The sequence below is a fragment of the Thalassophryne amazonica genome, chromosome 1 (assembly GCF_902500255.1).
Source record: "Thalassophryne amazonica chromosome 1, fThaAma1.1, whole genome shotgun sequence".
In the NCBI taxonomy this organism is placed as follows: domain Eukaryota; kingdom Metazoa; phylum Chordata; class Actinopteri; order Batrachoidiformes; family Batrachoididae; genus Thalassophryne; species Thalassophryne amazonica.
In genome coordinates this window covers 84037817-84109905 of record NC_047103.1, presented here as the reverse complement: position 1 = coordinate 84109905, position 72089 = coordinate 84037817, and the positions used below count along the sequence as shown (strand labels likewise).

The 72089-nt window shown below is 43.3% G+C and overlaps 1 long non-coding RNA gene across 1 annotated transcript; it reads right to left on the bottom strand.

The window, feature by feature from the left end:
* Nucleotides 1–25069: 25069 nt before the first annotated feature.
* LOC117512141 lies at nucleotides 25070–39091 on the bottom strand. The gene is made up of 3 exons (XR_004561222.1): nucleotides 39080–39091; nucleotides 31827–31828; nucleotides 25070–25190 (listed from the first exon to the last, which is right to left on the bottom strand). It is a non-coding gene; the product is annotated as an uncharacterized LOC117512141 (long non-coding RNA).
* Nucleotides 39092–72089: the final 32998 nt, after the last annotated feature.

The following is a 72089-nucleotide window of genomic DNA, read 5'->3' as shown; positions in this document are numbered from 1 at the left end:
CACACATACTCTGTCATTCAAAGACACTCACGCACTAAGGGCCCTGTCCCACTGGGGAGAGGATTAATTGCGCATGAATTGAGTATACAAATTGTGGGCATTCGTTGTCATCCACAACAAAAATGGCCAAAAATGACAAATGTCCCAGTATGAATTACGGATATATTAATAATATATAGCGAATATATGATGAACAATCACGGTTATATAACGCATGTAGTGATGAAACTGATCCGACACACTGAGATTATCAAGGCAGTATTACGGGTGTATTATGAATGCATCGCGCACGTGTTGCACGTGCACGGCATCTGCATTACGGTCATAAAAGAAGCACACTCGCTCCTTTCGGCATCACTGTTCACACCAACAATACAGCCTCTGGAGCATTTGCTGGACTTGGACAAGTTGATCACAGAGCCAATGTTCATTTTGTCATGCGAGGGTTAATGAGTTTGGGGAGCAGGAGGGTGGAAGCCGCTCTGGGTGTGAGACGGCGTTTTTTTTTTTTTCTTTTTTTTTTTTCGAGAGTGTCACAGAAAACAGACTTCAGCGTGAGTTGTGGTTAAACAGCAACTCTTCCTTTTGTTGGTGTTAAATAAAAGTCCTGGATTGCAGCAGCTATTATGTCTTTGTGGATCTACACAGCTGGACTGGCACTGACTGGCAGGTATGTCACTTTCTGCCACATATAGTACTTTGGGTTTACGTGACATGTTTGTTATGCATTCACAGAATGTCCGCAAATCAGCTGCAAAGCAGATGTAATAAAAATGCTTTATTCGTGGCCAATTTGTATGCATTCGCTACAACATATTTTAGTTTGTGATGTGGACATGATGGGCATGATATATATATATATCTGTTTTACACACTGTCCCAGTCCGATGCCAAGCCGCAAATCCCCGTCAGTTGCGGATATCAGTGGTAGATTGTGGATAGAGTGAGTATGTATTGTGTATGAATTGAGTATATATGGAGTATGTAAGGCGGATGTCATCCGCATCCAGATTTTTGAACAGCTCAAAAATCCTGGCTGCGGACATGAGTGCCTCTGCGGATGATCACAGGCGTGTTCGGATGACGGCCGACTCATACAGACATGTTACATGGATATTGCGGATGTTTGGCAAATATGGGCCAATTTTGTGCACAATCCATACGCAAATGCTCCTAAACGCCAGTGGGACAGGGCCCTAACATGCATTCATCACCAAGGTCACGCAGAAAAACGCACATAGGAAAGCAACCTGACACAGACGGTGTGACGTTGCCTTTTATTTATGTTGTGTTTATGTGTTTATGTTTATGTTGTGCCTTTTATTTATAGTGTGTGTTCATTTTATATTGTTGGTGTGTGCACATTATATGCATCTCATGCAGTGCATCCATAAAGTATTCACAGCGCTACACATTTTCCACATTTTATGTTACAGCCTTATTCCAAAATAGATGAAATTCTTTTTTCTCCTCAAAATTCTACCCACACACACACACACACACACACACACACACACACACACACACACACACACACACACACACACACACACACACACACACACACACACTCATCTTCAGCCACTTAGCCAAGACTGGGTTGCGGGTGGCTGAAGCCTATCGTAGCAATCACAGGGCATAAAAGGGGTACACAGTCTGACAATGTGAAAATAGGGTTTGTTAGTGTTTTTTTTTTTTATATATATAAATTTGAAAAATTCTAAAAAAAACAAACAAACAAATCACATGTACATAAGTATTCATAGCCTTTGTTCATAGCCATAGGTGACCAAGTACCTGATGGGCACACTGTCAGAGCTCTAGCATTCCTCTGTGGAGAGAGGAGAACCTTTCAGTGGAACAACCATCTTTAGAGCAATCCACCAATCAGGCCTTTGTGGTAGAGTGGCCAGATGAAAGATACTAAGCCTGCCTGGAGTTTGCCAAAAGGCACATGAAGGACTCTCAGATCATGAGAAATAAAATTCTCTGGTCTGATAAGGCCAAGATTGAACTCTTTGGCATGAATGCCAGACATCATGTTTGGAGGAAACCAGTCACCATCCCGACAGTGAAGCATGGTGGTGGCAGCATCATGCTGTGGGGATGATTTCAGTGGCAGGAACTGGGAGACTAGTCAGGATTGAGGGAAAGATGAATGCAGCAATGTACAGAGACACCCTGGATGAAAACCTGCTCCAGAGTGCTCTTGACCTCAGACTGGGGTGATGGTTCATCTTTCCGCGGGACAATGACCCTAAGCACACAGCCAAGATATCAAAGGAGTGGCTTCAGCACAACTCTGTGAATGTCCTTGAGTGGCCCAGCCAGAGCCCAGACCTGAATCTGATTGAACATCTCTGAAAATGATCTGAAAATGGCTGTGCACCGATGCTCCCCATCCAACCTGATAGAGCTTGAGAGGTGCTGCAAAGAGGAATGAGCAAATCTGCCCAAAGAAAGGTGTACTAAGCTTGTGGCATCATATTCAAGAAGGTGCATCAACAAAGAAAGGATGTGAATACTTATGTACGTGTGATTTCTTAGTTTTTTATTTGTAATAAAAAATTGCAAAAATTAAAAAAAAAAATTCATGTTGCCATTATGGAGTGTTGAGAGTAGAATTTGGAGGGGAAAAAAATAACATATAATGTGGAAAAAGTGAAGCACTGTGAGTACTTTCAGATTGTAGCTGCAGCTTGTAGCTGCATGATCGTTCATGCCTGTACGACCACTTGTCCCTCCAGACAGCAGGTGGAATTTTTTGGGGCTCCCCAATTCGTTCTTTTTTTGTGTGTGTGTGGTTTTTGGCTGGTTCCTGCTTCTTTCTCCCAACTTCGTGTTATGTGTGAAGGGGCCATAGCATTTTTAGAACCTTCAAAAAATCAATGATAACCCTGTTTGTATGTTTTTGTTGTTGTTTCATCTGGTGTATTTCGGCCACAGAGAAATTGCCCTTTTTGGAGAAAGAAGGCTTATTCATGTGTCCTTTGTAAAGACAACAGCACAATGCAAATATGTTACCGGAGGCATCTATATTGTTTTCTGAATTGATGAAATATCTGTATACTTTTCAGAAACCAGGTCATTACATCTTTACCGTCATGTTGAATGCAGCAGTTGTTCTCACTTTCATAATAAAAGTTATTTTGCACAGGTCCCCTCATTAATGTGAAGTTGTGCAATGGGAACAGTCTTGCAAGGAGAAATGTGATAAGCAAGACACACCTCATTCAGTGGTGGGCATTTATTTTCACAGCCATACAGTCTTGCAGATGTGTCACATGCACAGAAAGGCAGTTTTGACCTATGTCTAAAATTTTAAACAAACTAATTCCAGTCAAGTTATCAAAATTAATGTCACCTCTGTTGTTTTTACAAAGTGAAAATATCAGCTATATGTTTTAGTTTTTAAGTGATGCATGAATTCTGAAGGTTTGACGTTAAACAGACGTGCTGAGTTGCATTAAGGGAAAATTCAAATGACCTGCTCTTATCACCCCCCCCCCCCCCCCCCCCCCGTCAAAATGCAGAGACCACTGCCATCTACTGAATGGGAGTGTAAATAGACCAACTGTAATTTGTGTGTGACTGCTGGGAAAGGCTCCAGCCCCCTATGACCCTTGATTGGTATAAGCGGGTATAGAAATTCAGTGAATGTGCATCAACAAATTAGATTCCTGTCACAACCAAAGTAAGAAAATGTATAAATCAAAATCAAAATCTTTCAGTTGCAGCTGTCAAGCTTATAAAACATAAACATTGAACACCACCAAATTGTAGCTAATGTTGTCAAGCCAATGACATGGCTAATGCTAACAGTATTTAACAATGACGCAAAAGCCGTGGTCACAACCCGCCGTACTTGCACATGCGTGCAGTCTACTTGCAAAAACTTGGGCTAAATTTGGAGATCCGTACGTCGTAAGTACTGCCTCAGTATGAATTTAGGAGCATACAGACACATGCAGACACGCCGTAGAGGTTTTAGTGCATGCAGAACTTTTGCTGCGGTCAGGCAGCAAAAGCAAAAATTCACCAGCAGTACAGATGACGCACGTTGTGAGTACTGCCTCAGTACGGATTCAAAGCAGCACATTTTCATTCAATTACTATTGAATTAACCAAATCCGTACGTAGGCAGTACGGATTACGGCACTCACCACAGAGGCTGACAGACTTGCATGCACAACGCAGCTTATCACTTGAACTTGGACTTTATTTCCAAACGTCAGCAACACACACTCCACAGCTTCAGTCTGTTAACTAGCTGTAACTTTTCGAGGCAAGTAAACACTCGTACAACTGACCGCTGCAGGCTGGACATGCTCATGCATCGCCGACGCCAAAAAACACCTGCCGCTCCGGTCCCGCTCATAAAAAAGAAAAGCGACCCCACACACACTGCTTTATTGTCAACTCTCTTTATCGTTTCACTCCTAGAGACGTGTGTTGAACATACTCCCTCCCTCCTCTTGCTACTGCCGCCGTATGTTTTCACAAAAACGTAGTGGCCGTGGCATCCGCAGAAAACGTATGGCGAAAAAAACGCACGGTTGGTTGTGACCGGGGCTAAAGCAGGAATACTTTGACGCCAACAGTTGTAGAGTGGTAAAGATGTTTGAGGACCAGTGTGGGGCACAGAGATCAAGATCGTGATAATGTGAACACACTTTTATTCCCCTGAGGGCCAGGAGATTAAAACATAAATGTCTAAATCCCCATTTTGTATGTAAATGCAGCATCCAAATATCGTAGTTACTGCTAACACATTCTCTGTCCCAAGTAATTGTGTTTTTACACTTGGTCAGTCCCCTTTCCATCACAATGTAAAAAGTTAGCAACCCCCGTCCCATCATTTAGTGATGGTTGGAGAAACACTTTTTTTGACAGCTGCCTCATTTGACAGTGCAATGAACTATCTTTTTCACTGCTGGGTCATCGGGGAATATTCATCTATGTTTTGGTTGTGGTTATTGTCATGGTGAGGTGTAGGGTTAGCATTTACCCGACTTGTCACAGATTGAATTTCAGTCAAAATGAGTTGTTTGTGATGACTTGGGTGTGAGACTGTACTGTTCCTGTCAGACCATATTCTTCTTGAGTTTCTAGCTTCTAGAGGACAAATATGAGACCGCACACTTTGGGTCAGAAACTGCTCCACTGAGGGCATGGCTTGCTGGGCCAGAATGAGTGCCAGGTGTCCTCCAGTGAAAGGACCGATGGCTGTAGCAGACACCGTGGGGAGAGCGTCTAATGCTAATTCAGACCTTATGTCATGGCCATATAAAGCACAGCCACCTATTAAAGCTTTGAAAATGAGGGATGGGTTTCCTATATGTTCCCATGGGGGTTGTGTGCAGTGTGACTTGGAGGAATATAGTCAAAGTGGTAGTATAATGAACATATCTATCAATCAGCTATTAGTCCTGTCTCTGGAGAATGATGTGCCAAGACAAATCACAAGCAGATGTGTCTTTTTGCTTACTGATTTTTGTGGGTTTTTTTAATCAGTTGCCGCAGAGGTAACGTCTACGCACAGCCCGCTTTTATTACATGAGACAAGGTTTATTCTGTGAGCTGAAATTAGCTGCAAACATCCAGTTTGGTATGGCTTTATATGAAACAAGTGATCCCTTTGGGAGATGACAAAATAGGAGCACCACTTGCATTGTGAGCATCTGTTATGGCATATATTGTCGCAGGACATATATTGTTGCCGGCGACGATATATACAGACGTTTACAGCACATATTGTCACCCATTGGCACATATTCTTGCCAGCGACAACACACGCCCAGTCTGTCACTACATGCAATCCACTGCAGCAGCAACCACATGTGCTGTGAACATTGTGTGAACATTGGTACATAATGTCGCAATATGCAGCAACAGTTGTGTGTTAGAGCAGCCCAGTCCCACGTTTTTTTGTTTTTTTTTTTCGTGCTCCCTTGACGAAATGAATCAAATTTTCATGACGGAGCTTTTTTAACTCACTACTTCTAGCCCTACGCCCACCCCCAACCCTAACCTTAACCATAAGCTAATCTTACTCCTTCCCCCCACCCTAACCATAACCACCCCGACCCCCCCCCCCCCCCCGGCGCGCTTCACTTTTAATTTCGTGCGAGTCAGAGCTCTATTGAGCCGAGTATTCCTTTAACTTTAACTAGTAATGACTTCATGACTTTCTTTGCTAATAAAATTTTAACTATTAGAGAAAAAATTACTCATAACCATCCCAAAGACATATCGTTATCTTTGGCTGCTTTCAGTGATGCCGGTATTTGGTTAGACTCTTTCTCTCAGATTGTTCTGTCTGAGTTATTTTCATTAGTTACTTCATCCAAACCATCAACATGTCTATTAGACCCCATTCCTACCAGGCTGCTCTTGGAAGCCCTACCATTATTTAATGCTTCGATCTTAAATATGATCAATCTATCTTTATTAGTTGGCTATGTACCACAGGCTTTTAAGGTGGCAGTAATTAAACCATTACTTAAAAAGCCATCACTTGACCCAGCTATCTTAGCTAATTATAGGCCAATCTCCAACCTTCCTTTTCTCTCAAAATTTCTTGAAAGGGTAGTTGTAAAACAGCTAACTGATCATCTGCAGAGGAATGGTCTATTTGAAGAGTTTCAGTCAGGGTTTACAATTCATCATAGTACAGAAACAGCATTAGTGAAGGTTACAAATGATCTTCTTATGGCCTCAGACAGTGGACTCATCTCTGTGCTTGTTCTGTTAGACCTCAGTGCTGCTTTTGATACTGTTGACCATAAAATTTTATTACAGAGATTAGAGCATGCCATAGGTATTAAAGGCACTGCGCTGCGGTGGTTTGAATCATATTTATCTAATAGATTACAATTTGTTCATGTAAATGGGGAATCTTCTTCACAGACTAAGGTTAATTATGGAGTTCCACAAGGTTCTGTGCTAGGACCAATTTTATTCACTTTATACATGCTTCCCTTAGGCAGTATTATTAGACGGCATTGCTTAAATTTTCATTGTTACGCAGATGATACCCAGCTTTATCTATCCATGAAGCCAGAGGACACACACCAATTAGCTAAACTGCAGGATTGTCTTACAGACATAAAGACATGGATGACCTCTAATTTCCTGCTTTTAAACTCAGATAAAACTAAAGTTATTGTACTTGGCCCCACAAATCTTAGAAACATGGTGTCTAACCAGATCCTTACTCTGGATGGCATTACCCTGACCTCTAGTAATACTGTGAGAAATCTTGGAGTCATTTTTGATCAGGATATGTCATTCAAAGCGCATATTAAACAAATATGTAGGACTGCTTTTTTGCATTTACGCAATATCTCTAAAATTAGAAAGGTCTTGTCTCAGAGTGATGCTGAAAAACTAATTCATGGATTTATTTCCTCTAGGCTGGACTATTGTAATTCATTATTATCAGGTTGTCCTAAAAGTTCCCTGAAAAGCCTTCAGTTAATTCAAAATGCTGCAGCTAGAGTACTAGCGGGGACTAGAAGGAGAGAGCATATCTCACCCATATTGGCCTCTCTTCATTGGCTTCCTGTTAATTCTAGAATAGAATTTAAAATTCTTCTTCTTACTTATAAGGTTTTGAATAATCAGGTCCCATCTTATCTTAGGGACCTCTTAGTACCATATCACCCCAATAGAGCGCTTCGCTCTCAGACTGCAGGCTTACTTGTAGTTCCTAGGGATTGTAAGAATAGAATGGGAGGCAGAGCCTTCAGCTTTCAGGCTCCTCTCCTGTGGAACCAGCTCCCAATTTGGATCAGGGAGACAGACACCCTCTCTACTTTTAAGATTAGGCTTAAAACTTTCCTTTTTGCTAAAGCTTATAGTTAGGGCTGGATCAGGTGACCCTGAACCATCCCTTAGTTATGCTGCTATAGACTTAGACTGCTGGGGGGTTCCCATGATGCACTGAGTGTTTCTTTCTCTTTTTGCTCTGTATTCACCACTCTGCATTTAATCATTAGTGATTGATCTCTGCTCCCCTCCACAGCATGTCTTTTTCCTGGTTCTCTCCCTCAGCCCCAACCAGTCCCAGCAGAAGACTGCCCCTCCCTGAGCCTGGTTCTGCTGGAGGTTTCTTCCTGTTTAAAGGGAGTTTTTCCTTCTCACTGTCGCCAAGTGCTTGCTCACAGGGGGTCGTTTTGACCATTGCGGTTTTTACGTAATTATTGTATGGCCTTGCCTTACAATATAAAGCACCTTGGGGCAACTGTTTGTTGTGATTTGGCGCTATATAAATAAAATTGATTGATTGATTGATTGATATTTGTTTTCACTTTCAGATTAAGGTGCTTTTTGAAATGATTTTATGAAGAAGCACATTTTGCTGTTTTGACTTGATGCCATAAAATGTAGAAACCAAAGCAGGATGAAAACATTTACATGAATAATTTGTTGTCATACGTACGAGGTCTATTAGAAAAGTATCCGACCTTATTATTTTTTTCAAAAACCATATGGATTTGAATCACGTGTGATTGCGTCAGACAAGCTTGAACTCTCGTGCGCATGCGTGAGTTTTTCCACACCTGTCGGTTGCGTCATTCGCCTGTGAGCAAGCTTTGAGTGAGGAGTGGTCCAGCCCCTTCGGCGGATTTTCATTTTCAGGAAATGGTGGAATGATTTGGGCTTTTTTTCCATCAGAATTTTTTCAGAAACTGTTAGAGACTGGCAGCTGGAAACCATTCGAACCATTCGAATTTTACAGGCTTCACAGAGAATAAGGACTGTTACTACAGCTTTAAGGACGGCTTTAAGGACGGCTTTAAGGACGGCTTTAAGGACGGCTTTAAGGACGCTCGGCGCGCTGCACTCCGTGCCGCCATCGAGAGCCACAAACCACCGGATCATTTCTAAACGTATGGCTCTGTGGATCCGAGACCGTCATGTGCACTTTCTCTGGTTATCACAAGAGCTGGACATCAGCCATTTTCTGGCAGATTTCACTTTTAACAAGAGATTTTGTCATGGAAAGCCGAGCGGAGGCTTCGTGCGTCACGACCAATTTGCTGATGGAGCGAGACAAAGGAACACCTCCGTTTTGGTCTCATAGGACGGCTTTGAGATGGCGTTCAGACAGCTGTCGGTGGTTTTTCCATCGAGTGATTATCCAAGAAATTGTGGATGTGCCTGGACATGCCAGAACATGTCCCGTGAGGCTTCATCACGGCGTTGCTTTGTGCCATGCAGCACCGCCGCGACGCGCGGAATTCCTTCGCACATCTGTCTCAATGTGCCGAAAAAGTGCTGATGTCTATGTCTTTTCACAAGTCCTGTGCTAGTCAGACGACGTCCCAGATAAAACACAGTGTCCAGTTTGGAAATGAATGGCACATTCCACTGTTACAGGAGTTTTTGTCATGGAAAGAAGTTATGAGTTTTGATTATACTTGTAGATACATAATTTGGATGTGTTCCTGTTTTTATCAATATTCATATCGGGTTTTTTTTTGTTTTTTTTTGTATAAAGTGCATCAGTCGGAGAAAATCACCTTTTCATTTTCCTTTTCTTGGCCTGAAAAGGTTTATGTTGCAATATAAAATTCCTCTCAGCACCTCACTGCTCTTCCTGCACTACCTGTATATTTTGGCATAAATCTCTCATTTAACGCTACACTTCACCTACCAGTCTCACCTCCTAAACAGCTGAGTGCCGCAGCGGCTGCCTAATCCCTGCATTAAATTTACTTCTATCTGCAAAACGGCCATGTCCATCATCAGGAAATTGGCCCCAGCTTTGTTGTAATGTGAAACAGCACTGAGCTTCATAACTGCAGGTCTTTCTCACACTGGCATCCACACACATGCATACACTTAAAAATAAGCACTGACGCCTGGGACTGAAGTGAGGATGAAGTCATCAGCACACATAAGGATGCAAACACATTCTCCCACCTACACATACACACAGACAGTGTTCCCACCATGAGCTGGCAGAGGAGACAGCAGTGTTATGACTTCTTTTAGGGTGGGCGTATAGCTGGGAATGTGGGGCATGTAGGATGTAATACCTGGAATGGAATGTTGCATTGACAGAAAGTTATGGATTGGAAACTCCTGTTACAGTAGTGTTCAGAATAATAGTAGTGCTATGTGACTAAAAAGATTAATCCAGGTTTTGAGTATATTTCTTATTGTTACATGGGAAACAAGGTACCAGAAGATTCAGTAGATTCTCACAAATCCAACAAGACCAAGCATTCATGATATGCACACTCTTAAGGCTATGAAATTGGGCTATTAGTAAAAAAAAAGTAGAAAAGGGGGTGTTCACAATAATAGTAGTATGGCATTCAGTCAGTGAGTTCGTCAATTTTGTGGAACAAACAGGTGTGAATCAGGTGTCCCCTATTTAAGGATGAAGCCAGCACCTGTTAAACATGCTTGCCTTTTTGAAAGCCTGAGGAAAATAGGACATTCAAGACATTGTTCAGAAGAACATAGTAGTTTGATTAAAAAGTTGATTGGAGAGGGGAAAACTTATACGCAGGTGCAAAAAATTATAGGCTGTTCATCTACAATGATCTCCAATGCTTTAAAATGGACAAAAAAACCAGAGACGCATGGAAAAAAAAAATGGAAAACAACTATCAAAATGGATAGAAGAATAACCAGAATGGCAAAGGCTCACCCACTGATCAGCTCGAGGATGATCAAAGACAGTCTGGAGTTACCTGTAAGTGCTGTGACAGTTAGAAGATGCCTGTGTGAAGCTAATTTATTTGCAAGAATCCCCTGCAAAGTCCCTCTGTTAAATAAAAGACATGTGCACAACAGGTTACAATTTGCCAAAGAACACATCAACTGGCCTAAAGAGAAATGGAGGAATATTTTGTGGACTGATGAGAGTAAAATTATTCTTTTTGGGTCCAAGGGCCACAGACAGTTTGTGAGATGACCCCCAAATTCTGAATTCAAGCCACAGTTCACAGTGAAGACAGTGAAGCATGGTGGTGCAAGCATCATGATATGGGCATGTTTCTCCTACTATGGTGTTGGGCCTGTATATCACATACCAGGTATCATGGATCAGTTTGGATATGTCAGAATACTTGAAGAGGTTATGCTGAAGAGGATATGCCCTTGAAATGGGTGTTTCAACAAGACAATGACCCCAAGCACACAAGTAAATGAGCAAAATCTTGGTTCCAAACCAACAAAATTAATGCCTCACAGATGTGAAGAAATCATGAAAAACTGTGGTTATACAACTAAATACTAGTTTAGTGATTCACAGGATTGCTAAAAAAGCAGTTTGAACTTAATAGTTTTGAGTTTGTAGTGTTAACAGCAGATGCTACTATTATTGTGAACACCTCCTTTTCTACTTTTTTTTTACTAATAGCCCAATTTCATAGCCTTAAGAGTGTGCATATCATGAATGTTTGGTCTTGTTGGTTTTGTGAGAATCTACTGAATCTACTGGTACCTTGTTTCCCATGTAACAATAAGAAATATACTCAAAACCTGGATTAATGTTTTTAGTCACATAGCACTACTATTATTCTGAACACTACTGTATATGCGCTTATATATATATATATATATATATATATATATATATATATATATATATATATATATATAGACAGTGAGGAAAATAAGTATTTGAACAACATGTGATTTTGCAAGTTCTCCCACTTAGAAATCATGGGGGGTCTGAAATTTTCATCTTAGGTGCATGTCCACTGTGAGAGACATAATCTAAAAAAAAAAAAAAAAAAATCCATTAATCACAATGTATGATTTTTTAATAATTTATTTGCCTGTCACTGCTGCAAATAAGTATTTCAACACCTGCCAATCAGCAGAAATTCTGGCCCTCAAATACCTGTTAGTCCACCTCTAAAAAGTCCACCTCCACTCCACTTATTATTCCAAATTAGAAGCACCTATTTGAGGTCATTAGATGCATAAAGACACCTGTCTACCCCACACAATCAGTAAGGGCCCTGTCCCACTGGGGAGAGGATTAATTGCGCATGAATTGAGTACACAAAGTACGTGCGTTCATTGTCGTCCGCAACAAAAATGGCCAAAAATGACAAATGTCCCAGTATGAATTACGGATATATTAATAATATATAGCGAATATATGAGGTCTGTTAGAAAAGTATGATAAGATGGCTTTCAGACGGCTTTCGGTGGCTTTTCAGTCGTGTGACTATCCGAGAAATTGTGCATGAGCTGGACATGCCGGAATGGAGGCTTCATCACAGCGTTGCTTTGCGCCATGCGGCTCCATCCCGATGCGCAGAATTCCTCCACACGTCTGTCTCAGTGTGCCGAAAAAGTGCTGATGTCCACGTCTTCCGCAACGCAATTCCTGTGCTAGTCAGACGACGTCCCGGATCAAAACAGCGTCCAATTTGGAAATGAACGGCACATTCCACTGTTACAGGAGTTTTTGTCATGGTAAGAGGAGCGGAGGAATTCCACGCGTCACGGCAGAGCCGCATGGCGCAAAGCAACGCCGTGATGAAGCCTCACAGGACATGTTCCAGCATGTCCAGCTCATGCACAATTTCTTGAATAGTCACACGACTGAAAAGCCACCGAAAGCTGTCTGAAAGCCATCTGAAAGCCGTCCTGTGAGACCGACACGGAGGTGGTTTTGTGCCACGCCATGAGCGGCACGGTGGCGCATTCCTCTGCTCCTCTTTCCATGAAAAAAACTCCTGTAACAGTGGAATGTGCCGAAAAAGTCTTGATGTCCACGTCTTCTGCCATTTTTGTGTAAGTCAGACAACGTCCCGGATCAACAAAGCCTTCACGTTGGAAATGATCTGGTTGTGTCAGCGGGGTTTGAGCCTGTCGATCGGCGCTTGGAGCGCGGCGCGCTTTTAGCAGCTGTGGGCAGTCTTTAAACCGGGGAGCAGTCCTTAATCTGTGTAATCCCCATAAAATCGTCCCTGAAAGCCATCTGAATTTTCTGAATGGTGTCCACCTGGAGGTCTCTCACAGTTTTTGGAAAAAATTGATGCAGCAAAGCTCCAAATCGTTCAGACATTTTATTCGCAATAAAAATCCGACGAGAGGGGTGGACCACTGCTCACACAAAGCCTGCTCACAGGCGAATGACGCAACCGACAGGCGTGAAAAAACTCACGCATGCGCACGAAGGTTCAAGCTTGGCTGATGCAATCACACGTGATTCAAATCCATATGGTTTTTGTAAAAAATAAAAAGGTTGGATACTTTTCTAACAGACCTTGTATGATAAACAATCACAGTTGTATAACGCATGCAGTGAGGAAATGGATCAGACACATTGCGATTATCACGGCAGTATTACGGATGTATTATGATGCATTGCGCACGTGTTGCACGTGCACGGCATCTGCATTGTGGTAATAAATGAAGCGCACTCGGGCCGTCGGCATCACTATTCACACCAACAATACAGCCTCTGGAGCAATAGCTGGACTTGGACAAGTTGACTGGAGTAAAGAAGCAGTGAACAGGGCGAGTGGTGACGTCAGCGGATCTCATCAGAGCGCAGCTCGTCTGAACGATTATAACAAGAAGTTAAATCTGTTATAAACAGGAATAAATACTGTAACAGCTGCAGACAAGAAGGAAAAAACACGCAACTGTTTTATCAAGCCTTGACAATGTAAACAAATCAAATGATTACCTTTTTAGGCAGCTCAAAATGCTTTCTGCAGCTGGAGCTGTTTGCGCACGCGTAGCTTCCTCTGTGATTCAGGAAGTCATTAGAGCCGTTTTCAACAGGCAATTTGCAGAATAAAATGATTAATCCGCCACAAAATAATTATTTTATATAGGCAGTGTCCAGTGCAGAGCGCGTGGCAGCCGGTAGAACAAAGAACGGCATCCAGCTGTGAACACAGCGCATCTGATTTGCATCCGCCGCAAATCAGATGCAAAGCACACGTAATAAAAACGCTTTATTCATGGCCAATCTGTATGCAGTCGCTACAATTTATTTTAGTTCGTGATGTGGACATGATGGGCATGCAAAATACCCATTTTACTCACTGTCCCAGTCCGCTGCCAAGCCGCAAATCCCTGTCAGTTGCGGATATCAGCAGATGACGGCGAATATACAGCGCATAGATTGAGTATGTATACGAGGTCTGTTAGCAAAGTATCGGACCTTTTTATTTTTTTCAAAAACCATATGGATTTGAATCACATGCGATTGCATCAGCCAAGCTTGAACCTTCGTGCGCATGCGTGAGTTTTTTCACACCTGTCGGTTGCGTCATTCGCCTGTGAGCAGGCTTTGAGTGAGCACTGGTCCACCCCTCTCGTCATTAAGGAAATGGCGGAATGATTTGGAGCTTTGCTGCATCATTTTTTTCCTGAAACTGTGAGAGACCTCCAGGTGGACACCATTCGGAAAATTAATATGGCTTTCAGGGATGATTTTATGGGGACGTCTGTCTCAATGTGCCGAAAAAGTGCTGATGTCCACGTCTTCCACGATTCCTGTGCTAGTCAGACGACATACCGGATCAAGACAGCATCCAGTTTAGAAATGAACGGCACATTCCACTGTTACAGGAATTTTTGTCATGGAAAGAGGATCGGAGGAATCCCGCGCATCGTGGCGGAGCCGTATGGTGCAAAGCAACGCTGTGATGAAGCCTCACAGGACATGATGGGGCATGTCCAGCTCATGCTCAATTTCTCGGATATTCACACGACTGAAAAGCAACAGGAAGCCGTCTGAAAGCCACCTGAAAGCCGTCCTGAGAGACCAACACAGAGGTGGTTTTGTCCCGCGCCATGAGTGGCACGGTGGCGCATTCATCCGCTTCTTTTTCCATGAAAACAACTCCTGTAACAGTGGAATGTGCCGAAAAAGTGCTGATGTCCACGCCTTCTGCCTTTTTGTGAAAGTCAGACGACGTCCCGGATCAACAAAGCCTTCACGTTGGAAATTATCTGGTTGTTTCAGCAGGGTGTGAGCCGCGCTCGCGCTCTGAGACGCTGTGGGTGGTCTTTAAACCAGCTGGAGCACTCCTTAATCTGTGTAATCCCCATAAAATCATCCCTGAAAGCCATATTAATTTTCCGAATGGTGTCCACCTGGAGGTCTCTCACAGTTTCAGGAAAAAATTGATGCAGCAAAGCTCCAAATCATTCCACCAACGACGAGAGGGGTGGACCAGTGCTCACTCAAAGCCTGCTCACAGGCGAATGACGCAACCGACAGGCGTGAAAAAACTCACGCATGTGCACGAAGGTTCAAGCTTGGCTGATGCAATCACACGTGATTCAAATCCATATGGTTTTTGAAAAAAATAAAAAGGTCCGATACTTTTCTAACAGACCTCGTATGTATGTATTAAGTATGTATGGAGTATGTAAGGCGGATGTCATCTGAAGCCAAAATTTTGTGCAGCTCAAAAATCCTGGAAACAGAAAAGCGTGCCTCTGTGGATAATTGCGGTGTGTGTGGGTGTCGGCCAACTCATACAAGCATGTTTCATGCATATTGCGGATGTTAAGCGAATATGAGCCAATTTTGTGCACAATCCACACGCAAATCCTCCTAAACGCCAGTGGGACAGGGCCCTAAGACTCCAACTACTAACATGGCTAAGACCAAAGAGCTGTCCAAAGACTGCAGAGACAAAATTGTAGACCTTGGCATTTACCATTACTATATGTGCAGACAGGGGAAAAAAAAATTGTAGACCTCCACAAGGCTGGAAAGGGCTACAGGGCAATTGCCAAGCAGCTTGGTGAAAAAAGCTCAACTGTTGGGGCAATTATTAGAAAATGGAAGAAGCTAAACATGACTGTCAGTCTTCCTCTGTCAGGGTGTGAGATTGCTCTGTTTTGCTTTGTTTTGTCTTCATCTGTTTGGTTGCTCTCCTGTTTGTCTATTCCTCTGTGTGATCTTTTTCTGCATCTCTCTTGGTGGTAGGTGTGTCTCTGCTTTCTGGACCACGCCCCCGTTCTGGGCTTCTCCACGCGCACCTGCTGTCAATCTTCTGCTAATCACCAGGATATATATATACTGCTCATTTTTTTCTGTTTCCTCACCAGATTGATGCGCCCTGTGCCTTCTCTCCAGCCTTCGGTTCTGTATTTCTTTGTTCTGCCAGCCTCATTGTGTTCTCGACCTCCAGCCCGTTTATTCCGACCTCATCTAAGCCTGATGTTTTTTGTACTGCTGCTGTGTTTTTTGGACTGCCTTCCCGTGTACCGACCTCTGCTGTTTTCTTCACTAAAGTCTTCCAACCAGAGCTACCTGAGTGAGCCTTTGCATTTGTGTCCAAACCATACATCCTGTCACCCTCGGACTGGGGCTCCATGCAAGATACCACCTTGTGGTGTATCAATGATCCTAAAGGTGAGGAATCAGCCCAGAACTGCACGGAGGAGCTGGTCAATGATCTGAAGAGAGCTGGCACCACTGTTTCCAAGGTTACTGTGGGTAATACACTAAGATGTCATGGGTTAAAATCATGCATGGCACGGAAGGTTCCCCTGCTTAAATCAGCACATGTCTTGGCCCGTCTTAAGTTTGCCCATGACCATTTGGATGATCCAGAGGAGTCATGGGAGAAAGTTATATGGTCAGATGAGACCAAAATAGAACTTTTTGGTCTTAATTCCACTCGCCGTGTTTGGAGGAAGAAGAATGCTGAGTACCATCCCAAAAACACCGTCCCTACTGTGAAGCATGGGGGTGGAAGCATCATGCTTTGGGGGTGTTTTTCTGCACATGGGACAGGACGACTGCACTGTATTAAGGAGAGGATGACCGGGGCAATGTATTGCAAGATTATGGGGAACAATCCCCTTCCTTCAGTTAGAGCATGGAAGATGGGTCATGGATGGGTCTTCCAACATGACAGTGACCTGAAGCACACAGGCAGGATAACTAAGAGTGGCTCCGTAAGAAGCATATCATGGTTCTGGAGTGGCCTAGCCAGTCTCCAGACCTAAACCCAATAGAAAATCTTTGGAGGGAACTCAAACTCCGTGTTTCTCAGTGACAGCCCAGTAACCTGGCTGATCTAGAGAAGATCTGTGTGGAGGAGTGGGCCAAATGGTAAATGGTAAATGGACTGCATTTTTATAGCGCTTTTCCATCTGAATCAGACGCTCAAAGCACTTTAAAATTATGCCTCACATTCACCCCCATGTCAGGGTGCTGCCATACAAGGCGCTCACTACACACCGGGAGCAATAGGGGATTAAAGGCCTTGCCCAAGGGCCCTTAGTGATTTTCCAGTCAGGTGGGGATTTGAACCCATGATCTTCTGGATTCTAGCCCAACACCTTAGCCACTAGACCATCACCTCCCCATCCCTGCTGCAGTGTGTGCAAACCTGGTGAAAAACTACAGGAAACGTTTGACCTCTGTAATTGCAAACAAAGGCTACTGTACCAAATATTAACACTGATTTCCACAGGTGTTCAAATACTTATTTGCAGCAGTAACATACAAATAAATTATTTAAAAAATCATACATTGTGATTTCTGGATTTTTTTTTTTTTTTAGATTATGTCTCTCACAGTGGACATGCACCTAAGATGAACATTTCAGACCCCTCAATGATTTCTAAGTGGGAGAACTTACAAAATCACAGGGTGTTCAAATACTTATTTTCCTCACTGTATGTGTGTGTGTGTGTGTGTGTGTGTGTGCGCGCGCGCGCGCGTGTGCATGTGTCTTCCTCCGGTGATTTTAAATGAGCAGGCATCTGTTGATTCATGCTTTGTTGGCTTATATGAGATATAACATGAAGACGCTCAGGCTGAAAGAAACAGGTAATTTACTGCTCCTCTGTTCCATATAAAACCAGTGTAACCTCTTAATTTTGCTCTCTGAAGGGCTTATTTTTAAATAACCTCTTAATTTTGCTGTCTGAGTGACACACCAATGACACAACTTTAGATAAATACATTTCAATTTATTGAAAAAAATACAGAGTTCAGATCTAAAAGGAGGAGGAGGTGCAAAGGGGAAGGGAAAAATAATGATGGCTGAAGACACAGTTTGAGACAATGAACATGGGAGAAAAATAGAGACGACAGGTGAGGCCAAGAAATGTGCGGAAATGTGCAGCATAAAAGCAAATGAACTGATTAAACCACAGGTGCATGGCATCACAGAGGAAAGGAACAACAGAGACACATAATAACTAAAGGAACACAAGGTGACAGAAAACTAAACAAATATCTAAGGGTAAGTGGAAATACAATAACAATGATCACAAAACACAACAGAGCCAAAATTCAAATCCAAGTACAAGATACAAAAAAACAGTGTGGAACTCAAAAGGGTAAGAAGCACAAAAACCAACATGAAGCTAAACACAAAAGGAGGCAAGCAATAATCAAACAAATAGAACTGAACAACAATCAAAAACTAAAACAAGGAACACAAGCATATAATAAACATGGAACTCAAAAGTGAACAGAGTACGACGTGAAAAACCAAAGAACACATAATGACAACCGAGGATCACAAAGATCAGGACAGCTAATGGATGACGAGAACCAAGACTAGCAGACTCCAGACACAGACGGGACAGACCACAGTCACTACGTTTACATGCAGCCAATAACCCTTTCATAACCCTTTCATAACTGGAATATTAGCAATAACCCGGTTGCGCACGGCCATGTAAACACCCGCAAAAACCCGAATATGCTCATATTCTGGTTTTTAAAAACCCGAATAAGACCCCTGGGTTACTCCTTTTCTAACCCGAATATCAGGTCATATAAACGCGCATCAGGATATCCCCATAGAAAGGAACATTATTTTGTGTTCTGCGCATGTCCTATCCGCAAGGAATCTTGGTCTTTTGAGTACAGCAACTATTTGTATGTAGCGTGCGCAGCCCACCAGACACCACAGAAGCAGAGATAAACAGCGCATTGTGTTATGCGTCTTTATCAGACGGGCCGGTCGAGGCACCGGTCGGCATATCACCGCGATTGCTCTGCCTCCGATGCGCTTACCGTGTCTGTGTTCTCGGTAAACAGCGCACCAGGCCACTCACACCGAAAGTACCCCTCTCTTCTGTGCGTAGATGCGCCAAATCTGGCAACAGGTCCGGAGATTACGCTCGCTGTTTTGATGCGGAGGCAGCCCACAGGAGAGAAAAATGAGAAAATGTTCATGCCTGTTTGAGAAAAGTGTGTAGTGAGGGGTTTTACACGAAGCAGGATTACACAAAGCAGAATTTGCACGAACGCCAGACCAAATCAAGCAGCGGTGGAAGACGTGCGTCGCTGTTTAGATGGGAATATTCCAAATGATACCAATGACCATGTATACAGGAGTAACTCTGTCTGCTTAAGCATGTAAACGGGTTATTCCTAATGATTCAGAAACCAGAATATTGACCTTAACCCGAATATTAACGGCATGTAAACGTAGTCAATGATGACAAACACAAATGACCGACACAGGCAGGGGGGTGAACACAACAGTTTACGAACAGACACACAAGGCACGGACACAAACCACGGGCACACATACATGACAGGGACTCACACAGATGACAGACAGCGGAGGACACACACACACACACACACAGAAACCCAAACGGGGCACGGGCAACAGACAATAACACATAAATCATATACAAAAACAGACAAGACTGAACACAAGCCCAAAAACAAGGCACAGACAGGGCAACCAGACGCACACACACATACGAGGTCTATTAGAAAAGTATCTGACCTTATTATTTTTTTCAAAAACCATATGGATTTGAATCACGTGTGATTACATCAGACATGCTTGAACCCTCGTGGGCATGCGAGAGTTTTTTCACGCCTGTCAGTTACGTCATTCGCCTGTGGGCAGTCTTTGAGTGAGGAGTCGCCCACCCTCTCGTCGATTTTTTTCATTGTTTAGGAATGGCTCAGAGACTGCTGCTTTGTTTGATCAAAATTTTTTCAAAACTGTAAGGCACAACTGAGTGGACACCATTCGATAAATTCAGCTGGTTTTCGGTAAAAATTTTAACGGCTGATGAGAGATTTTGGTCTGGTAATGTCGCTTTAAGGACGGCCCACGGCACCTGATGGCGATCTGCGCTTCGAGGTGGCAGCGTCTCGCCATTTCAAGTTGAAAACTTCCACATTTCAGGCTCTGTTGACCCAGTAAGTCGTCAGAGAACAGAGAACTTTCAGAAGAAGTCGGCATGAGGAGTTTATTCGGACATTCCATTGTTAACGGAGATTTTGTAATGAAAGAACGTGCGGGCAGAGTCGCATGTCGGGCCGGACCCGACCGCGGGGGGTCGCGACAGGAAAAACACCTCCGTTGGAAACCTTAACGGGCAAGTTGGAACATGCCCAAGCTGTTAAACAGTTTCTCAGTTACTCACTTGTTGAAAGCCATCAAAAGCCGCCTGAATTTTACAAATGGTTTTCAACACGGAGGTGTTTTTCCTGTCGCGGCGCACACAGATTCGCCGAGTCATCACGGAAATGACTCGGCGAATTTGCGCACGCGTCTTTCATTAATAAATGTCCTTAAACAGTGGAATGTCCGCATAAAGTCCTCATGCCGGCCTCTTCTGAATCTTCTCTGTTCTCTCACGACATTCTGGGTGAATTAAGCCTTAAATTAGGATGTTTTCAGGTCGAAACAGGCCGACGACAGCGCCTAGAAGTGCTGCACGACGTCCCGCTTTATGGGAAGTCCTTACACCGACAGAAACACCCCATAATCTCTCATCAGCCGTTAAACGTTTCACCGAAAACCAGCTTAATTTCTCGAATAGTGTCCACTTGGATATTCCTCACAGATCCAGAAAAATTTTTGATAAAGCAACGCGCACCGTCTCGAGCAGCGTGTGAAACAAAGGAATTCAGCCGAGAGGGCGGGACCACATCTCACTCAAGGCCTGCCCACAGGGAAATGACGTCACCGACACGCGTGAAAAAACTCACGCATGCGCACAAGGGTTCAAGCATGATTGGTGTAATCGCACGTCATTCAAATCCATATGGTTAAAAAAAATAATAAAAGGGTCGGTTTATTATCTAATAGACCACGTACACACAACAGCTTTGCTGCCTCCACTATTTCCAGTGGCTACAGAAATAGGCATCAGTAAATCCACACGACATGAATCTCCTTCATTATTTTTCTCTTCTCTGGACCGATTGTGGCCTCATTGTGGGTTTAAATTCTTGGAAAGGTAGCAGTCTTAAACCATAGATCCCCATTTCCTCCAACTAATTTAGAGATAAAAGTAAACATATACATGTAGAGAGCTGAAGCATTAGTTCATGCCAAAGCTGAATGTGGAGCAGATTGGGTCCATTAGCCTCAGCTTTAAAGCTCTGTGCACTTCACACGGGGGAGCGGAGACGGAGCAGCTGGTACTGATTTCTTAACACAACAAGGAAACTGCTAACGGTGTCTGTACTTTATTTGTTTCAGCTAATTACAAGGGAGCAAAGTTCTCTAAATTGACAGTGATGATGATGAGAAATCTGTCAGTACTACTGAGAGTGTTGCTGCTGGATGAGCCGACAGACTTTGACAGATACTTTCCTCGCTGTCTGATGTGCCACAGCTTCAGGTCACACCGGTGAGTGCGATCTCATACAGTTCCACAATCCTACTGTGTCAGACTGACAGGACAGAGACAGCCACATACAGTGCTGTAAGAAGAAAAGTACATTTCATCAAAGTATCACTGCATGTATTTATCATTAGTGCTGTGTACCACAGAAAATGGGGAGTTAAGTATGGCTGCCACACATAGCTGTATCCACCACACCGTGGACCCACACCAGGCTCTGGATGGCAACCACGAATGCAGACAACTGGTCCTTCCCCACCTTTCGAATGTAACTATATATTTCCCACAGACAGGTGAAACATGGGTGTCCTCAACACATTCTCACTCTCAACTGGTCACATTTTTTTTAGCATGGTGAATCCCCATTTCTGTCATTATGTGATGAGTCAAGTAGCCTTGTCACCTCAATTAGTGATGGATGACTCAATGGGTGAGCGATCAAGTGATGGATGATTTATTGACAGTAGCATTGCTGCAGCGCACAGAACTATCTGCTTCAGTTCCACATTATCAGAAAACATTCTCAATTTAATTTCAATTTGTTTAGTATATATAGCACCAAATCACAACAAAGCTACCTCAAGACGGTTCAGACAAGTAAGGTCTAACCTTACTAACCCCTAGAGGAAGCACACAGGCGACAGTGGTAAGGAAAAACTCCCTCTGATGATATTGAGGAAGAAAACTCAAGCAGACCAGACTCAAAGGGGTGACCAAACCAAAAGGTTTACAGAATTCCTCTGTTTCTAGATCTTAGTGGCGTTTTTGCATTAGGGGCCCGTGGGGCTCAGCCCCACCAGATGTCGCTGTTGTGCAAAGAAATTATGCTCATCACAATTATGTTGTTCAGCGAAACTTCAAGTTAACAAACTGAACTTTGTTCACCAAATAAAATGCTGAATATTTCATTTGCAGAGTGTATTTCTTCTCTCGACTTGTTTGTAATATTGTTCTGTGTGGATTAGTCTCTACTGCTCACCTGTTTCCACTCAGTGGGGCACGGCAAGAGAAGGCCATGCCTGCAGCTCTCTGAATTGGATACACTGCTGCGTGTGCATGCGCGTGCTCAACGCACACATCAGTTTGGCCAGTGGGGCCTGACAGCCAGGGTCCCAGACGCTTTCCTATTGGTTGATTTGGTGTGAGGGCAGGTACTCTGCATCGCTACCTTGTCAATTAACTAGTTTGCTGTTTAGAAAAACAATGAACCAAGTAGATTATTTAGCGACTGTGCGATTCAGTACTCTACCGATTGAACATAAATTAGAGATTAAACGTCTGGGACCCCATAAACCAGAGGATTTCACCCTTTGTCAAGAAGGAAAGGATAAAAATAAATCATTCAACCATGAATGGTTCAAACGTAAAAAATGGCTAACGGCTAGTCAATCGTAAAAAGCACTATTCTGTTTTCCATGTCTTCTTTTTGGAGGGGAAACTGTCTGGACAACGACTGGATTTAAGGACTTGAAACATCTATCAGAAAGGCTAGTAAAACATGAGAGCTGCGCATCACATGTGGATAATGCCATCAAGCTCGGCTTATTAGGTACTACAAATATTGCATCTCAGCTTGACAGTGCATACAGACGTGACATTGAAGAGCACAATTGCCAGACTGAAGAAAACAGGTATGTTCTTGGCAGAATTATAACCTGTTTAAAACTGTGCGGGAAGTGTGAACTTGCCCTGCATGGACATGAGACTGCCAACTCCTCAAACCCTGGCATTTTCAGGTGTATTTTGAGACGATGTGTGAGGGAGACTCCAGGCTCAGAGGACACTACAATTCTCAACCTTATTTTAAGGGCACTTCAGCAATAATCCAGAATGAACTTTTGGATTGCATGTACAGTGTTTACAAGGATGAGGTTACTCAATAGTTTACCTTTAGTTGCTGTGCAGGCAGATGAGACCACTGACATCTCCTGCAAATCACAGATGGTCATAGTGCTGCACTACATGGTCAACAACACAGTGACAGAGAGGTTTGGGAGTTTATTGAGGTAAAGGACAAAACGGCTGCTGGTCTATCAGCTGCTATAATGGCATCTCTTGAGCCCCTGAACCTGGGTAACAAGCTCATAGCGCAAATATATGACGGTGCAGCAGTAATGAATGAAGGTGTGCGGAGTTCAGATTATTGTCAAGGAGCGCTATCCAAATGCGCATTTTGTGCACTGTTACGCGCACCAATTAAACCTGACACTCCAACAAACCTGCTCAGCAAGAATGTCTGAGCTAAAAGTGTTTTTTGCTGACCTGTCAGCATTCGCAGTGTTTTTCTCCAATTCACCAAAGAGAACAGCTGCTCTTGGTGCAACATCGGAGAGGCGCATCCAGAGACCTCCAGCTACGCGATGGAATTTCAAAAGCAGAACAGTCAATGCTGTGTGGGAATGCCGCCAGGAGATAAAGGAGTGTTTGAACAACATACGCACACAAGAGGGATGGTACAGGGTGACCATCATTGAGGCGTATGACCTGTCCATGCACCTGCAGGACCCAAAGTTCATACACTTCTTACAGTTTTTTCTGAGCTCATGCCAGAAGTGGACATTTTATACAGTGTGCCACAAAAGCGGGACATTGATGTGGCCAGCATCAACCAGGTGATGGGCACCTTTAAGAAGAACGTGGGACGTCTCAGGGAATGAGCTGATGTGATTGTGCAAGAAAGTGGAGCAGAAGGAAATAAAAGGTGGAAAACTGACACGGCTACAGTCATGAAAGAGGCCTGTGACACTGTGTTAAGTCAAGTGGAGGAGAGGTCCACCAAGAGTGACCATCTGATTGCAGCAAAAGTCATTGACTGCACACTTTTCCCCAAGTTTATGCAGTCCTTTCCAGAGGCTGAACTGCTTTCTATTGAAAACGGATTCATCTATGGACTGTCAGATTTTAACAGCAAGGTCATTGAGAAGTTTGCCACCATGAAGGACCACCAAGCTTCATTCCTCTTCAAAAACTGAACCATGGTGAGTCATTTTTTTTCTTAACTATGACATATTGACTGCTGTGCTGTGTTTAGGCATTGGTTTGAGCATGAGAAGTATGACGCACAAGTGTCAGAAGGTGACTTAACTTACTTATTTTTATGTGGAATTGATTATATAATATGTATATTGTATAATTGTAGCGGAGTTGGAGTAATGGGTTGCTGGCGTGTGTGGATGTGTTGGAGGACGCATAACCTCAAGCAGGCTCCCCAAAGGAGCTGACCACCTGTCTTGTATGCTGAAATGGCTTTCTGACTGGTTTATTGATTGTCATGTATTGGCTGTGGGCCATTTACGCAGTGGGTTCTTCATTGTTTTGTTATCGTCACATTGTTGTTTCAATATTAAGTATTTAATCTTGGGAGAGCTTTAACACAGTTCTTTGGTGGTGGTGTTGATATGGTAATAGGCTATCTGGTCGGATTGTTATGTGATTCAAGATGGTATTATTGAGCTGGGATTTTGTCATCAAATGTGTTGTGATCTCCTCTCTTCTGCACTTTATATGTTGTGACGATGTGAGAGTGGTAATATGTTTGGATTGCATCGGATTTTCTTGCATGAATATTGTGTGGCCCCACCAGAATTTCCATACCAAAACTGCCACTGCTAGATCTATATTTTGGTTATGGTTAAGGTCAGAGTTAGGGATAGTGTTTCTCATGAGGCACCTGCATGCTGGATCATGCCCACAGAAATAAATGTTTGGGCAAAAATGTCCTAGCTGACATTCCCTCACAAGGCAAATGATATTCCTCAACTGAATCTAAGGAAGCATTCGTCCATCCATCCATCCATCCATTTTCTTCCGCTTTATCCGGAGTCGGGTTGCGGGGGCAGCAGCTCAAGCAAAGCCGCCCAGACCTCCCAATCCACACACACTTCCCCCAGCTCCTCCGGGGGAACCCCAAGGCGTTCCCAAGCCAGCCGAGAGATGTAGTCCCTCCAGCGTGTCCTGGGTCTTCCCCGGGGCCTCCTCCCAGTGGGACGTGCCCGGAACACCTCTCCAGCGAGGCATCCAGGGGGCATCCAGAAAAGATGCCCGAGCCACCTCAACTGACTCCTTTCGACGTGGAGGAGCAGCGGCTCGACTCCGAGCTCCTCCCGAGCTCCGACACAAAATCATTCCAGCAGTACCAGGAATACGGTGAAGAGATCAAAGACATTCAGCCATTGCGTTAGGTCCAAGTCTGACCTAATGCAAAAGCAAAAAATAACCCTAGTACGCAGGCAGCGAGGTCTGACAAGACAGGGAGGTCTGGCATCCAAGTCTGACAACCACACAGTTAGAGAGAAAGAACCCCACAGATTTGGAGGTACCAATTTACAATAACCTTTCTATGGCATGGTCAGTGTTCAGATGCTGTACTGTGATTCATTCATGTTTTTACTGCTTGTTCTGGTCAGGGTCACAAAGGCAGCAGACCAAGGAGCTCATCCCACACTTCCCTATTCTCAGCCAAGTCCTGTAACTCTTCTCAGGGGATCCCGAAGTGTTCCCAAGTCAGCTGAGAGATATAATCTCTCCAGCATTTCCTGAATCTTTCCTTGAGAGCTCCTTCCAGTTGGACATGCCTGAAAGACCTCCCAAGGGAGACGGGCAGGGCACATCCTCACCAGATGCCCAAAGTACCTCAGCTGGTTCTGTTTGATGCAAAGAAGTTGTAGCTCTACTCAGAGTCCCAGGTAGTTGAGCTCCTCACCCTGTCCACTAGTGTAAGCCCAGTTGCCAGACAGAAAAATCTTATTTCTGCCAGTTGTATCCACGACCTTATTGTTTTGGTCATTACCCAAAGCTCATGACCATAGGTGAGGATAGGAACATAAATCGACTGCTAGATTGAGAGTCTCACCATCTGGCTCAGCTCCTTTTTCACCATGATGAACCAGTGCAATGTCCATAAATCATCAGATGCTGCCCCAATCTGTCAATCAATCTCACGCTCCAATTTACCCCCACTCATGAACAAGACTTCTCCACTTATGGCAATCTGCCCTGACTCAGAGGGGACAGCCACCATTTTCTGACAGGAGACCATGGTCTCAGATTTGGAGGTTCTGATTCTCATCCCAGTCACTTCACACTCAGCCTCAAATGAGTGCTCATTGGAGGTCACTGCCTGATGAAGCCAACAGAATCACATCATCTGCAAAAGTCAGAGATGTAAATCTGAGGTCACCAAACTGGACACCCTCCGGTCCCTCACTGCGCTTCATCTCATCTCATCCATGAACATCACAAATAGGAATGGTGACAAGGGCAGCCCTGGCGGAGTCCAATACCCACCAGAAACAGGTCTGATGTAATGATCCAAAGTAATGATGTGATGCCAAAAATGCAGACACAGCTGCTACTTTGGTTGTATAGTGATTGGATCATGCACTGCAGTGGTTCTGGTACCCCATAATCCTGCAGTACCCCCCTCAGGACACCTTGAGGGATCTGTACTATGTGATGATTTCAACAAAAGTCAAGTTTTATTCTGACAAAACCTGAATGATCACCTCTATGAATAACAGTATGCAGATTGCCTTCAGTGTTTTGCTTGAAGAGTCAGAACTCATTATACCATGTCACAATACAGGCTGTGTGGAACACACGTCTGCTTTCTTCAGTCCAGCAACATAAATCATGATAAGATCTTGTCCAGTTCTTCATCTGACAGTGCTTCAATAGGTGCTAAAGATGTCCCTGTGAAAACTGCAGTGAGGCTACTGGATTTACCATCCCCATTTCATGGAAACATTTTTTTTTTGAAACACTAATGGAGGTGTGCAGTACAGTGAAATGTGTGGCACAAAATTGCACAGTAAATAGTACAAAAATGCACAGTACATGACATACAGTGGGACAAATAATGAATGTTACATGGCATACAATCTACCAATCAAAAAACAAAGATCTAGATTGTGCCATATAAACTCACTCATTCCAGTCAAGCACCAGTTAAGGGGTGCTGGAGCTTATCCCAGTAGTCATTGGGCAAGAGGCATGGTACATCCTGGACAGGCTGCCAGTTTATCACAGGGCTGACACATATCAACAGACACATTCACAATCTCACTCACACCTGTGATCAGTTTAGGGGAGGGGTCCCCAATCCTTCTAAATGGGATTGATACCAGGCTACAAAACCCATAGTAAACAAGAGGGAAAATAATTGCATTGTCCTGGTTGTGTTTTGTTATTTATTTTCTTGGAAATATCACAAGGACATTTATATTCATTCAGAAGTAAAATATTCACCAAACCAATTTCATTTTATTAAACAAATAAATGGGCAAAACAATGTAAATGTCATCTGGGTCACATCTGGGACAAAATAATAATGGTACAGGGTGTCCTAAACAGGAAGTGCCAATTTTCAAATCCACAGTAAAACAGGAAATGTTCAAATGTCACACACTTCCTGGATTGACAGACGAGATCCTATGGAATCTCGCGGGAACTCAGTGGCAAGCTCACACTCAAACAACAACCTTATATATCATTACAGCGATGCATCAACTCCTCAACTAAGACTGAACTAGAAGCTAGACTGCCTGATGTCTTAGCTTCACATCTGACAAAAACCCAGTCAGTAGACAGACTTGTGGATAGATTAAACTCAGTGCTCAAAACTACATTCGACATGATTGCACCACCTGTGTTAAAACCATACTCCCCCAAATCACAGTCACCTTGGTTCAATGATTATCTGGGTGACCTCAAGCATAAACCAGTTTTATTTGTTATTATCTATTGTCCACCTGGTCGTTACTGTGAGTTTCTTTGTGATTTTTCAAATCTTTTGTCTGACTTAGTGCTTAGCTCAGATAAGATAATTATAGTGGGTGATTTTAACATCCACATAGATGCTGAGAATGACAGCCTCAACACTGCATTTAATCTATTATTAGACTCAGTTGGCTTCGCTCAAAATGTAAATGAGCCCACCCACCACGTTAGCCACACTTTAGATCTTGTTCTGACATATGGCATAGAAATTGAAGACTTAACAGTATTCCCTGAAAACCCCTTTTTGTCTGATCATTTCTTAATAACATTTACATTTACTTTAATGGACTACCCAGCAGTGGGGAATAAGTTTCATTACAGTAGAAGTCTTTCAGAAAGCGCTGTAACTAGGTTTAAGGATATGATTCCTTCTTTGTTATGTTCTTCAATGTCATATACCAACACAGTGCAGAGTAGCTACCAAAACTGTGTGAGTGAAATAGATTATCTCGTCAATAGCTTTACATCCTCATTGAGCACAACTTTGGATGCTGTAGCTCCTCTGAAAAAGAGAGCCTTAAATCAGAAGTGCCTGACTCCGTGGTTTAACCCACAAACTCGCAGCTTAAAGCAGATAACCCGTAAGCTGGAGAGGAAATGGCATCTCACTAATTTAGAAGATCTTCATTTAGCCTGGAAAAAGAGTCTATTGCTCTATAAAAAGCCCTCCGTAAAGCTAGGATATCTTACTATTCATCACTAATTGAAGAAAATAAGAACAACCCCAGGTTTCTTTTCAGCACTGTAGCCAGGCTGACAAAGAGTCAGAGCTCTACTGAGCCAAGTATTCCTTTAACTTTAACTAGTAATGACTTCATGACTTTCTTTGCAAATAAAATTTTAACTATTAGAGAAAAATTATTCATAACCATCCCAAAGACATATCATTATGTTCGACTGCTTTCAGTAATGCTGGTATTTGGTTAGACTCTTTCTCTCCAATTGTTCTGTCTGAGTTACTTTCATTAGTCACTTCCTCCAAACCATCAACATGTCTATTAGACCCCATTCCTACCAGGCTGCTCAAGGAAGCCCTACCGTTAATTAATGCTTCGATCTTAAATATGATCAATCTATCTTTATTAGTTGGCTATGTACCACAGGCTTTTAAGGTGGCAGTAATTAAACCATTACTTAAAAAGCCATCACTTGACCCAGCTATCTTAGCTAATTATAGGCCAATCTCCAACCTTCCTTTTCTCTCAAAAATTCTTGAAAGGGTAGTTGTAAAACAGCTAACTGATCATCTGCAGAGGAATGGTCTATTTGAAGAGTTTCAGTCAGGTTTCAGAATTCATCATAGTACAGAAACAGCATTAGTGAAGGTTACAAATGATCTTCTTATGGCCTCAGACAGTGTACTCATCTCTGTGCTCGTCCTGTTAGACCTCAGTGCAGCTTTTGATACTGTTGACCATAAAATTTTATTACAGAGATTAGACCATGCCATAGGTATTAAAGGCACTGCACTGCAGTGGTTTGAATCATATTTATCTAATAGATTACAATTTGTTCATGTAAATGGAGAGTCTTCTTCATGGACTAAGGTTAATTATGGAGTTCCACAAGGTTCTGTGCTAGGACCGATTTTATTCACTTTATACATGCTTCCCTTAGGCAGCATTATTAGAAAGCATTGCTTAAATTTTCATTGTTACGCAGATGATACCCAGCTTTATCTATCCACGAAGCCAGAGGACACACACCAATTAATTAAACTGCAGGAATGTCTTTCAGACATAAAGACATGGATGACCTCTAATTTCCTGCTTTTAAATTCAGATAAAACTAAAGTTATTGTACTTGGCCCCACAAATCTTAGAAACATGGTGTCTAACCAGATCCTTACTCTGGATGGCATTACCCTGACCTCCAGTAATACTGTGAGAAATCTTGGAGTCATTTTTGATCAGGATATGTCCTTCAATGCGCATATTAAGCAAATATGTAGGACTGCTTTTTTGCATTTGTGCAATATCTCTAAAATTAGAAAGGTCTTGTCTCAGAGTGATGCTGAAAAGCTAAGTCATGCATTTATTTCTTCTAGGCTGGACTATTGTAATTCATTATTATCAGGTTGTCCTAAAAGTTCCCTGAAAAGCCTTCAGTTAATTCAAAATGCTGCAGCTAGAGTACTGACAGGGACTAGAAGGAGAGAGCATATTTCACCCATATTGGTTTCTCTTCATTGGCTCCCTGTTAATTCCAGAATAGAATTTATAATTCTTCTTCTTACATATAAGGTTTTGAATAATCAGGTCCCATCTTATCTTAGGGACCTCATAGTACCATATCACCCCAATAGAGCGCTTCGCTCTCAGACTGCAGGCTTACTTGTAGTTCCCAGGGTTTGTAAGAGTAGAATGAGAGGCAGAGCCTTCAGCTTTCAGGCTCCTCTCCTGTGGAACCAGCTCCCAATTCGGATTAGGGAGACAGACACCCTCTCTACTTTTAAGATTAACCTTAAAACTTTCCTTTTTGAAAAAGCTTATAGTTAGGGCTGGATCAGGTGACCCTGAACCATCCCTTAGTTATGCTGCTATAGACTTAGACTGCTGGGGGGTTTCCCATGATGCACCCAGTGTTTCTTTTTATTCACCTCTTTTTGCTCTGTATGCACCACTCTGCTTTTAATCATTGGCGATTGATCTCTGCTCTCTTCCACAGCATGTCTTTTTTCTGATACTCTCCCCTCAGCCCCAGCCAGTCCCAGCAGAAGACTATCCCTAACTGAGCCTGGTTCTGCTGGAGGTTTCTTCCTGTTAAAAGGGAGTTTTCCTTCCCACTGTCGCCAAGTGCTTGCTTATAGGGGGTCGTTTTGACCGTTGGGGTTTTTCTGTAATTACTGTATGGCTTTTGCCTTACAATATAAAGCACCTTGGGGTGACTGTTTGTTGTGATTTGGCACTATATAAATAAAATTGATTTGATTTTGATTTGATATGATAAAGCAAGAGGTCTAGAACGGAAATGGCGTCGTTCAAAATTATAAGTATTCCACCTTGTGTGGCGTGATGCTATCTTAGACTATAAGCATGCATTATTGGCTACAAAGCGGACCTATTACTCTGATTTGATCAACAAAAACAAGCATAACTCAAAGTTCTTGTCTGACACGGTGGCAACACTTATTCATGGACAACAACCTGTAGTTCGCTCTCCTTTTACAGCACAAGATTTCCTAGATTACTTTGAGAAGAAAATAGATGACATTAGGTTGAACATATCCCAGCATGCCTTAACCCAGCCACTACACCCTGCTATTGAGGTGGGTGCCACAACTGAGGTTGTTGTGAAAGTGTCGTGACACGGACCCACAACAGGGGGCGTTAATGAACGGACAATGGATAAGCCAAAAAGTAACAATTTAATGTTGTGAATCGCACAACGAAGCACAGACAATAACAATATGGTGGAATGTCAATTATACACAAGGTGACGTGTGGGCAGGTTCAACGATAGAAGACGTCTGGTGAGAGAAGAGCCGGATCCCACACAGCTTCCACCACCAACGGATCTGAAGAACACCGGAGCCGCCAAGCCCTACGCCCCAGGTGGCCACTGTCTTCAGCAGTCAGACCCGGTACTGCTGGCAGAGAACAGAGACAGTACTGATGAGTGTGAGTTCGCACACTCAGTAATCCCACAGTTAGTGTTTAGTTAGGAGGGAGCACCTCCACCTCCAATCACACACTCGTGCAGCTCCTGTTTAACCACTTATCTGGTTTGGAGTGTGAGGCGAAGCCGTCGCTGATCACACCAAATGCCAATCCCACAGATAAGGACACACCACAGGAAAACGGCTGCAAAGAAGTTCAGATTGTTACTTTGTAAGTCAGCAGAGAAGTTACCTGATTGGTAGCTGATTTCTCGGCGGGGAGGTGGAGTTGCAGTCCGGCCTTTATGGTGGTGGTGATGTGTAGTGGATGAGTGACAGCTGGTACGGATGATGAGTGACAGCTGTCACTCCCGGTCGCTCCGACGCCCTCTAGTGCTTGAAGCCCGCACTTCAAGCAGGGCGCCATCTTGTGGTGGTGGGCCAGCAGTACCTCCTCTTCAGCGGCCCACACAACAGAGGTATTACCTAGATTTACAGAATTTGATAGTATCTCTCTCGACATGCTGACGAAACTTGTAATGTCAACAAAAAGCACAACCTGTTTATTTGATCCTATACCAACAAAACTGTTTAAGGACCTGTGGCCCACTCTTGGACCGATTGTGCTGGAAATTATTAATCTTTCTTTAATTTCTGGATCTGTTCCTAAACATTTCAAATCGGCCGATATCAAATCTATCATTTTGCTCTAAAATTCTGGAAAAAGTGGTGTCACGGCAGCTCGTAGACTATGTTATTGAGAATAATCTCTTTGAGCCACTGCAGTCTGCTTTTAGAAAATATCATTCCACAGAGACGGCTCTCACTAAAGTGGTGAATGATGTTCTGCTTACAGTGGACTTGGACACCACTACGGTTCTGCTGCTGTTAGATTTCAGTGCTGCATTTGATACAGTGGATCATCATATTCTACTTGATAGGCTGGAAAATCATTTTGGGATTACTGGGAGTACCCTTGCATGGCTGACGTCATACTTGACCAGTCATTCTCACTGTGTTTTGTATAGTAACACTACCTCTAACCTTAGTGACATGAAATTTGGGGTTCCTCAAGGGTCTGTCTTAGGCTCCCTGCTTTTCTCCCTTTATATAGCACCCCTTGGGCACATATTGCGGCGTTTTGAGATTACCTTTCACTGCTATGCAGATGATACTCAGTTATATATGCCGATAACTGCTGGTAATCTCGTTCACATAAAATCCTTAGAAGATTGCCTTACAGCAGTGAGAAGTTGGATGTCTAGAAACTTCCTACTTTTAAACTCTGAAAAGACTGAAATGATGGTTCTTGGTCCAGTGAGACATTGGCATCAATTTGACAAGTTAACACTCAGCCTAGGCTCGTGTGTCATATATCACACTGACAAAGTGAGGAACCTTGGGGTAATTTTTGATCCTTCATTGTCCTTTTGGCCTCCATATTAGAAATATTACTAGGACTGCTTATGAAATATAGCAAAGATTCGTCCCATCCTGTCTATGGCTGATGCTGAGACCCTGATCCATGTGTTCATCTCTTCTAGATTGGACTATTGCAATGTTCTATTTTCTGGTTTACCTCAGTCTAGCATTAGGGCTCTCCAATTGGTTCAAAATGCTGCAGCCAGACTTTTGACGCGAAGCAGAAAGTTCAACCACATTACACCCATTTTGGCGTCTCTTCACTGGCTTCCTGTCCCATTGAGATCAGATTTTAAGGTTCTGCTACTAACCTATAAACTTTTTCATGGACTGGCACCTCCCTACCTAGCTGACCTAATTAAACCCGGCCCGGGCTTTACGTTCTCAGGGTGCAGGACTACTTTGTGTCCCTAGGGTGAATAAGGAGTCTGCGGGTCACAGAGCTTTCTCTTATCGTGCCCCTGTTCTGTGGAATGGTCTCCCTGCATCAATAAAACAATCAGATTCTGTGGAGACTTTCAAGTCCAGACTTAAGATGCACTTATTTTCCATTTCATGTGGCTAGCACACTGGTACAGTTTTGTTTTATGCTTTTTATTCTTTTAATTCATGTTATTAGTAATTGGAGTGGGCCGCGGCCTCAACTTCACCTAAATTCTGGATCTTTTAGTGAAGTTTAGGGCTAAGCGGCCAGCGATCACCTTAGTATTTCTTCTACTTTTCTTGTTGATTAATGCTGGCAAATCATACAGTATTTTTTTGTCTTTCTGATGCCTGATTCTGTTTTTTTCTCTGTTTAAGGTGCAGTTCCATCCAGAGATGGGAGTTGTGTTTGTGTTGGTGACCCTCCTGTCCTGTGCACCAACAGCAATTCTTGTATATTCGTCCGTGAATTATTTCTGTAATTTATGTTTGTAGCATGGCCCAAGCAGAGGGTCACCCCTTTGAGTCTGGTCTGCTTGAGGTTTCTTCCTCAGAGGGAGTTTTTCATTACCACTGTTGCTCTGGGGGTTGGTAAGGTTAGACCTTACCTGTGTGAAGTGCCTTGAGGCAACTCCGCTGTGATTTAGCGCTGTATAAAGGAAAATAAATTGAACATTGAAATTTAAACAGGAAGTGCCAATTTATCAGTCATAGTGAAACAGAAAATGTTGAACACTTCCTGGCATGGGTGGAGCTAGAGCGGAGGCCGGGTTATCACTGGACTCCCCTGAAATCTGATTGGACACAGATGATTGACATGTCACAGCACCAAAAGTCTGGTTGACAGAGCTGCATTTTCAAATTAGTGATTCACATTGACTGCTTGGTTCCTCCTGTCCAGTAGTTTGTGCTGTGTACCACAAAAAGTTCAAATCCACCTTAGTAGAAGAAGAAAAATGCTTGCTTCAGATTTGAACTGAACACGTTGTTTGAACTATGGACTTTTAATCACACCAAACTTACATTGGTGAATAAACAACGACTGTATTTAATGCCAGAAATGAGGTCCAGGTTGTTAAAAGCAGCATTTCTCCTTTCATTCGGGTTGTCTTATATGCACATGTTTAAGCTAACAGCTGGTTCATGCTCTCTTGGCTTATTAATGCAGCAGAAAACTGAAACAATCCTTCAAATGGTGATACAAGCATCAAATTCAGTACAAATACAGCTGGAGCAAAATTAATGGAGCAACTTTAACTTTTGACCCCTGTACAAACTGAAACTGACCTTTGTCACCATTCTTGCTGCTTTTACCTCATACCTCCGTAACATTCAGTCACAGATTGTCCAAACTATACCTTTTTTGGAATATTTGTGATCAGGCAAATAATGTGGTGTAGATTTCTTTATGATTGCAGCATCTTTTAATTTTGACCCCTGTCTTATTCTTCAAATGACCCCTACCTGACCACTAATTCAAGTGGCCAATCAGTTTGTTTGATTGTTTGTTTTTTTAAAGAGTTCATGTCTATGTTCGTCCTGTTTTGTTCACTGTTGCTGCATTTTGTGGCAAATCATAGTCATATTGTATACCATATTGATATGGCAATTCAGTAAGGTATATCTTCTATTATACATTTCAAATCTAAGGTGGAACTCTACTAGTTTTTACTAAGGTACACCTAAATATCTTAAAAAAAAAGAAAGGGAAAAAAAGAGAGTAGAGCTACTTAGGTGCCTGGTCTTGAGAACCAGGGATGGTAGGTTGAAAAGCTTTTTTATCCCATGGGAACTCTCCCGACCCACCTAAGCGGCTGAAGAATATGGACAGCATGTATTTGTATAAGTGACATTTACATGATAATATTGAGATATGATAATTTGGCCATATTGTACAGCCCTACTGTCAACTAGCTGAAAACTTTGAATACTAATTTACATCTACATTAAAAAAAATGCTTAAAGTGGCAGGGGGTTAAGAGGGCTGTAATTGGGGGGTCAGCTGAAAAGCAAAAAAAGAAAAATGCTTAAAAATGTGGGGAGTATGGGGAGCAGAGCCCCAGAAGCTCAAAGGTTTTAGTCATGCTAATGCTCCCAAGAATCATTTTACTGAAAAAAGTCTGAAGGACCTAAAGGACATGGTTAGATGGTGAAGAGCTTTTCCAGGCATATGAGAGGCAAATAAAGAAAAATGCTTAAAAAGGCGGGGAGTCGAGTCCCCCCAGAAGCTGAAAGGTTTATGCCATGCTAATGCTCCCCTGAAGCATTTACTCAAATGACAAATGACATGGTGAGATGCTGACGAGCTTCACTGATTCATGTCCACGACATATACATATTAGAGATAAGAACCAAGGAGTAGCCAGGGATTGAATGATGCTCCATGTTGTCTTGGGCTGCTGTCAGTGCTGCAATGAGCCACAAAATTGTGACAGTCCCTCTCCCAAGACAGCAGAAGACAATAATGTGGAAAGGAGGCGGACATGCACTCCAGTATCTTTTTGTCTTTAACTATTCGCTGTTTCAGATTTGTGAATCTTGCACCATCTCGCGGCCCGTGACTCACATGAGAGGTCAGTTTCAGCAGAGTTCTGGTTCAGGGCATAATGTAAACAAACCTTGTGAAGTATGGACAATAAGACAACATCGGGGAACAGCAGACATTCATCACAAGTGCTAACTTCTGCTCTCAACTTAGGAGAACGTGTCATCATCATAATCACCTATGAACTCGCTGGATTAACAGCATCCACATCCTCAATAGCCGTTGCATACATGTGCTGTGCATACATGGCGCTGTAGTGCATTCTGGGAAGTGCAGGGAGCCACCAGGGGGATTATGGGAAATGTTAAAGTACTGAATGATGAACTTATGGGTCTAGCAAATGAAGAAACAAGATGAACATTCATTCATTCATTCATTCATTCATCTTCTACCGCTTAGTCCAATTAAGGGTCGCGGGGGGCTGGAGCCTATCCCAGCAGCCATAGAGCGCGAGGCAGGGTACACCCAGGACAGGACGCCAGTCTGTCGCAGGGCCACAAATAGACAAACAAACACAGACACACCCACACACACACCTACGGACAATTTAAAGATTCCAATCCACCTAACCCGCATGTCTTTGGATGTGGGAGGAAACCGGAGCACCCGGAGGAAACCCACGCAAACACGGGGAGAACATGCAGACTCCACACAGAAAGGCCACTGGAATTGAACCCGTGACCTTCTCGCTGTGAGGCAACAGTGCTAACCTCTAAGCCACCATGCTGCCCACAAGATGAACATTTTTAATTAACTGGGGCTGCAAAAAAAAAAAAAAAAGCCGACAGGTAGTGAAGGCTCATTCAGATCAGCAGGAATGAGTGGATACACAAACCTTTTATTTCTAAACCACTGTCCAAATCATCTGACACCAGGGCAAGAGAACAATCAACTGGAGTAAGAACAAAACAAAAAAATAATGATGGAGGACTAAACACTTTATTGATATCCCAATCTATTCCATCCTTCTGAATTAAAGTTAAAGTATACCCACAACTTGCCAGAATGACAATTACTTGTGTGAGAACAGATTTTCTGCTGTGACCTAAACAAGGCTTTGTGACCACCATGTCTCCAGGAAGCAGGCTCAGGGCTCAACTTGATGATGACTAAAGTATTGATTTTCATGTGCTTTGTGCAGCTGTTAAGGTCTGATGATACATTTACTATGGTTTATATATCTTAAAATGACATTAGTAGTAGATTACTATGAGGTCTGCAGTGCCCCTGACTTTCCTCACCGCCACCAGTTCATCAAAAATGTAATTCCCTTAACTTTTGTGCCCCGTCCCAATCAGAGTCTGGATTCAGTCTTTTCTTCAATTTAGAAATATGATAACTACTGTCCAGTGCAGGGAATCAAAAAGGTTGGGGACCCCTGATTCAGACTCATGAATTCACCTAACTTCCAAAGTGGGAGGGAGCCAGAGCACTCAGAGGAAACCCATGCAAACGCCACACAGAAAGGACAAAACACTGAACAGAGATTTTACTAATATTGTGCCTCATGCAAGAACAGTTTTTTAAACTTCTCTTGCATTGCTCAAACAGAGGAGGCAGTCTAGTGGGATAAGAAATTGAGCTACCAATATGTGGACTTGGGTTCAATTCCTAGTCATGTTATGTCCTTGGACAGACACTTCATCTCTATTGGCCCAGCCCTTCAACCCATCTGTAAATGGATCCGGGCCTTGGTCAGGGAAGTAACTTGTGATGGACTGGATTCCTGTCCAGGTGGAATAAGTATCTGGGGATAAGCGTTGATCCCAATAGTCCTTAGACTATGCATGGTGATTTAAGGATTTAAGGATTTTTCATTTTTTCATTCCCACAAAACAATGTTCGAAAATCCCCAACATTATCCCTTCATTTCTATGGAGCTAATGCAACTTTCCTTAAAATTGATGACTAAAGTTTTTCCAAAAACATGTTGCACTGTATTAAGCAGTTCCAAATGTAAAACTTTCAAGAAAATTTTATGGCTCCTTTTGTAAAAGCTATTGAGCAGCAAGTGAACACAGGAGTCCAGTTAAACACGTGTAACCATCAATGTAGCTCTGTCCACAGCCAAAGATCAGTGGATGGAAAAAAATGGTCTCCTGATTAAGAGAAGGATGTTTTCTATTAATCGCAGAATGTAAAGAGACTTCCCTGGCAAACTGTAAAAGGACAAATAACAGGTCAAGATAGATATGAGTCTATCAATGTATATCATTAAACATGTCAAAATGCTTTATGCAGTCATTTGTGGGGACATAATTCATTTGTAAAGTATGTTTGAACATTTAACAAAAGTATTCTGATGGTTCATTACAATCAGTACTCAAGTGAACAAGCTCTACTCAAACAGGAAAAACAACGTAAAATACAAGAGCAGCAGATGATTTTAAAGATAATAAAAGACAGGTGATGTTCTTCAATAAAACGTCAGTCAAGAACAAAATAGGCTATTGACCACTTTAGTACTACTAGTAGTAGTAAGACGACTTGTAATTAAGGGTAGAGACACTTTTGTGCTGCAGAATTGAGCCAAGCTTGGCACATAGTATATACTTTAACATACAGGGATTGAAATGGGATAGTTTTTTTAATATTCTGGAACAGAAATGTTTATTTTAAATATGGTGCATCCCAAAAGTATTCACAACGCTTCACTTTTTCCACATTTTGTTATGTTACAGCCTTATTCCAAAATGAAGTAAATTCATTTTAGTCCTCAAAATTCTACTCACAACACCCCATAATGACAACATGAAAGAAGTTTTTTTTTTTTTTGCAAATTTATTAATAATAATAAAAAAATAAGAAATCCCATGTACATAAATATTCACACCCTTTGATCAATACTTTATTGATGCACCTTTGGCTGCAATTACAGTCTCAAGTCTTCTTGTATGTGATGCCACAAGCTTGGTGCACCTATCTTAGGGCAGTTTTACCCATTCCTCTTTGCAGCACCTCTCAAGCTCCATCAGGTTGGATGGGGAGCGTCAGTGCACAGCCATTTTCAGATCTCTCCAGAGATGTTCAATCAGATTCAGGTCTGGGCTCTGGCTGTGCCACTCAAGGACATTCACAGAGTTGTCCTGAAGCCACTCCTTTGATAGCTTTGTGCTTACGGTCATTGTCCTGCTGAAAGATGGACCGTCGCCCAAGTCTGAGGTCAAGAGCGCGCTGTAGCAGGTTTTCATCCAGGATGTCTCTGTACATGCTGCATTTATTTTTCCCTCAATCCTGACTAGTTTCCCAGTTCCTGCCACTGAAAAACACATCCCCACAGCATGATGCTGCCACCACCATGCTTCACTGTAGGGATGGTTCCGGGTTTCATCCAAACATGATGCCTGACATTCACACCAAGGAGTTCAACCTTTGTCTCAGACCAGATCATTTTAGTTCTCGTGGTGAGAATCTTTCAGGTGCCTTTTTGAGCTGCCATGTGCCTTTTACTAAGAAGTCGCTTCCATCTGTCCACAGTACCATACAGGCCTGATTGGTGGATCGCTGCAGAGATGGTTGTCCTCCTCTCCCTGACAGAGTAACCATCGGGTTCTTGGTCACATCTCTGACTAAGGCCCTTCTCCCCAGATCACTCATTTTAGACAGGTAGCCAGCTCTAGGAAGAGGCCTGGTGGACCCTAACTTCTTCCATTTATGGATGATGGAGGCCACTGTGCTCATTGGGACGTTCTGGATGCACTGTATATAAACACTGTAGGACTTCATCTCTGCATTTATTCACAAACAATTTCCACAGTAAGGAATTAAAGTATTTCCAAACACTGTCTTCCATGGGCATCTTCTGTGGATAACAGTTTTCCGTGAGCTATGATGATGAATTCAGGTGAAAGGACAAAACAGATCAGATTAAAAGACTTTATTTACTCTGTGTGCCATTTTGAAACATTCTAGTCTTATGCTGCTGCACTGACTAGCTCTTGCACTGGTTATGCACATGCTCCCTTCTTCTCCTTTTTTTTTTGGTGGAAGCTTTACAGTGCCACATACAGGACTGGCATATGCATTACAGTGTTTCAGGCATTTTCAGCAGATTGGTGTGGATGAAGATATTTCTGGAGCTTCATGGCAAAGACTGAATACATGTCATTCTTAGTTTTTTGTTGTTTATAATAAATTAGCAAAATTCTTAACAAAACATTTTCACATTTTCATTATGGGTTGTTGTGTGTAGAACTGAGGAAAAAATGAATTTAATCCATTTTGGATTAAGGCTGTTATATTAAAAAATGTAGAAAAAGTGAAGTGCTGTGAATACTTTTTGGGGGAGGTGATGGTCTAGTGGTTAAGTGTTGGGCTTCAGACCAGAGGAACCTCAATTCAAATCCCAGCCTGACTGGAAATCACTAAGGGCCCTTTGGCAAGGTCTTTAATCCCCTAGTTGCTCCCGGTGTGTAGTGAGCACCTTGTATGGCAGCACCCTCACATCGGGGTGAATGTGAGCATTTATGTGTAAAGTGCTTTGAGCGTCTGATGCAGATGGAAAAGCGCTATATAAATGCAGATCATTTACCATTTACTTTTCGGACATAATATAATTCGCAGGACCCCTCAAACTAGTAAAAACAAACCTGTGACTTATACTCTGGAAAATGCTGCAAATGGAAATGGTTAATTCACGTTTTGTTTTTTGTTTTTTTCTGAAATGCGAACCAAAAGCAAAAGCATACTGATTCCACATTTGTGTGGAATCACTGTCCTCAAATGAGATCAGTTTGATCATTTGAGTTCAGACACCACCAACGTATGACAAAATTTAACATTTTATATGCATTTGTCTAAAATTTCACAGAAAAGATGACCGCTGAATAGTGACACTACGTAAAATGATTTCATTAATGATAATGAAACCTAATACAATATAATGAATAAAGTATATTACCTTTTCTTATAAATTCTTGTATCTTTTTGGGCTATGTATTTGTTGTTAGAGTTCTCTGCACTGGCCTTGTGTATTACTGGCCGCAGGAGTGCAATCAGCCTTGTTGCCATGTAACTGCTAAGGGCTGTCACGATGTAATATTTTGTATTATCTGTGGTGATCTCTCAGAGCAAACTGTGCCTCGGTTTGTGCAAACCAGGTGGCAGTTTACAGAAGCATGACTTTGAGCGTCAAGTGTGAAAAAGTTCCAGTAGCAGCAGACATTTGTGTGTGAACAGCTTTGATTGGTGACCAGACACACCAGGGTTTTGAAAAAAAAAAGGCAGAGAGAGAGACAGCACTCTCTCTCTCAAACTGAAACAAGAGATGGGAAGTTTTAAGTTTGCTTGTGACTTTAAATGGCAATATTTTCTACTTTTTTCTTGGGGGGGGGGGGGGGGGTGCAAAAAGGACTCTGAACTTTGCGATCTGATGTTCCCAGCCCTGACAAGGAAGCAGTGTGTCCCGCTGTAGAGCTGGAAACCTGAGCACTGTTTGCTTGACCATTTTGAAAATGGAGTGCATTTCTACAACACAAAAAACAACAAAAAAAAGAAAAAACAAAGGCAGGAGTACGGTAAGGGCTACACACGACAGTACGCATACATTCAAAGCAATTTCAGGTGTACACGCAGCGATTAGAGTTTTGGTCTTTGAGAGATTTGAGAAATATTTGGTGTGCTTGGAGTGTGTATTATTTTGGTGGAGTATTTAGCATCTGTGGTTAGTGTGGTGGTGTTTTTTTTTTTGTTTTTTGTTTTTTGTAAGAAGGAGGCATCTTATGAATGTTGAGCAAGCACATCAGTTTTTTTTGTTTGTTTTTTTTTTTTAATTGGAGCAAGATGGAACGAACGGGGCGTTGTCAGTGATGATTCTGATGATGGAGATGATCCCTGTTTTGTTCTGGATGAGAAACCAGAGCAGGTGGATCTACCGACATGCGCACAGATCATGTGCTTCTCGTTGCAGCTTCTCCAGGACTCAGGTGCTACAGAGCTCCACCCCAGCGCCGAGTCCTGGAATGCAGAGCAGGATGCAGACACACACTGCTCCAACAGTGGCTCCACGTGTGTTTCGTTTAAAGTGTCGAGATCGTTTGCTTCGGTTTTGTTTTGTTCCTCTTGTGCTCTTGATTCGCAGGCTATTCGGTGATGGGAAAACTCAAAAGCTCATTTGTCCACCTTTTCTCAATGATTTGTGACTTTTTACTTTTTTCCCTTCGTTCAGGAATCGTTGTATGCCGTGTGACCAGGCCATAAAAGAGATCAACGTGTCTCAAATGTACATTCACTGAGAAAGAATTTTCCTAAGGGGAAAATAAAGTGACTGTTCTATTTATATCTGTACAGAGTGAGGTTTTATGAGATGCCATCATGTCTGCACAACAGAAACTTCAAACGGGCAAAATATTGAAGGGAGTCTGGCATGATGCTTCGCAAAAAACAAATCTTTTAAGGTGCTGCACAGTAAATTCATCCCAACACGAATGACGAGATGTAATCAATTCACAAACATCTTATGAAACAAGAAAGTTTACATTCACACTTTGTCTCACAATACTGAAGTGGCTGATGGCAGCTCTCTACTGCTTACAGATTCAAGCTATTGTACCAAACTTGTACCGAACCGTGACGTCTAAACACAAACTGTAACTTCTGTATCGTGACACCCAGAACCCAAATCCAGACATGAGATCCATACAGGACAGAGACTAACCAGGCACACCCACAACAAAAACATTTTCTTTTAAAGCACATGTAGCATATAATGCACTGGTTACAAAATACATAAATACAACACAATGCTAAGATACCCTCAGCTGTAGGACCCCTTAGAATAGGTCAAGGTTACCCAACTTTGAATGTGTCCAAGATCTGAATCCCAAGAATGCTCCCTGAGAATTTGAAGACCCTGGTAGTAATAGGACTGGACTTATGCTGACCACAGACAGATGGATGACACAAAGTCTTTGCAATACCCGATGACCGTATTTTGACATCAGGTAAAAATGGATGGCGCTTTCAGAATTAATAGAAAAATGTAATTGATTATTTTGAAATGTAATGCTTAAAAATTGGACACATTTTTAAGGAAATCATAATTCTTACCAAAAAATAGGACTTCATCAGTCACTGCATCAAAGCTACAACCCCTCATTCACTGGTCATATGTCTTTTGTCTGCATCAACAAACAGCTTATAAAATGAATACAGGAGGAATCATAAAGAAACAGGGAAGAGTGTAGTATGGTTATCTAAGTGTACCAGGATGATTTTTATGTATGGTTGTATTTTGGTTTCATATTTTATTTTGAAGTGTATGGTTTTATTTTGATGTGTTTTGTTGCATTTGTGTTTACTTCCTGTTTGAATCCTACCAAGTGGTTCCCCCTGGAGCAAGCTTGTTTTTAGCCAATGACTGTAAGCGTGGTGGCGGAAGCCAGTGGACCTGGGCATTTTATAGGGTGGGAGTGTTTGTAGGCTGGAGAGGCAAGTACGAGAGGACGCGAGCACCAGGGGACGCAAACACTGGAGTGTGCATGGAGCAGAGGGAACGATGAGGATGGCATGGTGGAGGAGATCTTGGGGTGTAGCAGCAGCAATAGTGGCAGTAGCGGCAATGACGAATGGTGGTGTGGAGCCGAGTACGATGTGCAACACGGCAGGCAGGAGGAGTTAGTCTGCCCCTGCGCGTAAGTGATTATGTCGTACTCTGGCATGGGAGAAACCTGACTGTTGTTATTAGCCTTCGTTGCCGTGTGAATGAGTGACTGCCTCGAGTTTTATGTCTCAGCTTTGGCTTCGTTGGTTGGAGGACCTCTAAGGGGAGAATTAACGGCCTGGGAAACCAGAGCACAACGTGGATCACGGCAGCTGAGCAGAGTTTCTCTGCCCCTGCGTGTAAATTTTCATTTAGTGCTCTGGTAGGACTTCTGCCCTATGCTTATGGAAAATGCTGTTAGTTAAAGAAACTGTTTACTGCTTCGAGCTCCCTGTCCGTCAGGTGTCCTGGAGGGGTGCAGTTCGAGTTATACTGCCGGACTCCAAATTCAGCTACTCCCTCCTGCTTCCTCGCAATTGAACTGATTAATTGTCTTTTGTTTTTTCCTCAGTATATTGTGTGATTTTTTTTATTTTTTTTTTAGTTGTATTAAATTAATTTTTCTGTTAATGGTTTATCGGTTGTTGTTTTTTGGTTGATTGCACTGCTTGCCTCGTTTTAAAAGAACCTCCTTAGTATTTTAATATTTGAGTTCCTCGTACTCACCAAACACTAGCTGGCATTGTCTGGTTGTCTTATCCACCCGCTCAGCTGTGACATAAGTGAAGAGTATAGTGTATAACTTAGGGAGAGTATTGTGTCATTCATTCATTCATTTTCAGTTGCTTATCCGGGTCCGGATCGTGGTGGCAGAACAAGCATCTTTCCCAGACTTCCCTGTACTCTGCCAAGTCCTGCAACCTTTACAGGGGATCCCTAGGCATTCCCAAGCCACCTGGGAAATGTATTCTCTCCAGCATGTCTTGGGTCTTCCCCGGGGCCTCCTCCCAATTGGATGTGCCTGAAAGACATCCTTTGGGAGTTGACCAGGGAGAATCCTCACCAGATGCCCAAACCACCTCAACTGGCTCCTTTCAATGTGAAGAAGTAGCAGCTCTACTCCAAGTCCCTCCTGGATAATCAAGCTTCTCACCCTGTCCAGGAATGTAAGCCCAGATACCCGACAGAGGAATCTTATTTTTTCTGCTTGTATCTGTGATCTTATTCTTTCAGTCATTATCCACAGCTCATGTCCATTGGTGAGGAAGCCTCGCCTGTCTCAGTCTCAGTTCCTTCTTTACCATCACGGTCGGGTTCAACATGTGTAAAATTTGAGGCGCCGCCCGAATCTGTCTATTGAGCTCCAATTTACCCCCACTCATGAACAAGACCCAGAGTTACTTAAACTCCTCCACTTGGGACAGTAACTCTCCTCTAACTAACTCTCCTCTAACTGAGAGGGGACAACCCACCTTTTTCTGACAGAAGACCATGGTCTCGGATTTGGAGGTACTGATTCTCAATCCAGATGTGTTACAGTCAGCCTCAAACCTGCTCAGTGTGCATTGGAGGTCACTGCCTGATGAAGCCAATGGAACCATATCATCTGCAAAAAGCAGAGATGCAACTCTGAGGTCACCAAGCTCGACACCCTCCAATCCCTGACTGTGCCTTGAAATCTTGTCCATGAACATCACATACAGAATTGGTGACAAGGGGCAACCCTGGCGGAGTCCAACTCCCACTTGGAATCATGCCAGATGTAATGTCGAGAATGTGGACACAGCTCCTACTTTGGTCATATAGAGACCAGGTCACACAGTGCATCAAATTCCCCACAGTCCCACAACACTCCCCACAGGATAGGCCAAGGGACCCAGTCATGAACCATTTCCAACTCCACAAAATGCATGTAGACTGGTTGGTCATACTCCCAAGACCCCTCCAGTATCCTTGTGAGGGTAAAGAGCTGGTCCATCATTCCACAACCAGGACAGAACACGCATTGCTCCTCCTGAATCAGAGGTCGAAGTCACCTCTCTAGTACCCTGGCATAGACTTTACCAGGGAGGCTGAGAAGTGATTCCTCTGTAATTGGAACACACTCTCAATTACAGAGGCTTCATAGATAATTGGCAAAGCTTCTGGGGAAAACCTGGTCTTGTTAGGAGAGACGGCATCCATCCCACTTTGGATGGAGCAGCTCTCATTTCTAGAAATCTGGCCAATTTTCTTAAATCCTCCAAACCGTGACTATCCAGGGTTGGGACCAGGAAGCAGAGCTGTAGTCTTACACACCTCTCTGCAGCTTCTCTCCCCCTGCCATCCCCTCATTACCCCATCCCCGTAGAGACGGTGTCTGCTCCAGGACCACCAATAACCAGCAAAAATCTATTTAAGCATAAAAATTCAAAAAGAAAAAATAATATAGCACCTTCAACTGCACCACAGACTAAAACAGTTAAATGTGGTCTATTAAACATTAGGTCTCTCTCTTCTAAGTCCCTGTTGGTAAATGATATAATAATTGATCAACATATTGATTTATTCTGCCTTACAGAAACCTGGTTACAGCAGGATGAATATGTTAGTTTAAATGAGTCAACACCCCCGAGTCACACTAACTGCCAGAATGCTCGTAGCATGGGCCGGGGCGGAGGATTAGCAGCAATCTTCCATTCCAGCTTATTAATTAATCAAAAACCCAGACAGAGCTTTAATTCATTTGAAAGCTTGACTCTTAGTCTTGTCCATCCAAATTGGAAGTCCCAAAAACCAGTTTTATTTGTTATTATCTATTGTCCACCTGGTCGTTACTGTGAGTTTCTCTGTGAATTTTCAGACCTTTTGTCTGACTTAGTGCTTAGCTCAGATAAGATAATTATAGTGGGCGATTTTAACATCCACACAGATGCTGAGAATGACAGCCTCAACACTGCATTTAATCTATTATTAGACTCTATTGGCTTTGCTCAAAAAGTAAATGAGTCCACCCACCACTTTAATCATATCTTAGATCTTGTTCTGACTTATGGTATGGAAATAGAAGACTTAACAGTATTCCCTGAAAACTCCCTTCTGTCTGATCATTTCTTAATAACATTTACATTTACTCTGATGGACTACCCAGCAGTGGGGAATAAGTTTCATTACACTAGAAGTCTTTCAGAAAGCGCTGTAACTAGGTTTAAGGATATGATTCCTTCTTTATGTTCTCTAATGCCATATACCAACACAGTGCAGAGTAGCTACCTAAACTCTGTAAGTGAGATAGAGTATCTCGTCAATAGTTTTACATCCTCATTGAAGACAACTTTGGATGTTGTAGCTCCTCTGAAAAAGAGAGCTTTAAATCAGAAGTGCCTGACTCCGTGGTATAACTCACAAACTCGTAGCTTAAAGCAGATAACCCGTAAGTTGGAGAGGAAATGGCGTCTCACTAATTTAGAAGATCTTCACTTAGCCTGGAAAAAGAGTCTGTTGCTCTATAAAAAAGCCCTCCGTAAAAGTAGGACATCTTTCTACTCATCACTAATTGAAGAAAATAAGAACAACCCCAGGTTTCTTTCCAGCACTGTAGCCAGGCTGACAAAGAGTCAGAGCTCTATTGAGCTGAGTATTTCATTAACTTTAACTAGTAATGACTTCATGACTTTCTTTGCTAACAAAATTTTAACTATTAGAGAAAAAATTACTCATAACCATCCCAAAGACGTATCGTTATCTTTGGCTGCTTTCAGTGATGCCGGTATTTGGTTAGACTCTTTCTCTCCAATTGTTCTGTCTGAGTTATTTTCATTAGTTACTTCATCCAAACCATCAACATGTTTATTAGACCCATTCCTACCAGGCTGCTCAAGGAAGCCCTACCATTATTTAATGCTTCGATCTTAAATATGATCAATCTATCTTTGTTAGTTGGCTATGTACCACAGGCTTTTAAGGTGGCAGTAATTAAACCATTACTTAAAAAGCCATCACTTGACCCAGCTATCTTAGCTAATTATAGGCCAATCTCCAACCTTCCTTTTCTCTCAAAAATTCTTGAAAGGGTAGTTGTAAAACAGCTAACTGATCATCTGCAGAGGAATGGTCTATTTGAAGAGTTTCAGTCAGGTTTTAGAATTCATCATAGTACAGAAACAGCATTAGTGAAGGTTACAAATGATCTTCTTATGGCCTCGGACAGTGGACTCATCTCTGTGCTTGTTCTGTTAGACCTCAGTGCTGCTTTTGATACTGTTGACCATAAAATTTTATTACAGAGATTAGAGCATGCCATAGGCATTAAAGGCACTGCGCTGCGGTGGTTTGAATCATATTTGTCTAATAGATTACAATTTGTTCATGTAAATGGGGAATCTTCTTCACAGACTAAAGTTAATTATGGAGTTCCACAAGGTTCTGTGCTAGGACCAATTTTATTCACTTTATACATGCTTCCCTTAGGTAGTATTATTAGACGGTATTGCTTAAATTTTCATTGTTACACAGATGATACCCAGCTTTATCTATCCATGAAGCCAGAGGACACACACCAATTAGCTAAACTGCAGGATTGTCTTACAGACATAAAGACATGGATGACCTCTAATTTCCTGCTTTTAAACTCAGATAAAACTGAAGTTATTGTACTTGGCCCCACAAATCTTAGAAACATGGTGTCTAACCAGATCCTTACTCTGGATGGCATTACCCTGACCTCTAGTAATACTGTGAGAAATCTTGGAGTCATTTTTGATCAGGATATGTCATTCAAAGCGCATATTAAACAAATATGTAGGACTGCTTTTTTGCATTTACGCAATATCTCTAAAATCAGAAAGGTCTTGTCTCAGAGTGATGCTGAAAAACTAATTCATGCATTTATTTCCTCTAGGCTGGACTATTGTAATTCATTATTATCAGGTTGTCCTAAAAGTTCCCTAAAAAGCGTTCAGTTAATTCAAAATGCTGCAGCTAGAGTACTGACGGGGACTAGAAGGAGAGAGCATATCTCACCCATATTGGCCTCTCTTCATTGGCTTCCTGTTAATTCTAGAATAGAATTTAAAATTCTTCTTCTTACTTATAAGGTTTTGAATAATCAGGTCCCATCTTATCTTAGGGACCTCGTAGTACCATATCACCCCAATAGAGCGCTTCGCTCTCAGACTGCAGGCTTACTTGTAGTTCCTAGGGTTTGTAAGAGTAGAATGGGAGGCAGAGCCTTCAGCTTTCAGGCTCCTCTCCTGTGGAACCAGCTCCCAATTCAGATCAGGGAGACAGACACCCTCTCTACTTTTAAGATTAGGCTTAAAACTTTCCTTTTTGCTAAAGCTTATAGTTAGAGCTGGATCAGGTGACCCTGAACCATCCCTTAGTTATGCTGCTATAGACGTAGACTGCTGGGGGGTTCCCATGATGCACTGTTTCTTTCTCTTTTTGCTCTGTATGCACCACTCTGCATTTAATCATTAGTGATCGATCTCTGCTCCCCTCCACAGCATGTCTTTTTCCTGGTTCTCTCCCTCAGCCCCAACCAGTCCCAGCAGAGGACTGCCCCTCCCTGAGCCTGGTTCTGATGGAGGTTTCTTCCTGTTAAAAGGGAGTTTTTCCTTCCCACTGTAGCCAAGTGCTTGCTCACAGGGGGTCATTTTGACCGTTGGGGTTTTACATAATTATTGTATGGCCTTGCCTTACAATATAAAGCGCCTTGGGGCAACTGTTTGTTGTGATTTGGCGCTATATAAAAAAATTGATTGATTGATTGACTCTCCAGTCCCCTTTTTTTAAGATTGGGACCACCACCCCAGTTTGCAAATCCAGACTTAGTGTCCCAACTTCCATGCAATGTTGTACAAGGGTGTCAGCCATGACAACCCAACAACATCGAGAGACTTCAACAACTCAGGACAAATCTCTTCCGCCCCTGGCAACTTGCCACCAAGGAGTTTTTTTTTTTTTTTACTACCTTGGTGACTGCTGCTCGGATGATGGCACCAGATCTGCCCATCTTCCATCCCTGCCTCCTTGATAGAGGGCATGTCAGTAGGGTTGAGGAGATCCTCAAAGTGTTCTTTCCAACACCTGATGATATCTTCAGTCAAGTTTAGCAGCTCTCCTCCCCTGCTGAACACAGCCTGGGCTAAGAACTGCCTCCCTTTCCTGAGCCACCTGAAAGTTTGCCAGAACCATTTGAGGCTGACCAAAAGTCATTTTCCATGGCCTCTCCAAACTCCTCCCATGCCTGAGTTTTTGCCTCAGCCACCACTGAGGCTGCAGTCCTTCTGACCTGCTGATACCTGTCCCTTGATTCCTCTGTGCCAACCAAACAGGAAAGGGCCACTTCTTCAACATAATGGCTTCTCTTACTGATGGAGTCCACCAGTGGGTTCTTGGGTTGCCACCACAACAAGCACGACCACCTTCTGGCCACAGCTCAAAACAGCAGCATCAGCAATGGAAGCCTTGTGTATTGTGTGCAACGTTAAATACTGTATAATTTGAAAATGATGAGTGACTGGATTATTATTAGATTAGATTCTTCCCCCCGATGAATATGAACTGGAAAAGTAACATCTGACAGAATTTCAGAACTACTTAATCCAGTTAGATTGCCATCACTGCTCTTCGATGCTTCCTTCACGTCTTGATGTTGGTTTCTTGACAATGTTCTGTTCTAAGGTGGCAGTAGGGAATATTGTAATTAAAGAAATCTTAACTGAGGAGGATTCAGAGTAATTTTCTGCACTTTGAGAACTCAGATGATTTGTCCTTGGTTAAGACCATGAAAGGACTTCTGAGTAGACACTGCTAATTGAAACCCAGACTGACAGAAGGAACAATTTAAAGAAAAGACATCAGGATTAAAATAACAACACAAATTTTGAGGGCTATGCCTCAAATCATGATAAAACGTGTACAAAAACATTAACATCGGTCATTATAGCAGCATACAGAATGACGAGACACACGTTAATGTTGCCCCGTTAATGAAAAGGACAGTGATTTGCTTCATATGAAGTTACAACATTGTTTTTATGTTTAGCACATTGTTAAATGGAAAGCTGTCATTCTGATTGAAAAAGGCAACTTTTTGTGATACTGCATCATAATTTCAATCTGTAATATCATGCAAATTATTCCTTGGTATCATCTCTTATACTGCATGTTCTTGCACAAAAATTATTCGATGACGGTCTTTCACTAATGTTATAAGTAAATCGACATCCAGTTTGGACTTATCACTGTGGCAAGCAGAAAATGTTGAAATCTTTAATCTTTCTTTGGCAGGAATCAGTGCTGTAGTCTAGTTCCGCTCTCACTGCCAGTGATGGAAGAATAGATCATACAGTTTACCTTCTGCCACACAATGCTGTTCTTGTTTATTCATTTATTCCTATGTCTGTACAGACTGTTGGTCATCTGTATGCAACAAATCACGCTGGAAGAATAACTAAAATCTCTCATTCATCTTAAACACAAACACTAAGTTCGTTGGAAAACTTTGATACTTGCAGCCAGAAGATAAACTTTCAGACAAAATCCTTGGGGCACTAGGGGTGTGGCTTTCCATGGAAAATCATTCTTAATGTGCATCCTCATGGATGTCTGAAAGATGAATCAAGATATTTATGTGACTATTTATATGTCACTTGCTACCTCATATCAGCCATTAGATCTCACACACACACACACACACACACACACACACACACACACACACACACACACACACACACACACACACACACACACACACACACACACACACACATATGCACATATCTTGTCCAACCCTCATTTAACTGGAGAATGGGAGAGCTGAAGAAAAAAAGAGTGAGAGACACTGCCATCTGTCAGTATTGTCCATTCAGCCGTATCTTATGTCCACAAGCAGCCATCTGGTCTGTCTCAACATAAAGACACTTACTCCCATTTTCAGAAGCACCTCTGTACTGTACTAACTATCACACACACACACACACACACACACAAACACACATACACACACACACACACACACACACCACCCTGATTGCAGAGAAAAAGTAAAAATCAAATTTTAAAAAACAAAAAATAACCTCTACATTATTATCACAGTACTTTTGAAAATGGACAGCACGGTGGCTTAGTGGTTAGCACTGTTGCTGTTGTGTGGGCCGCTGAAGAGGAGGTACTGCTGGCCCACCACCACAAGATGGCACCCTGCTTGAAGTGTGGGCTTCAAGCACGAGAGGGCGTCGGAGTGACCGGGAGTGACAGCTGTCACTCATCATCCGTACCAGCTGTCACTCATCCACCACTCAACACCATCACCATAAAGGCCGGACTGCAACTCCACCTCCCCGCCGAGAAATCAGCTACCAAGCAAGGTAATTTTCTCTGCTGTGATTGTTCGTTGTTTGAAAACAGTGGTCTGTGTGCAGCCATGTTCCTGCGGGGTCTATTGGAGGCTGGATTGGTGGACAGTGAGAGGACGACGGTCTTCGCCTCTCACTCTATCCAGGAAGGAGACCAACAGGAGCTACACGGGTGACATTGTATCTGGAGGTGGAGGTTCTCCCTCCCGGAGGAACTACTCAGGGAACGATTACTGGGTGTGTCTTCACACACCCACCATTAACTGTTTCTGTTTCTGCCAGCAGTACCTGGTCTGACAGCTGGAGACGGTGGCCACCTGGGACCCAGGACTTGGCGGCTCCGGTGTTCTTTAGATCCGTTGGCGGTGGAAGCCGTGTGGGATCCGGCTCTTCTCTGGACAGACGTCTTCTATCATCGAGCCTGCCCACACGTCACCTTGTGTATGATTGACTGTACTCCTCAACTGCAATTGTCTGTATTCCGTTGTGCAATTCACAACATTAAATTGTTACTTTTTGGCTCATCCATTGTCCGTTCATTAACGCCCCCTGTTGTGGGTCCGTGTCACTACACCTTCCCAACAGGATTTCTCGGCCAGCGTCATGGATCCCGAGGGGCGTCAACCATCGCTTGAACAGCCAATGGAAGAGCGAGGTGAACAGGCGTCAGCAGGAGGCGTGTTAGGTGAGCTGCAGCAAATCTTAACCACTTTCACTGCTCGGTTGGACTTAGTCACTGAGCAGAATGTTATTCTCAATCGGAAGATGGAGGCTCTCACCGCCTGGGTGGAAGCGCAAGCTCAGGGCGCTGCTGCAGCACCTCCTCCTGCTGACCGGAGGCCTGAATCAGACATTCCACTGGTCATTCAATGACCCCCCCCCACCATCCCCTGAAGCTTACATAAGCCCTCCGGAGCCGTACAGAGGCTGTGTTGAGACGTGCGCGGACTTCTTAATGCAGTGCTCGCTCGTCTTTTCACAGCATCCCGTCATGTACGAGTCAGACGCCAGCCGGGTGGCTTACGTAATAAATTTGCTTAGAGGAGAGGCACACGCCTGGGCTACGGCGCTCTGGGAGCAGAATTCATGGCTCCTAACAATGTATACTGGGTTTGTGAGGGAGTTCAAACATGTTTTTGATCACCCCCATAGAGGCGAATCTGCATCTAACTTGCTGCTGTCAATCAGACAGGGGCGTCGGAGCACAGCGGAGTACGCAGTTGACTTCCGCATCGCAGCAGCGAGGTCCAGCTGGAACAATGTTGCGCTCCGCGTCGCCTTCGTAAATGGACTGTCTCCGGTCCTGAAGGAGTATTTACTGGCTAAGGACGAACCGCGGGATTTCGATGGGCTTGTTGATCCGGTTATACGATTAGATAACCGATTAGAGGAACACCGTCGGGAGCAGGGCGGGGGGCGTGGCCGGGCACGAGCCATCCCTCTTCCTTCCGGGTCCAAAAGGGTGCCACCTTCCCCACGCTCCACAGCCCGTGACTCCCATGTGGCAACAGCTCCCCTTGCTGATGAAGCTATGGACACGAGCAGGGCTAAAGTTAAATCAAATAACAGACAACGGAGGCTGGCCCGCGGGGAGTGTTTTTTCTGTGGCTCGAGTGAGCATCTACAGAGGAACTGCCCCAAGCGGTTAAATGACAACGCCCGCCCTTAGAAACTGGGCTAAGGGTGGGCCATAACACGCACGCGGGGAAACCCCGCAAATCTGCACGCATCCCAGTTACGATCCTGAGTGGGGATCTGACCCTTCACGCCCCAGCACTGGTAGACACGGGGTCGGAAGGGAATCTGCTGGACAGCAGATGGGCAAGGGAAGTCGGGCTCCCTCTAGTGGCTCTACCTTCACCATTGAAGGTACGGGCACTAGATGGCACCCTTCTTCCATTAATCACACACCAGACACAACCAGTAACATTGGTGGTGTCTGGTAATCACAGGGAGGAGATTGTGTTTTATGTAACACCTTCTACCTCCCGTGTGATTTTGGGTTATCCTTGGATGATAAAGCACAATCCCCGGATTGATTGGCCTTCTGGGGTTGTGGCTCAGTGGAGCGAAACCTGCCACCGGGAGTGTCTCGGATCCTCGGTTCCGCCTGGTGTGACAGCTAGTGAGGAGGTTAAAGTCCCCCCCAATCTGACGGTGGTGCCAAGTGAGTACCACGATCTTGCTGACGTTTTCAGCAAAGATCTGGCGCTCACCCTTCCCCCGCTCCGTCCGTATGATTGTGCCATTGATTTGATCCCGGGCATTGAATACCCGTCCAGCAGGCTGTACAACCTCTCACATCCGGAACGCGAATCACTGGAGACCTACATCCGGGACTCGTTAGCTGCCGGGCTGATCCGGAACTCCACCTCCCCGATGGGTGCTGGTTTCTTTTTTGTGGGCAAGAAAGACAGCGGACTCCGTCCATGCATTGATTACAGGGGGCTGAACGAGATCACGGTTCGCAACCGATACCCTCTGCCCCTGTTAGATTCAGTGTTCGCGCCCCTGCATGGAGCCCAAATTTTCACAAAACTGGATCTTAGGAATGCTTATCACCTGGTTCGGATCCGGAAGGGAGACGAATGGAAGACGGCATTTAACACCCCGTTAGGTCATTTTGAGTACCTGGTCATGCCGTTCGGCCTCACTAATGCCCCCGCAACGTTCCAAGCTTTGGTAAATGATGTCTTGCGGGACTTCCTGCATCAGTTTGTCTTCGTATATCTAGACGATATACTCATCTTTTCCCCGGATCCTGAGACTCATGTTACGCATGTACGTCAGGTCCTGCAGCGGTTGTTGGAGAACCGGCTGTTTGTGAAGGGCAAGAAGTGCGAGTTCCACCGTACTTCTTTGTCCTTCCTGGGGTTTATTATCTCCTCCAACTCCGTCGCCCCTGATCCGGCCAAGGTTGCGGCGGTGAGAGATTGGCCCCAACCAACAAACCGTAGGAAACTACAGCAGTTCCTCGATTTTGCTAATTTTTACCGGAGGTTCATCAAAGGCTACAGTCAGATAGTTAGCCCCCTGACAGCCCTGACCTCCACAAAAGTCCCCTTCACCTGGTCGGATCAGTGCGAAGCCGCGTTTAGGGAGTTGAAACGCCGGTTTTCGACTGCACCAGTTCTGGTGGAGCCCGATCCAAAACGCCAGTTTATAGTGGAAGTGGATGCCTCTGACTCAGGGATAGGAGCCGTGCTATCCCAGAGCGGGGAGTCCGACAAGGTTCTCCACCCATGTGCCTACTTTTCCCGCAGGTTGACCCCGGCTGAAAGGAACTATGACGTCGGCAATCGGGAACTTCTTGTGGTGAAGGAGGCTCTGGAGGAGTGGAGACACCTGTTGGAGGGAGCTTCGGTACCATTCACGGTTTTCACGGACCATCGGAACCTGGAGTACATCCGGACCGCCAAGCGTCTGAATCCCAGGCAAGCCCGCTGGTCACTGTTCTTCAGGCATTTTGACTTTCAGATCACATACCGCCCGGGACGAAGAACCAATGGTCTGACGCCCTGTCCCGGGTGCACGAGGAGGAAGTCAGGACAGAGCTGTCAGACCCAACGGAAACCATCATCCCCGAGTCCACTGTCATGGCCACCCTTACCTGGGACGTGGAGGACGGGAGGCCCTGACACGGAACCCGGACCCTGGGACTGGACCCAAGAACAAGATGTACATCCCACCAGAAGCCAGGGCTGCAGTCCTTGACTTCTGTCACAGTTCTAAACTCTCCTGCCACCCAGGGGTGCGAAGAACCGTGGCAGTGGTCCGGCAGCGCTTCTGGTGGGCGTCTCTGGAAGCCGACGTCCGGGAGTACGTCCAGGCCTGCACCACCTGCGCCAGGGGCAAAGCCGACCATCACAGGACCCAAGGCCTACTCCAGCCTCTGCCCGTGCCTCATCGCCCCTGGTCTCACATCGGCCTGGACTTTGTCACGGGCTTCCCGCTGTCCCAGGGCATGACTACCATCCTCACGATAGTGGACCGGTTCTCCAACGTGGCCCACTTCGTGGCCCTCCCGAAGCTCCCGACGGCCCAGGAGACTGCACACCTCCTGGTCCACCACGTCATGCGTCTGCATGGGATTCCATCGGACATTGTCTCAGACCGTGGTCCTCAGTTCTCCTCCCAGGTCTGGAGGAGTTTCTGCAGGGAACTGGGGGCCACCGTAAGTCTCTCGTCCGGGTACCACCCCCAGACGACCGGACAGGCAGAGCGGGCGAACCAGGAATTGGAGCAGGCCCTCCGCTGCGTGGCCTCCGCGCACTCGACGGCCTGGAGTGACCATCTGGCCTGGATCGAGTACGCTCATAATAGCCAAGTTTCATCTTCCACCGGCCTCTCCCCATTTGAGGTATGTTTGGGGTACCAGCCCCCATTGTTTTCACTTGTGGAGGGAGAGGTCGGGGTACCCTCGTTCCAGGCCCATCTGAGGAAGTGCCGCCAGGTGTGGCGTACCGCCCGCTCTGCCCTGCTCAGAGCCCGGACGAGGGCTAAGGCCCATGCAGACTGCCGGCGTTCCCCGGCCCCTGCATACCAGCCCGGGCAGGAGGTTTGGCTATCCACAAAGGACATCCCCCTGGAGGTGGAATCCCAGAAACTAAAGGACAGGTACATAGGACCATTTACCATACTCAAAGTCCTCAGTCCGGCTACCAGCTTCACTGCGGATACACCCCGTTTTTCATGTGTCCAGACTCAAGCCCTGCCATGCCTCACCACTGTCTGCCCCTGGACTGGCGCCGCCTCATGCCCGGGTCATCGACGGGGAGCCCGCGTGGACAGTACGCCGGCTCCTGGATGTCCGTCGAAAGGGCCGGGGTTTCCAGTATCTGGTGGACTGGGAGGGTTATGGACCCGAAGAGCGCTCCTGGGTGAAGAGGAGCTTCATCCTGGACCCGGCCCTCCTGGCCGACTTCTACACCCGTCACCCGGACAAGCCTGGTCGGGCGCCAGGAGGCGCCCGTTGAGGGGGGGGTCCTGTTGTGTGGGCTGCTGAAGAGGAGGTACTGCTGGCCCACCACCACAAGATGGCGCCCTGCTTGAAGTGCGGGCTTCAAGCACGAGAGGGCGTCGGAGCGACCGGGAGTGACAGCTGTCACTCATCATCCGTACCAGCTGTCACTCATCCACCACTCAACACCATCACCATAAAGGCCGGACTGCAACTCCACCTCCCCGCCGAGAAATCAGCTACCAAGCAAGGTAATTTTCTCTGCTGTGATTGTTCATTGTTTGAAAACAGTGGTCTGTGTGCAGCCGTGTTCTTGCGGGGTCTATTGGAGGCTGGATTGGCGGACAGTGAGAGGACGACGGTCTTTGCCTCTCACTCTATCCAGGAAGGAGACCAACAGGAGCTGCACGGGTGACATTGTATCTGGAGGTGGAGGTTCTCCCTCCCGGAGGAACTACTCAGGGAACGATTACTGGGTGTGTCTTCACACACCCACCATTAACTGTTTCTGTTTCTGCCAGCAGTACCTGGTCTGACAGCTGGAGACGGTGGCCACCTGGGACCCAGGACTTGGCGGCTCCGGTGTTCTTCAGATCCGTTGGCGGTGGAAGCCGTGTGGGATCCGGCTCTTCTCTGGACAGACGTCTTCTATCATCGAGCCTGCCCACACGTCACCTTGTGTATGATTGACTGTACTCCTCAACTGCAATTGTCTGTATTCCGTTGTGCAATTCACAACATTAAATTGTTACTTTTTGGCTCATCCATTGTCCGTTCATTAACGCCCCCTGTTGTGGGTCCGTGTCACTACACCTTCCCAACAGTTGCCTCACCGCGAGAAGGTCATAGGTTCAATTCCCGCCTGTGGCCTTTCTGTGTGGAGTTTGTATGTTCTCTCTGTGTTTGCATGGGTTTCCTCCGGGTGCTCCGGTTTCCTCCCACATCCAAAGACATGCGGGTTAGGTGGACTGGAATCTTTAACTTGCCCATAGGTATGCGAGTGGGTGTGAATGTGTTTGTTTGTCTGTTTGTGGCCTGGCAACAGGCTGACATCCTGTCCTAGGCGTACCCCGCCTCGCGCTCTATGACTGCTGGGATAGGCTCCAGCCCCCGCGACCCTTGTTTGGACTAAGCGGTTGAAGATGAGTGTGTGTGTGTGTACTTTTGAAAACTGGATAATAATCATTTTTGCACACTCAGTAATCATCACTTTCATTATTCATGAAGGGACAATCAATTAAAAAGGTCAAAGGCAAACTGATCGAAAATATGAAAATAATGTGATCCCAATACAAGAAATATTGAAATTGAATAAATATATACAATGAAATAAAATAAAAATAAATAATATGTGTGCAGGTTCACCTGTCTGAATAAGAAGGAGTTGGCCTGCCTGCAGGTTGTGCAAAATTCTGCTGCGCGCCTGCTTACCCACACCCGCAGGAGGGACCATATTACTCCTATCCTTAATACTTTGCATTGGTTGCCTGTCTCCTACAGGATTCATTACAAAATCCTGGTATTGACTTTTAGAGCTCTGCATGGACAGGCACCGGAGTACATCAATGACCTGATCCAGCCTTATGCTTCCTCCAGGAGCCTCAGGTCATCCAATCAGAACCTGTTGATGGTTCCTCGGACCCGTTTTAAAACTTGCGGGGACAGATCTTTTAAAGCAGTGGCGCCTAGCCTCTGGAATGAGCTTCCCTGTGCCCTTCGTTCTCTGGACTGTATAGATACTTTTAGAAGGCAACTAAAGACGCATTTCTTTAAGTTAGCTTTTTAGCCTAATATTGTATTTTATTGTTTTCGTATGTTATTTTTAGATTATTTTTGTATGCCATGTGCAGCGCTTTGTGACCCTGGTCTGTGAAAGGCGCTTTATAAATAAAGCTTACTTACTTACTTACAAAGGTTTCTGCAACAGAACTTGAACAAGTTTGTGAGAATTTTTTTTATTAACATACATGATGCATGTTAATTGCATTGATTGCACCGTAAAGGTAATTTGTCACTTTACTTGTTTTGTTTAGTTCAATAAGAAGTCGTGGTTTTGTAAAAATTGCAATGTTTAATATAAGTTCCAGTGGAGTTTGGAAGCCAAAGACATGTATGCACATATGTGTTGGTCTGTGGGGGCTCAAAAATATTACTGGCAAAAGAAAAAGTTTTGGAACCACTGAGCAAAGGTCGACTTTTGCAATTCTTTAATATGATTTTGAAATAATCATGTCAGTAAGTTTTGTAAGACTGTTTTTTTTTGGGGGGGGGGGAGTTTTTGAGGGTTTTGTTTTTTGTTTTGTTTTTTTAGTAAATGCAGGAGCAACTTGGAGAAGAACCCCATCATGCAGAGTACTCATTACAGCTTTTGCCTTTGTCTATGCAGCAAAAAGTAAGTAGGAGTTCCCGTGTGTTGCACAGGTTGTTCCACCTGTAGCTGATGCAGAGCTTGATTGAGAGAGAAATAAATTTGTTACGAGGCCACATTTTGTTAAGTACTTAAAATGCTACTGTTTGCATACATTTCTTTTGCCTGTTTGATTATTTCTTGTACACATGATAAGTGTCTGCACTGTGCTGACTGAGCACACACAGTTCAGAGATAGTACATAAGACTTTGGGCAGCTTGGTGGTTAGCACTTTTGCCTCACAGCAAGAAGGTCATGGCATTGCTTCCCACCTGGGGCCTTTCTGCGTGGAGTTTGCATGTTTTCGCCATGTTTGCGTGGGTTCCCTCCAGGTGCTGCAGCTGTCTCCCACATCCAAAGACATGCAGGTTGGGTAACTCAAAACTTTAAATTGACCATAGGTGTGTGATTGTGTTTGTCTGTCTATATGCGGCCCTGCAATGAATTGACGTCCTGCCCAGGATGTACCCCACCTCACACCCTATGACTGCTGTGACCCTTGACTGGAGTAAGCAGGTGTCGAAAATGGATGGATGGACTTTATTATTGGGTGTTTATGTGGCTAATAACAAACATGGGAATACATTTAGTGATCAGAGAATAGACTTTGTTTGTTCAACAAGAAATGTGTAATCTCCAGTACTTTGGCAACATGACCTACCAAAACGATTTAAGTCTAGTGCATGAATTAATCAAACCATGGGAAACATTTGAATATCATGTGCACACAGTAGCACCTCTTGTTTTTCTTTTGTTGTTTAAACTCTGCATGTGTGGGTTTTGGGTATGTCCAGAACACTCTCATAAGACATGTGATACTGGTCCATCCAATGTACAAAGGTATTTTTTTTCCCTCTTTCTTTCAGTTGCAACCACTGGGATTCAACAGCAGAACCATTACTGCTTCACACAAATTGCTTGTTGAAGTCTATAACACCGTCGGATGGGTGAGTGTGTGATTACATCTGTTACGTCAAATGCAAGTGTGTGTTGCTTGTATGTGTGAGCACAAATCTGTGCACTCCTGTGTGTGTGTCTCTCTGTAACATGTAACACCACACAATGGACATTATGATCCAATATGATAAATACAGTGCCAATTGCACTTGAACATTCACGAACTGATGTAATGCAGTCTCAGCTAAAGAGTAGGAATGTTCATAGTACAGAAACACCATACAGGCATGTGTATGTCTACAGTCCTGGCACCTTGCACATTCATATTATAGTGTTGTGGAATGTATAGCAGGCTTGTCATATCTAATGGAAGAGTGACTTGTAACATATAGAGGCTTTAGGGTGACTTAAAATTGAGATGTGAATATTCCAGGCAGGTCAATAAGTATTTGGACAGTGACAAAAAAAATTGTTACTTTGCCTTAGAGTTAAAATGAAACATTTAAGATGCTTTTGTCATATAGATTGTTAGCTTTAATTCAACAGTTTCACAAAAATATTGTGTTAATCATTTAGGAATTACACACATTTGTATACACAGTGCTTCCTTTTCAGATTCCAAACAAGTATTTATTTTTACAGCCACTTTTGTTTAGACAAGTCAGGAGTCGCAAGACAAGTCATAAAAAGCTACTGAGATTTTATTCAAATTTATTACAATAAAAAAAATGTATAATCATTCATTTTTCCAATCTAAGTGCTGTAGTACAACCATAGGGAGCTCATTGATGTGTGATGTGAGTTTGGTGGCACTACAAACCATAAATGCAACAGTTTTCATCAAAGCATTTCCTTTTGTCGTGGTAATTTGTTGACGGCTGATGATGACTCCTGGAGGAAGAATGCGAACAGGTCAGATTAAAAAACTTAATTTACTGTGTGTGCTACCAACAGGTCTGCTTCAAATGATGTAAACTTCATTTTTCTTTTTTTTAAGTAAAGGATTGAACAGCTATTGTTCCTGTTCACTGTCCATGAATTGTTTAGAATGGAAATAGAGACATTAACAGTGTTGGGCTCGGACAGAAATATGAGGTCTGAACCGCACTTTGATTGATTGATGTGTTTATTATTAAAATGTACATTGTATTACAATTAACAAATATTGTATACAAGTAACATTAAAATAAAAGGATTACACAAAAAAGTGCAAGCACTTATTTCCATTGTGGTCCATACATTTGAGAAGTTGAGCTAACACGAAGCAATGCAAGTGCAAATTAAAGCACAATATTTGAGTTTAGTTTGACTGTGGCTTGGGGGGCTCATGATGTGTTGTGGACGTGTTAAGGCTACCCATGTACTAATGTACATATTTTATTTATTCAAAGACAAAAAAGTGCACATCTGCAGCAGCTGCAGTGATCCTGGCTGCTTTCATTAGACACATCATATGGTCTCACATTAGACTGTATGGGTCTGATGGCTTTAAAACAGTCCGATATGGTGGCGGCAGGTTGCTGTGGGGCATTGTATTGAGCTTCGCCTCTTGGTACAACATTGTTTTTCTTATTACTCTAGATTAAATTAAGGACCAGGGGCTACATTTATCAAACTGTGCATAGAAAAGGTTCTAAATTCTGTCGTAAGAATAAAACTTAGAATGTGTGTAAGTGCAAAAAAATCTGTATTTATCAAATGTACAGACATCGGTCGTTTGCACACTTGTAAGTAATCAATGATGATAAATCCCACCTGTTCTTAAGTACCATGCTCGTGCATGGTTAGGGTCATTTGCATTCAGAAATGCCTCCAATTGACCATATATGGCAGTGACACTCCCTTAAAAAAAATGTGAATGGATTTTTTTTTCCCCCTCACCGAAATTATGGCAAAGAGGAAGAGGAATTTCACCGACACGGAGATTGATATACTTGTGGGAGATGTTGAAACAAACAAAAAAAAATTTTTGGAACACTTAATGCAGGTGTGACCAACAAAAGAAAAAATACTATGTGGGAGAAAGGCTGCTGTGAATTCCGCTGGGTCAGAGGAAAGATCACTCCCAGAAATAAAAAATAAATGGTTTGACATTAAAATCAGAGCCAAAAAATGCATCACAGCCCACAGACAGGAAATATCTGCAACTGGAGGAGGACAAGCAACAACCCAGCTGTCACCCATGGACACCCATATTGCCAGCGTCATTCAGTCACTGAAACAGATTGCTGCATGCGCATTGCAAATGTTAGATAAATAAACTTTAAAATGTTGAATGATGTTGATTATTTTTCCATGCACGCTTTCGATCTTGAATTTTTCACTTTTCAAAGATCGATTAGCAGGCAAACTAACCTAAAATCTCTGTATGATCCTCTCTCCTGTTTGACTGGCAGCGGCATTAGGGGATGGGAAAGGCTCTGCATTGGGCATGGGCTCGTCTGCTCTGGGGGTTCCTGTAGAGGGATGCTTTGTCTGATGGCTAAGTTGTGAAGCACACAGCAAGCCAAGATGATGTGGCAGACTTTTTGAGGCATACTAAAGTGCTCCCCCCACCCCCCACGCTGGACAAGCACAGCCATCGGCCTTTAAATAGGCCTATTGCGCGTTCAACACCCGTTCTTGTGTGGGCCCAGTTGTAGTGCTGCTCCTGCGGGGTCCTCGGGTTGGCTACAGGGGTCATCAGCCATGGCTTTAGTGGATATCCCCGATCACCTATAGAGATGTTTTGATAAACCATACAAAGCCCAGAAAATTATTTTGAAATGTTTTAACACTCACCAATAAGCCAGCCATCCTCAACAGCTCCTGCTTGGAGGTGCACACCGACAGAGCTGTTCTGCAGAATGAATGAGTCGTGCGTTCCTCCAGGCCACGGGGCAACAACTTTTAACAGAGACATAGTTGAATTGCAGATTATTTGTGCACTGATTGAATGAAACCCTTTCCTGTTCACGTAACTGAATTCATTGTGTGAGGGTGCTTTTATTTCAATGTAGGTGCAATCTATGGCTCCAATTATGCTTGGGAATCCGGTGGTGATGTGAAATCCTCATTTAATTTCAACTTGTTGGTGATGTCTGTATGGGAACTGGATGTAAATTGGGGCCAGAAAAATTATTGCATCCAACACTGCCAGCATGAGTCTGCTTAGTGTTGGCTACGAAATGCTGCATATGTCTCCAATCTCTTGCTGAAATGTTCCAGTGGCCAAAAATCCCAGGGTGGACAGGAGCTGGATGTGCACTGGGATGGCTTTGGTGCATTTTGTCTATTGTTCCGACATGAGTTGTAAATGACGGCATAAATCCATCATTATGTTTTTGGGGAAGTGGTACCTGCTGAGAAGCTACTCTGTACTCTCACTGAACAGATCAGCACGCTCTTTGTAAACGCCCTCCCTGCGCAGCATACGGTTCTCCAAATCCTCCAATAGAGCGAGATAAGCCATGGTACTTGTATTTCAGATTTTCTTTCCAGGTTGTCCTGTCACCGCTGTCTTTTATAGCTTATCACATAATTCATTCAAAAGGTCTGCTAATGACTAATCGAGAATTTTTATTAATTAGAGGTTACAGGGAACATGTGTGAAGTTTGAGATTGCTGAACATTGTGACTCCTTTACACCTCTGGGGTCTTAGCCGTCGTACATGACAGCTACATTGCTACTTTAGTTTTGCTAAATTATAAATAACTTTTGAATGATATGAGATAGGAACTTAGTCTTTTTTTTTTGCTGAAAAGTTAACTCCGCAGCCTTTCGAGCCAGCCATCGGCCATCTTTGTACTCCTCATAGAAACTGTGTGATGACGTGCGCAATGTGAGTGTCCAGTCAGAACTGGTTCACCACCACATGGTTTTCCAAAATCCAATCATACGGCAGATTTACCAAAGCCAAAGATCGTTTTCAGGAGTGATGTGTTACTACAACCCCTGGCAAAAATTATGGAATCACCGGCCTCGGAGGATGTTCATTCAGTTGTTTAATTTTGTAGAAAAAAAGCAGATCACAGACATGACACAAATGGCAACTTTCTGGCTTTAAGAAACACTATAAGAAATCAAGAAAAAAATTGTGGCAGTCAGTAACAGTTACTTTTTTAGACCAAGCAGAGGAAAAAATATGGACTCACTTAATTCTGAGGAAAAAATTATGGAATCATGAAAAACAAAAGAACGCTCCAACACATCACTAGTATTTTGTTGCACCACCTCTGGCTTTTATAACAGCTTGCAGTCTCTGAGGCATGGACTTAATGAGTGACAAACAGTACTCTTCATCAATCTGGCTCCAACTTTCTCTGATTGCTGTTGCCAGATCAGCTTTGCAGGTTGAAGCCTTGTCATGGACCATTTTCTTCAACTTCCACCAAAGATTTTCAATTGGATTAAGATCCGGACTATTTGCAGGCCATGACATTGACCCTATGTGTCTTTTTGCAAGGAATGTTTTCACAGTTTTTGCCCAATGGCAAGATGCATTATCATCTTGAAAAATGATTTCATCATCCCCAAACATCCTTTCAATTGATGGGATAAGAAAAGTGTCCAAAATATCAACGTAAACTTGTGCATTTATTGATGATGTAATGACAGCCATCTCCCCAGTGCCTTTACCTGACATGCAGCCCCATATCATCAATGACTGTGGAAATTTACATGTTCTCTTCAGGCAGTCATCTTTATAAATCTCATTGGAACGGTACCAAACAAAAGTTCCAGCATCATCACCTTGCCCAATGCAGATTCGAGATTCATCACTGAATATGACTTTCATCCAGTCATCCACAGTCCACGATTGCTTTTCCTTAGCCCATTGTAACCTTGTTTTTTTCTGTTTAGGTGTTAATGATGGCTTTCATTTAGCTTTTCTGTATGTAAATCCCATTTCCTTTAGGCAGTTTCTTACAGTTCGGTCACAGACGTTGACTCCAGTTTCCTCCCATTCGTTCCTCATTTGTTTTGTTGTGCATTTTCGATTTTTGAGACATATTGCTTTAAGTTTTCTGTCTTGATGCTTTGATGTCTTCCTTGGTCTACCAGTATGTTTGCCTTTAACAACCTTCCCATGTTGTTTGTATTTGGTCCAGAGTTTAGACACAGCTGACTGTGAACAACCAACATGTTTTGCAACGCTGCGTGATGATTTACCCTCTTTTAAGAGTTTGATAATCCTCTCCTTTGTTTCAATTGACATCTCTCGTGTTGGAACCATGATTCATGTCAGTCCACTTGGTGCAACAGCTCTCCAAGGTGTGATCACCCCTTTTTAGATGCAGACTAACGAGCAGATCTGATTTGATGCAGGTGTTTGTTTTGGGGATGAAAATTTACAGGGTGATTCCATGATTTATTCCTCAGAATTGAGTGAGTCCATATTTTTTTGCTTTATTTTTGTGTCATGTCTGTGATCTGCTTTTTTTCTACAAAATTAAACAACTGAATGAACATCCTCTGAGGCCGGTGATTCCATAATTATTGCCAGGGGTGTACAAGTGCAAGTTAAATCTCTTCCATGCAAAGCGAAAGCCATACATCAACAACATCCAGAAACGCCACCACCGTCTCTGGTCCCGAGCTCATTTGAAATGGACAGACGCAAAGTGGAAAAGTGTGCTGTGATCTGATGAGTCCACATTTCAAATTGTTTTTGGAAATCATGGTCTTCGTGTCCTCCAGACAAAAGAGGAAAAAGACTATCCAGATTGTTACCAGCGCAAAGTTCAAAAGCCAGCATCTGTGATGGTATGGGGGTGTGTTAGTGTCCATGGCATGGGCAACTTACACATCTGTGATGGCACCATCAATGCTGAAAGGTACATCCAGGTCTTAGAGCAACACATGCTGCCATCCAAGCAACGTCTTTTTCAGGGACATCCCTGCTTATTTCAGCAAGACAATGCCAAGCCACATTCTCCACGCGTTACAACAGCGTGGCTTCATAGTAAAAATAGTGCGGGTACTAGACTGGCCCGCTTGCAGTCCAGACCTGTCGCCCATTGAAAATGTGTGGTGCATTATGAAGCGCAAAATATGACAATGGAGATCCTGGACTGTTAACAACTTAAGTTGTACATCAAGCAAGAATGGGAAAGAATCCCACCTACAGTTCCCAAACGCTTATTGAGTGTTGTCAGAAGGAAAGGTGATGTAACACAGTGGTAAACATACCACTGTCCCAGCTTTTTTGAAACGTGTTGCAGGCATCCATTTCAAAATGAGCAAATATTTGCACAAAAACAATAAAGTTTATCAGTTTAAACATTAAATATCTTGTCTTTGTGATGTATTCAATTGAATATAGGTTGAAGAGGATTTGCAAATCATTGTATTCTGTTTTTATTTACATTTTACACAACGTCCCAACTTCAATGGAATTGGGTTTGTAAGTTCTCCCTCTGTGTGAATGGGTCCGGCTTGAAAGTGGTTGAGTTTATGCTCTGGGGTGGTGAAACAAATTCGACCCTGATTTGTCAGTTAGCGTAATGCCTTCAGAACGATGACCCCAAACTCACCTCTGGGCGCTGTGCTGGGCTCAGGAAACTCATGCTGCCCCAATAATGAGATCGTTACCAACAGTTAATTAAAAGCGATGCATCTCCTAAAGCTTTGCCCCGTATTGCATTGTGTCCGAACAATTCTGTCCCTTGTGGACATCTTAGGATGAAAGGGCAAGCCAAATGTAGAACATCCATTGTGCTTCTCCTGAGAAACTGTCTTTTTGCCTTTGAATGAATTCTTTGTGTGTTGGGGGGAGTGGGGGTTCAGAGGGACAGTGCTGTGTCAAAGTGCTGGAGGCTTAACATAGAGAGACACACCAGAAATCTGATTTTAGATGGTGATTACAATACATCCAGAAAGTATTTACAGTGCTTCATTTTTCCACATTTTGTTATGTTACAGCCCAACCCGGTCTCACGGCAAGTCGTGATTCACCAGCACGAAATATACATTAATCTATTGGTTCATGATATTGTGATGAAAAGCGCCTCATTTTCATCATGGCAGCACAAATTCATTCTAATTCATCCTGCATGAAAATAAAAGTGAAGCGTGGGGGTCAGGGTGGTTATGGTTAGGGTCGGGGGTAGGAGTAGGGTTAGTAATAGTGTGTTAAAAAAAAATCACGAAAATTTGACTAATTTCATCACGGTAGCACAAAAAACAAAACAAACAAAAAAATGTGAGACTGGGCTGTACATCCAAGGCTGTACAACCTTATTATAAAATGGATTAATTTTTTATTTTTTTTTGGGGGGGGGGGGGGGGGGGACTCTACACACAGTATCCCATGATAACAATGTGGAACAAAGTTTGTTTTGTTTTGTTTGTTTTTTTAAAGATTTGTGCAGCATTATTAAAAGTAAAAAAAAACTAAGGAACCACATGTACATAAGTATTCACAGGCTTTGCCATGTAGCTCAAAATTGGGCTCAGGTGCATTCCGTTTCCACTGATCATGGATGTTTATATAGCTTAACTCGAGTCCATCTGGGGTAAATTCAGTTGATTGGACATGATATGAAAAGGCACACACATGTCGACATACAAGGTACCACAGTTGACAGTGAACGTCAGACCACAAACCAAGCATGAAGTAAAAGAATTGTCTGTAGACCTCTGAGACAGGATTGTGTTGAGATACAAAACTGGGGAAGGGTTATAAAGCAGCAGAAACATTTCTGCTGCTTTGAAGGTCCCAATGAGCACAGTGTCCTCCATCATCCATAACTGGCACAAGTTTGGAACCATCAGGACTCTTCCTAGAGCTGGCCGCCCATCTAAACTGAGCGATCAGGGCAGAAGGGAGGTGACAAAGAGAGGTGACCAAGAATCCGATGGTCAGTCTGTCAGCGCTCCAGCATTCCTCTGTTTAGGGAAGAAGGACAACCATCTCTGCAGCAATCCACCAATCAGTCCTGTATGGTAGAGTGAGCAAATGGAAGTCATTCCTTAATAAAGGGACATGGCAGCCCTCCAGGAGTTTGCCAAAAGGCACCTGAAGCACTCTCAGACCATGAAAAATAAAATTCTCTGGTTTGATGAGACAAATGTTGAAATCTTTGTCTCATATTTGAAATTTGTAAATATAAATGTTCCATGACACACCTAAATGTCCTCAGACCACTTAATGTTTCAAACTGGATTTGACCAGACTGCTTTGCATGCAGTCATGACACACACCTAAATATCATCAGACCATTTAATGTTACAAACTGGACTTAATTTAACTGCTTTGTGTGCAGTCTAAACTGATAAAAAAAAAAAAAAAAAAAAACCAAAAAAACAAGTGCTTTCTATCTGTCTGGGACGAACCAAGGCATCCGATGGAATGTCCCATTATTGCTTATCACGCTGACACAAACAAGTTTGTCACAGCATTTTTCCATCTAACAGATGCTCAAAGGTGATGGCTCATATTTACTTCCCCACCCGGCATCTATTTTGACAGCTGGGTGGACTGAGACAATGCAGATTAAGTGCCTCATCCAAGGACTAAAACAGGTGCCATGCATGGGATTTGAACCCAGGTCTAGTCCAGTTCTTTTTCCACTGCCCTACGCAAGTCAGAATCTTAGATCTTTTCAGAGGAATTGTACAGATTATGTCAGTTAGTGTTTTCACTTAATTGTCAAGACTGTGGTGACTCATGGCGTCATGTTGTTTACATGCAACATATTCTCATGAGAATGAATAAAGTTTATATATGTGATTGCAGATCAGCAAGGTCAGTGGATTAGGAGCTAGCCTGCCAACAGGCTCGGACTGATAATCTGTGATTTTGGGCATTTGCCCGGTGGGCCGCTGCACGTTTAGACGTGCGTGGGCCGGCCTTCCCATATTTATAGAGATTATGGAAATATACAGTGTTCTCGAGCGCTGCTGTCAACACGAGGAAAGTCCGTGATCGGTGAAGCTACAGCATTTAATCGGCGCAGCTGCAGAGCCACTTCCTGAATTTGTGTCAAAATAAAAGTTCTGTAGTGTTTCATACACGGCGCAGTCTTATTCTAGGTTTCAGTTTTGTTTCCGTTTGATCACACAACGGAGACTTACATCGAGCACAGTGATTGACATGACCAACAGCCAATGACAATGGAGAAGCATACAGGGTGGCCAATCAGATTGCAGGAAGAGCAGGCGGCCGCTCCCGCCCCTGTGAACGGATTGAGTCCTCGGCGCCTGGACTTCTCTCCGCTCTTCTACTGATACAAGGTTGGAATCGTTTCTTTTATCTTAATTAACTGTGCTTTACTTTTGTTAATCTTTAAATGCAACAGCTACGGACTTCAGCTCCTTAATTTGCTGCTGTGTGAATCCTAGCAGTGGTTACACATTACCTCTCTCTCTCTCTCTCTCTCTCTCTCTCTCTCTCTCTCTCTCTCTCTCTCTCTCTGTCTGTCTCTCTCACACACACACACTTTGGAGACACAAAAACTTTTTTCCGCTTGTGTGCATTTGCTTCCATTTTGTCAGACCCGGCGCCAGAAAAAAAAAAATATTAAGGGGGCGATGAGTTTATCACAGGGGGCGGGGTCGCCCCCCCCCCCCAAAAAAAAAAAAATAGTGCGCACCGGAGGAGACGTGCGCTCCTGGAAAGCTCGTGTATTTACGCTGCACCATTGTAAGAGACTGACCAAGAGTGAAGAGTGATGACAGTATTTTTTTAAATTATTATTTGAACGTATAGATGCTCAGTCAAGTGATCTCTTGCATACTACAGAGCCGGTGTTCTGTCGAGATGAGGTGCGCCAACTTTCGACACTCTGAGCTGTGATGTACCTTGGCATTGTCCAATAGGAACAACGTGTCGGGCCAAAACACGGAAGACTCGTGGCAGAAACCACTGATCTCTACAAAATGGATTGGACCAATCCGACTGGTGCAGAAACCACTGATCTGTACAAAACATTAACGTGTGACAGGACTGCTCATTTATAGAGCAGTTTTCTGAAGAAAAATCATTGGAAATGTTTTGTTGTTGTTGTTACCTCAAAATTTCTGATTACTTTTAAAAAAGTTTAGAACACTTGTAATTAAAATAGGTAAATAAATCAATAAATGGTTCTTTAGAAACCTTTCATCTGTATTAAAACCACCTGTTATTTCAGATTAGATAATTTCTTGTTTAACATAAGGAACCTCAGACATTTATTTTTAGACAAATAAAATAACATGGAAACTTGTATATTTTTTGAAGTAGAAGGTAGATTATTTATATCTTATTTCAACCAGAAAAACAAACACTAAATAAATACAAGTGTTTATTCTAAATGCAAAAGGAAATAATTTAACAATGACTGCAGTGTGATATATATATATATATATATATATATATATATATATATATATCTAGTCATTTAAACTTGTAATTTCGTCAAAATATGTAATTGCCTTTAATGTTATGAGGACGCCCCCTCGTGGTGCCGGGTCCGCGTTTTGTACTATGATCAAGGTGAAATGACAGTGAAAGTGTGTGTTTAGGTGTGTGTTCATGGTGTTTAGGTGTATAGTATTTGTTCATTGGGGGTTCGGTATGGACGGGTGGGTGTGCGTGTTTGGGGGTGGATTCGTCGGGCCAATAGTGGGCTGGTCCAGAGGAAAAATGCCAGGGCCGAAATTTGTTCCCAGTCTGACCCTGCCTGCCAATATGTACATCTGAGTTCAAATCCCACTCATGTTACCTGTCTGTCCTTGGGCAAGACACTTAGGTCTTGTCTATATGGAAAGAAAACTTTCCCTATGTGATCATTTTCAAAAGGTGCTCTGTAAAAACAGCACCATTTCAAGAAATATCTTTGTCCACATGCTGTGATTTTTTTTTTTTTTTTTTTTTTTTTTATATATTTGTGTCCATGTTGTTGTGCTGCCTTTTTGGCCAGGTCACTCTTCGAAAAGTGATTTTTAACCTCAATGATGTGTTTACCTAGTTAAATAAAGGAGAATAGTTTGCCTGTTCTGGGTGCAATTCTCACCCTGAGCTGGAGGAAGCTGACGCTTTGTTCAATCACCAACAAGGAGAAAAAACTTATTTTAAAAGCTGAAAGTCTTTTCTGCAATTATTTTATTAGTCACAACGGTCCCAGCGTTCACCACAGGCATTCTTTGTCTCTTCAGCATTCTGCTAGAGACAAAAATATATCCCATTAAGGATCTACCAAGACAAAAAAAAGTATGTTAAATTACCACAGCATGTCATTCATTGTGGGTGGCTGAGCGTTGAGAGGTAGGGCTGTGACATCATCTTTTCAGGAAAGTTCCGTATTGCTTGTCCACATAAAGACGCAAATTCAGCATTTTCAGATTTATCCATTGTGAGACCCATTTTCAAAAGTAGCAGTTTTGGGCTCTGAAAACAGCACTTCCATATAGATGGAATCCCTATAACTTTTGCAGATGCAGACAGGGCCTTCATCTGCATTGTCTCAGACCACCCATCTGTAAAATGGTTATCAGCCTTGGCTAGGAAATAATCTGCGATGGGCCAGCATCTGGTCGAGTAGTCCAGTATTTTTGTTCATCCAAAAATTTGGAGGTCTGAATCAAAAAGTGCAATGTTCTATGCTTAAATACAAATGCCTTCAATGGCTACAGTCAAATGGAATAACTAGATTGATCCAATACATTTAGAGCAGCCTGCATACAAACTA